Consider the following 72,089-nt stretch of genomic DNA (forward strand, 5'->3'; position numbering starts at 1 on the left):
ATTTGTTGATGGATATAATGCTCTCCCACCAAGAGCTAATTCATTTCTAAGGGGTTGATTGTCCACAACTATTTGATTCCCCTCTTTGTTGAGTTGATCTGCAACCTAGGATTCCTTTGTAAGGAAGTCAAAGGAGCAACATCCTTCCAATCATCATTCATTGTTGTTGAATCATTCGCCAAACCATTGAAAGCTCCTTGAAAGACTCCATTTGCACACTTTTTTTCAATCCTTTCACTTGAAATTCCTTTTTCAAAATCTCTATGTGGCCCAAGAGTATCTTCTGTTCCTGGGGACTCTCCAAAATGAGAGGGATGATCAACAAGAGGGTAGAAGAAGAAAATATCGACACAAACATGGGATTTACTGATTTACTAAATATAAAAATGGGATTTACTGATTTACTATTGCTACCATACATAGAGGTTTACTTTGCTTGCATAAGACGAGACAACCAACACAAAATGCAATGTTTAATTAGTGCCATGATATCTCCTTTTACAGATACCACCATTCACCTATGTTACATCTTGCTCCACAATGCACACTTTGATAGTCCTATGATACTATTTTTGATCCATTGGTAGATTAAAAAATAGAATTTCTTGAATAGTACCACTTTGGATCCATATTTTTTGTGGGGCATATGATGCAATCTTTACCATGAACTTGAGCTATGCTTGAAAGCTACCTATTTCCATAGTGGAGTGCTCAAAACCCATACAACTTGCAATTACTTTTATTAGTGACTACATGGCAAGAGTTTCCTATGCCATTGACTCACATTTGACTAACAATCTTGTGTCTTTCCTAAATAGCTCTAAGGGTGCCACTATTGGTGATGCCATTTTAAAAAAAGGAAATTCCCTACACTAACACTTGAAGAGCCAAAGCTTCTATTTAGTTTATAAGACTATTGGCCAAAGAAATTGTATGAACTTTCCTTGAAGGATGCAGCAAGGGATTTGGGTAAGTCGATGGAATGTTTCTCAACAATCCAGCAGCTTGTATACAACAACCATTCAACCTATGGGATAAGCAAATCTTTTGTGAATTTAGATAGTAGCATAGCTACTATGAGCCTTATGTTAGTGATAATGTTTATGAGGATATGTTTACTCAATGACATTATTCTAATGTATAACATGTAGTGGTTATGTGTATGATGACTCATTTTGTTTTGATCAGCATCCAATTGATAGTTGTGATTCCTTCTATGGCCAATCTTGATTGAATGTAGACTATGTTACTTTCTTGGAGCCACATTCCATTGAGTATGGCCAACATGCTTCTAAGGGATACACCTATGAAGTAGTGGCCACTTTGGTTATTGATGTAGGTAATGAAGAAAAAGATGATGATCATGATCATGGGTATTATGACTGTGAGGATGCCAATGACTTGGAATATGATGCATATGATGTGGATGCATATGAAGATGATGATGGTGTCTTATTTCCTTTTGATCCAGGTGCTCATGGTAAAGATTATTTATAGCCATTTGATCCAAATGGTATAGAGCACATATGGTTGGTGATAGTTTTCCTATTATTGATGTTGATCATTATGTTGGGATTCCCTTTGACCTGAGAAGCTCTCTTTTATGGGTATTCAACATGAAGTAAGGCATTCCACATTTAAGATTTTGTGTTACTTTGTCTTCAGGGTTTATAAAGGGTTTATTCATGTTTTTTATGGGAAGAAGGTTGAAGAAGATTGGGTTTCCTCTACAATATATCTTGCTATATTTAAATATTGTTCATAAATAAATTGCCTTAAAGTCAATTAGACTCACCTTTTCATGGTTGAAAGAACCCCTTTAGTATATACTTCAATATGAAACCTCTTTTTTTCAATTTGGAGTTGTCTATCAAGAGTTATCACTCTTTTTCCACGATAGCATGTCATGATGGTAGCATGTAGGAAACTGTAATATAGCTGTAATTCAGGAGAAGAAGTTTCATCTCAAACAAATCAAGCCACCTGAATTCGATGGTAAGGGAAGGACTATCCAAACTTATGGCGAGATCTGGATCAAATCCATGGAGGATTATTTCGAAGCAGCAAGTATTGCACCCGCTAACCAAGCTATGCTCACCAAACTGAAGCTTACCGGTGAAGCAAGACTTTGGTGGAAGCAATGGTGTAGAGACCAAGGGATCATGGAAGGGTTAGATACTTGGGAGAAGCTTAAAAGAGCTGTGCGAGGGAGATATGTACCACCTACCTACCGCACACAGAAGATGAACGAGTTCTATGAACTAAAGCAGCTTGGTCTATCTCTTGATGCTTACTATTCAAAACTCATCTCTCTCTTAAAGTATGCGCCACAAATGGATATGACACAACATGTGTCAAAGTTTTGTGCCAGATTAAACCCACCCATAAACACCCGTCTGGAATCAATGCGCCCAACAGAACTTTAGGACGCGCTCATTCGAGCTGCACCGATAATACAGGACGTGCAAACCAAGCCAAGAAATAACAGGACTTGGTCTTACAAGGATCAAAACAAGGGAGTGTATAGGTCTCAGACCAAGAGAGTGCATGGCCAAAATCGGGCACAAAGGAAGAAAGCTAGGGCAAATGCTGCCAACAACTTCGTTCTTGCACAAGGTAATGGCCGCAATCTTTGTTGCTTCCATTGCAATGAGCCTGGTCACTTTAAAAGGCAGTGTCCCAAGCTTAGCAGAGGACAACGTCAAGGGCCATTCTAAGGAGCCACCCATGGACAAGGAGCCACCGTCAGGGCCTGAAGGGGAACCTCTAATGTTTCCAGCAAGGAGTTGTGTGATGAAGAAGATCCAACCATGGAAGCTGACATTGAGAGGGCAATGATTCATGCCGCTCTTCACAAGAAAGGCCCAAATCGCCAATTCCCGGTGATTCAAACACCATCAAATTATCAAGGTAAAAGCTTCAAAACCCTGATTGATTGTAGCAGTACACATTCCTTCATTTCACTAGCCTATACAAAAAGATTAAGAATAGCCACAATAGATGCACCTACCTTACTTGTGGAATTAGCAAATGGTCGTGAGGTCTCTTGTACCAGGAAAACTGCTAAGGTGAAATTCCTACTGGGTGGAAAGTCGACTTCGGTATGTCCATCGGAAGCGGTTGAGCTGGGCTACATCCATCCTAGCAGTTCACCATGGGGAGCTCCAGTGCTGTTCCAGAAAAAGAAAGATGGAACGCTTCGGCTATGCATTGACTATAGAGGGTTGAATCAATCAACTATTTTTTTTTAAAAACCCCATTCCAAGAATAGATGAACTTCTTGACCATCTTCAAGGTGCGAAGATCTTCTCTAAGATTGATCTCAAGTCTAAATATTATCAGATAAGGATCAAGGAAGAGGATATCCCAAAGACGGCATTCAGCACAAGATATGGACACTTTGAATTCCTAGTCATGTCATTCAGGCTGACAAATGCTCCTGATACCTTCAACAGGTTAATGCAGGATATCTTTAGGCCCTATCTTGATGACTTTGTACTCGTCTTCTTTGACGATACCCTAGTCTACTCCAAATAGGAAAAATATCATGAACCCCAGCTTTGCATTATTCTTGAAACAATGAGAGCACACAAGCTTTATGCCAAGAAGAAGAAGTGTGCATTTTTCAAATGACAGATTGAATATCTGGGATTCATTGTATCAGCGGAAGGAGTTTTAGTAGATCCGGCCAAGGTCAGAGATGTTCTAGAATGGCCAACACCAACTTCTGTCAAAGAAATACATAGTTTTCTTGGATTGACAGGATGGTACAGGGTCTTTATCAAAAACTATGCTTTGATTGAAGCACCTTTGATGACTGATCTACTGAAGAAGCAAGTATCAATTGTATGGCCACCTATTGAACAGTCCAGCTTTGACAAACTAAAGCAAAGCTTGGTATCAGCACCCATCCTGAAACTTCCAGATCTTAGTAAGAAGTTTGAAGTGATCACTAATGCTAGCACACTTACCTTAGGATGTGTGCTTATGCAAGAAGGTCATCCCGTAGCATACTCTTCAAGGAAACTGAAGAGCCATGAAAGGAACTATGCTACCCATAATCTGGAACTGCTTGCTGTTATCCATGCTCTCAAACTTTGGAGGCACTACTTGTTGGGTAACAAATTTACCTTAGTAACAGATCACAAAAGTCTTAAATGGATTTTCACCCAGAATGAGCTCAATATGAGGCAACGTCGATGAATTGAAGTGTTGGAAGAATATGATTTTGAACTCAAATACCGGCGTGGAAAGGAGAATGTAGTTGCTGATGCACTGAGTCGCAAGGCATTTCTGAATTCTCTGATTTTGCAAGATCCATCAACATTAAGATCTCTAGCCACAAAGGTATCCATGCCAAACAACCCAATTCTTGAGCTAGCTAGAGAAGAGGCACGTCATGACCCAACCTATCAGAAATTGCTAAGGGAGATCCCTATCAAATATCAAGACTCGAAGCTACAAACAAAGTATCAAGAATTCTCTATCAATAATGAACTTGTCTACTATAGGATGAGATTATGTATACTAGTGAGCCAATCACTCAAGCAGAAGATATTTTGGGAAGCCCATGACTCCCCTTTCTCAGGACATCCTGGCTATGCCAAGACCCTTAATGCAGTCAGGAAGAGCTATTATTGGGATAGGCTCAAAGGTGACGTTCTCAAATATGTCACGGAATTATTGTCTTGTCAACATATTAAGGCAGAACATGTTAAAATGCCAGGAAAATTGCAACCTCTTGACATTCCCCAAATGAAATGGAAGTTCATTAGTATGGACTTTGTTGTTGGCTTTCCCCAAGTTCAGGGACGATACAACTCCATTATGGTTGTGGTGGATATGCTCACCAAGGTTGCACATCTTATCCATGTTAAGACAAACTATAAAGCCTTAGACATCGCAAGGTTATTCATCAAGGAAATATTCAAACTGCATGGGTTACCCAGAAGAATCATTAGTGATCACGAATCTCTCTTCACATCACACTTCTGGAGGGCTATCTTCGAGGCCATTGGGATTTAACTCTATTTTAGTACAGCTTATCATCCCCAAACTGATGGTCAAACAAAATGAGTCAACCAAGTCATTGAAGATATGCTTAGGGCACACTGCTATCGCGAACCTAAAAAGTGGATTCAATATTTGCCACTGGTTGAGTTTGCCTACTATGCTTCTTATCAACAAAGCATTCACATAACCCCTTTTCAAGCATTGTATGGGCATGATTGTCGTACTCCTTTAAATTTTTCGGATCCAACCTTGAGGGTTGAAGCTTCAAAGCAGATGATGGAAGACATGGATGACCAAATCAAGTCAATAAAACAAGACATCCAAGCCGCCAAGGATAGACAGAAGGCTAATGCGGACTTGAAACGGCAACACAGATCCTTCATAGAAGGTGATATGGTCTTCATTCGCATACACCCAAAGAAGAGTTCCCTATCCTTGGGTGAATGTAAAAAGCTAAGTCCAAGGTATTGTGAACCCTACAAGATTCTCAAGTGCCTAGGGCCTAATGCTTATAGATTACAACTCCCCGAAAACCTGAAAGTTCATAATGTATTGCATATCAACCTACTAAAAAAGTATGTGCCTAACCCTAGTCACGTGCTTGATGATCAACAAGTTGTAATGCCTAGCCAAGGAGTCCTTGAGCTATAGTCTAACAAGATCTTAGATGTTAGGGAGAGGCATTTGAGATCCAGGACCTTGAGAGAATACCTCATCTAGTGGAAAGATTATCCCGAAGAGGATGCCACCTGGATGGATGAATCAACGATACCCCCAGTTCTTCTCGAGATGAGGACATCTCGATTCCTCTAAGGAGGAGAGAATGTAATATTTTCGCATGAAATATTAATGATCCTAGATCCCACACATCCCGCACAAGAGCAGCTTAAAGCAATCTCTCGCAACAATAAAATTTTGGGCTATATACTCCCTCCGCGTGCACTAGCAAACGCCACCCCGCATCGTGTGTAGAAGCTGTGGCTTGAAAACTGCGAGCCACCATAGGCCTACGTGGGAACACCCCTTCAAGGGGGGGGGGAAAGGATAATGGATAAATTTTTGGCAAATATTTTTATAATAACCCCCTCCCCTTCAGCCGTTGCATGGTGGGGGAGAGGGAGTGTGAGAGGAGTGGGTGTGGAGTAGGAGAGCACTGGGGGGGGAGGAGGCATGTAACTAGCCACATGTGTGGCTATCCGCCCCCTTCCACACTATATGACCTCCCCCCTCCCCAAGCTTGAGGGGGAGAGGAAGGATTAGCCGTGCTGCCATGCTGCCCGCCATCGCCGCCATGCTGCCTTCATGCAGCCAGGGCTGCCACCAGGCTGCTGCGCTGCCGCCATCCTCGCCACCAACATCATCATCATCGTCGTCTTCTTCATTGTCATCATCACCTCCCAATCATCCTTTTCTCTCTCCATGTCATTCTGCTGTAACAAAAGCTTAGAAGCTTCTTAATTGGAAGCTTCCAACTCATAGTATTCGCTCATGCATGGAGTCCTCTTATCAAAGTTTGAATGCATCTTCAATAAAAATATTAAAGCTTTGACTTCGTTGCATCAACGTAGGGTTGATACGAGTTAGCTCTGAATGTCAATCATTATAGTTTAGGGCAAGGGAAAGAATGATCTCTAAGTTGCATAAAAGCAGAAGGTCTATGGTTTGAAGTTGCATACTTGCATGGAATGATGCATCTCACCTATCTTCCAGTTACTTACTTCTTTTAGGGAAAAGTACTTGCAAATTTAGAAGAATGTATTTGCATTTTTAAAAGAAAGACCATCTTAAATCGTGGGTTGGTTAGAGCAACTAAGTAATCCACACACAGCTGAGTAGCTTACATGAAGATAATAAAGGTACGATTAGATTGCAAATGATGATCACCTCAAAGTGCTAGGTAGGGTTAAGATACATTAAAATTCTGCCTAGTATCGCACTTGGGTTACCGACTTAATACTTCCAATCTTAAAGGTCCTACCCACATTCATGGAATGTTAGGGTTAGCTAAAGGCCAATGCAAGAATGATCTAGGGTTCTCACCCTAAGGATCAATTGACCAAATACCAGGCTTCTATATGAATTTAGGAACCCTAGGGCCAAAACGTTATTGGCCTAGTAGGGTTAGGGTTGGATTGGGTCAAGAGGACTCCCAAACCCTACATCTTGACCAAAGGTATTCTTGACCAAGGAATACTGTGTGATGGGAGAAATAATCCCACAAGATAGGTGCGACACCTATCTCGTGCAACAAGTTGCAACGTCGCATGGTTTTGTGTCTAAAGCACAAAATAGTATTGCCACTCCTTAGAACAAGGTTGATGAGTTCTAAGTACAAGTCTACTTTTCTAGAGGATGAGTAGTCAACCCGCTACATCACCCTTCCTTGGGGTGGATTTGCCAAATTAAGGGAGATAAGAATTTGCCAAGAAGCGAGTTAACCAACCAAGTTAGGGCGATGAGGTTGCCCAGGATTTATTGTCTATAATTTAAGGAAATCTAAGGTGGAAACAATTTGGGTCAAAAGGATATAAACCCTAACCCAAGGATGAAGGGTAAACAAGCAACTTAGCTTACGAAACCCTTGGGATCTTGCCAAGTCACAATTGATCCCGGATCGAATGTTGGATGTATTAGGAGAGAAGGATTCACACCTTAGCAGTTGGATGTATAAACGACCACTGGAATGCTTGTGTTTGTACACTTAGAAGCACTGTTTGTTCTTCTTTGCTCAAGGAACTAATGCTGGAAAATAACTAATACTTCAGGTTGAAAGCCTGGAGGGAGAGGCAACATCAGTTACCCCCGATTGTTTGTGTGACCCTATCCAAGGGGGTTGTTAGCTGTGCCAGGTACATGGACCGAACCCACTGCGAGAGGTCTCTCCGTGGGTGCTACTTGGAGCAAGAGGACACTTGGGTGCCAGGGGGGGCTCTGGCTATAAATCTCTTGCCTTCGGATCCTGCACAAGAGGCTGATATGACTTGAGATGGGATCTCGAGGCTTGCATACTAGTCAACAGACGGAACTTGGAATAGTGATCCTTGAGGATTGCTGGAATTGCCTTCAGGCAAATTATGGAATAGCCTTCGGGCTGGATTATATGATGTATTCCAAAGATTGATAAATAAAGATCAAATGTTGAAAAGGAACTTGTTTGACATTGCTTTTCTATGTCAGTGCCTACGTTATGTGAAGGAACCAGTGATTAATTGGTTAATTAAGGAAGCTATTTTTGCTTGTCAAACTAAATGTGGCAAGTAATTAGATAACTAAAGAAACCTGAGGAAAGTGCGATGGATGTGACCCTGGGGCCGTCCTACGGAAGGGTGGCCCCGATTGGCCGGAACTTTTCTCAAAGGAATTGACAGCAAGGCAACAATGACTTAGAATCAATAGAAAGCTAGAGTCCCAATTTATACTGTTTTAGGGGAAGGGAATGGGACTATGCCTTACAGGAAGAGCGGTCGAGCTCCACATCCCTCTCGTTTCCCATTCTCCTTGAAGCAAGTGCAGTATAAATTCGCTTCGACACTGATGTTTTTGCATTAAGTAGTTCGACGCTAGCTACCTTTTAGGAACTTGACCATTAGAAAAACCCTGATTCAGAATGGTCCTAAGTTGGAACGGCTGGAATGCTTCCGCTTCGTGGCAGACTCGGGAAGACCTAGATCGCAAACCCCGTGACATTCCATGGGAGTGCCGGGCGGTGCTTTCTAGACTCTCTTCCCGATGGGCTGCTAAGACATGTCCTACATGTGGACAAGGGGTCACGTTACAAAAACTCACTCCAATGATTTGCTTTGTACTTTCTAACATATGGAATCCTCTTTAGCACGAGTTGTATGATTTTCAAATTCTCCATGTTGTACTTTTTTTATTATTATGATTAATCAAAATTTGTAGATTTAGTTCCAATTTTCTAGTTTCTTGTTCACTTTCTTAGTTTAACATAGTTAAGCTATGGCTTCTTGCCATTTTTCAGCAGTTAGATTACTCCATGTTCAATTTTTAAGTTAGATTTAGGCTAGGATAATTTTTTTTCATTTCAAAAATCCTCCATGGAAGCTTGAATAGAAGCTTGAGAAGGGAAAATGTTACTTTGAAAAGTAGTAATGCTTTTAGTTTTCTTCTTTCCTTGTGGATTTTTTTTTTGTCTAGAAACCTCCAAAATGTCTTGGAAAAGGATAAAAAACTACCAAATTTGTCAAAATACCACCATTGTCACCAAGATCTCCTTCAAGAAACTCCAAAATAGTCATGGTTTGTTGCCAATGATTCTATCTAGTCAGAGCTATGAAGAAACTAAGTCCTATGACCAAACTCTTAATTCTAGCTACCTAGTCTTGATGCTAGCAACCAGATTGTAGCATGAAAATGACATTTCCACAAGATCAAAGCTCATCTCTTGTACCAATGTAAGGATGGTAGTCACTCAAGAACATGAATTATACAAAATATGACAAGAAAGCCATAATCTGGGTGGACATATTGAATTCCCATAATCATGAAGACATATTACGATGGGAAAAATGGAGAAAAGTAGAAAGATATCCACCTCTTGCTATAATTGAGCAAGGTATACACCCTTTTGCTATGGTGGGAGGTCCAAACTTGGAATCCTCAAGAGTAAAAATTGATTAATGAAAAAAATATGTGCAGAAGTTACACCTACCATCTTTTATACTCTTCCTAACTCTATGTTTTATGACAAGCCTAAGTACTTATTTGCCACATTAAACACTATGAGAACATGTAAAGGTAACTTCCTTTATTATCTTAATACGTAAGATTCATTATATGTAATTTAAGCATAAGACAAGCAAGTAAACATTGAAAAAGAAATTCAATTTCATAAAGCCATCTTAGTTCATACAAGGACTTCCGACCCCTCAAGATTGTTCAACCTCGTAATAACTAGTATTTGAGGTAATCTAATCCCTATCAAGGAGACACGGATCAAGAAGTACTACATCCCTATCATAGGTGGTTGAGGTATTACTTGCCTCCCTTGCCTAATGTGATGAAGTAACAATGTGCTTGGTCTTCTTAGCTCTCAACCCTACATACTAAGCCATGTCCTTACAAGTGTATTATATTAATCACTCCAACATTCCTATTGGGGCTTGGGGATAAGTCCAACTACTAATGGCTTTCTTGGTTCGAAAAATCTAGTATCTTTATATTATTTTGAATCTTTGTATTAATCTCATATTAATTCACAAGAAAAATCATAAAATTCTTATCTACAAAAGCAATGAATGAAATCCTTCCAATAACTAACAATTTTAACTACATAAACCCTTTTAACTTGAATAAATTAACTAAATATTAAATAAAAACTCAAACATGATTATCATGACTAGGCAGTTTGCATCCTCAATAGCATCTTCTAAGTGTATCATTGGAGCATCCTCCTTGAATTGTCCAAAAATGCCTTCTCTAACATCCTTATTTCCTTCATGATGTCTTTTAGCAAACATTTTTTAAAAGTAAAATTGAAAAAGCTTCCATGGAGCTATGGAAAAGAGAGAAAAAGCTTAACAGATTTTGATAGAGGTTTTGGATAGATTTAGAAGATTTCACTAGAGTTTCTACATGATTATGGAGAAGAGGGAAACAAGCTCCCTAGATTTCCGTAAAGCTTTTCTATAATTATAAAAAGGAGAGAAAAATTTTTAGGGATCTTAGTAGAGTTTTGATACACATATGAAAAAGAGAGAAAATATTGCCTGATGGATTGTGATAGAGCTTTCACATGAGTGTGAAAAGAGAGAAAAAATTCAATGTATTTTAATAGAGCTTCCACACATATGTAGAGAAGAGGGGAAAAGCTTGATGGATTTTGATAGAGCTCCAATGAGGTTGTGGAGAAGAGGGAAAAAGCTTGATGGATTTTGACAAAGCTCCTAGGTGATTATATAGAAGAGAGAAAAGCTCAATAGATTTTGGCAAATTTCCTATTCAAATGTGAGAAAACCTTGATGGATTTTGGTAGAGCTTCCACATACATATGGAGAAGAGAAGAGAAGCTCAATGGAATTCAATGAACATTCTACATAATTATGGATAGGAGAGAAAAATCTCGATGGATTTTGGCTGAGATCTTATATGATTTTGGAGATAAGCGAAAAAGATTGATGGGTTTTGAGCTTTAAGGATCATGGAGAATAGAAGAAAATCTTGACGAGTCTTGATGGAGCTCTCGTATGATAAGTAAAGAGAAGACACAAACTAAGAGAGAGTTACTCTATCTAGCTGAGGCCATACACATCTTTTACAAAACAAATGCATTTTAAAAAAAAGGAAAAGGTATTGTGGCCCATCCGTGCTTGTGTATGCACACATATAAGCATTCTTACATATGGAACAAAACTTTAAATGACCATAACTTTTGATCCAAGACTTGAAATTTAGATCCATTGAAAACATTATGATTATGTCATCAAGCTCTATAATTATATTATATTGGCAAGTGTTTCCAAATATTTTTCTATCATAGAAATGCCCTTAAACAATGTGCAATGTTCTAGTGTTACATGATGTCTAAGGTCCAAATATAGGTATATTATAATTTCAATAGAGCTTTCATGAGACTATGAAAAAGTGGAAAAAAAGGCAATTGATTTCAATAGAGCTTCCACACAATTATGGAGAAGATGGAAAAATATACATACTTTTTCGTAGCTTCCTGATGATTATGGAGAAGAGAAAAAAATATCAATGAATTTTGGTAGAGCTTTGATGTGAAAAAATAATTCCTTTTAATATCCCCAAAAAATGTCTTCAATATCCCTAAACATTGCTCATGTGCAATGTTCTAGTGTTACATGATGTATGAGGTCCAAATATAGGTACATTATAATATCAATAGAGCTTTCATGAGACTATGAAAAAGAGGAAAAAAAATCAATTGATTTCAATAGAGCTTCCACACAATTATGGAGAAAATGGAAAAGGATACATAATTTTACATAATGAAAAAAACTCAATTGATTTCAATAGAGCTTCCACACAATTATGGAGAAGATGGAAAAGGATACATAATTTTACATAGCTCCCTCATGATTATGAAGAAGAGAATAAAATATCAATGAATTTTGGTAGAGCTTTGATGTGATCATAATGAAGAGGGGAAAAAGCTTGATGGATTTAGACAAACTTTTCCAATTGATGTCATGGGAGTTTTAGTCTAGGCTCTAAAAGTGGATAATTACTCATATCTTGCAAAGTTTTATGCATTGCTTATAGAACAATGAGGAGACAAGCTTATGGGAGACTTTATTCAATGCGCATGGACTTAGTTGAAATGAAGTAATAAATGTTTGAAAGTCATATATGTGGATAAGTCAGTAGGAAGACTTGGTAAGTCAAGGTTGCAATTGACATGATGTAGGACTTGGGGGGCGGGGGGGGAGCTTGTAGAACCTTGGCAAAGGGGAAAAAGTGAAGTAAAGTGGAATATTTTTGGGGACCAAAAACGTGGAGAGAACATGAAAATTTTTGCTATGTGGGGGGACTATTGCAATCAAGGATAGAAAGGGGGGAGGTAGAGCAAGCAAAGGCGGAGAGAAGAGAAGGGAAGAGATCTCACATTAGGAAAGGTAAGGGGTCTATCTTGACAAGAGAGAGGAAATTTATTTGTAGGGGTCTATCTTGACAAGAGAGAGGAAATTTATTTTTCTTCTTCCTATTATAAGAAAAAGGGAGTTATAGGAAATAGATCAGGGCATCTTGCTGCCCACAAGGTTTTCTCCATCCTCTATTGATGTCTATGGGTAGATTTATGCAAAGGATTCTACTCTCTACTATCAAAGGTTGCTTTGTACCATCAAAGAATCCATCTTGGGAGGGTTTGAAGTAATTGTTGAAGTATTTTATTACTCTTATAAATAAATAAGGAAAGATAGGGTTGAACCATTAAAAATAGGTCCATACAGGGTTTTCTCCATCATCAACCATTTTTAAATTTGGTATGGCTTTGTGGTGACTAAGGAACACTTGGACCTTGTCAAGGACACAATTGGAAGGATTTTGGAGAGAATTAAAGCTACTTATTTTCTATTGTACTAAATCCTAAAAATAGGATTGAAGTACCAAAATTACACCCATACAGTGTCTAATGCCTCTTTATCCATCCTTGTCAATTGATAGTGCTTCTAGATTATGGGATTGGTCTTTTCCCATCAAAGTTTATGAATTTGCATTGAGATTTGATGTTTTTTTCTTCTTCATAGGTACAACAAGATACCAATCTATTTGTATTCAAGGTCAAGGTATATGTTGAGTGGTAATTAGTTTTGAGTTGATTAGTTGCTTCGACAAGGATTGCATTGCCCAAGGAGCGATAAAAGAGATCTAAGCCCAAGACACAAAGTGCCATGTTTTCTGGGAGTCAATCCACCATAAGAGCTTTTTGAACCTTTTTTCCAATTCATCGCACCATGATAATGAAGACCGAATATGATTGCATTATCTGTTTTAGAATTATCAGCTTTGTTGCAAAGGCCAAATGCATTTTCATCCAATAATCCATCTTAGCACATATGTCCCCTCCAACTATTCAAACTTTGTTTCATAGTAATCCCCTACCTAATAGGGCACCTGAGACACATGAAAACATTTCCCAAACCTGTCTCTTGGAGATCAAACTTCTTGAATACTCTTTGGTCATCCTTGTGAGAAATTCTCAAGGCTTCAAAATTTTCAACCTTGACTTTGAAACAGGAGAAAGTCTCAAGGCTCAGTATTAGGGGAAATTTTGACTCACTTTTGGATCTTGTAAGAATTGCCATGTCATTGTCCTATTAAAAAAGGAGATCCATAGATAACTTTGTCCATTCTAGTTGGAAACTATATCATAGCATATCATTAGAAAGGTCTTAATGAGAGGATTCTAACACACCAATCTCCTACAAATTTGGAGTTTACATTCTCAAGTTATGGATCTCAACCAAAAAATAACCTAAAAAGTTATGTAATGTAAGCCTCACCCTCATTTTCCCTTATGGAATTGTAACAAGCAAGATACATACAAACTAGGGGTTAGATACCCAGTCACACTGACTAGGGTGTAGTAGCCAGAGGGTTTTGTTACTAAAGACAAAGAGAAGATGGTCTGTAAACTGAAACGGAGTTTGTATGGGCTGAAACAGGTACCGAGGGAATGGCATCATAAGTTTGGTACTTTCATGCAATCTCAGAGCTTTCAGAGAAGTCAAGTTGATCACTACTTGTATACCAAGAATGTAGTAGATGGCAGCCTGATTATCTCGGTTCTGTATGTTGTTTGTTGAGATGGTAAGCTCAACATGTGCAAACATTGATGATGGACCGCCTAGCTAGATGGGTCCGCAAGTCTACATTTAGCATGTTTGTGGTCATTATGATACTCACATGGATGCTAACTTATCACTTATTATATTTAGTTTGTTACACCTACCTATAGCTAGCAAATATATAACACCACTCGATTAATGTAGTCTGTTATGCATTGCTTGACTTAGTAGGCTACTTTTCTTTATGTTGTATATTATCTATACTTTGTGTACATTGTACAATGTGTGGAAGAAGAAGAAATCAGCAAGAAAACGTTTTTAGCCTCCATCTCTCTTCTTGTGTTCTTGAGTGAGCTTTCTCTTGTGTATACAGTGTGTGTTTGGCACAGCAGCTTAAGCAAGTCCCCCCACCATGTGATTCTTGACATGGTATCAGAGCCGCACCGCTGAGAGAGATTGATTTTCAAGGTTGAAGTGAAGGAAAATAAGCAAGATTCGAGCAAGCAAGCAACAGGTAAGAAGCTCTCCCATATTCTTCCACTCTTTCTCTTAGATAGTGCTTGTGGAGGCATCGGAAGCAAGGTAGAGTGAAAATCTCACATTGCTATGAGATTTGGTGTGTGAATAGAGTACTGTATATTCTATAGAAAAATCCTTTAGGGCTTACCCACAGTTTTTTGGGCATCTAAGGCTATTTCAAGCTCCATTTTAGAGTCGCAAGGTTGTGAACAACAGTTTCAAGGTACACTACGATTTCGACTGTATTGACCGAAAGTGGGTGCATAGGTTACAAGTTTCAAATCTGTAATTTTTGAGGTGTTTGCTAGGGAGAAAACATAAGGTTTATCTGCAAATAGGTTGCAGATTACATGTACTATTAAGCAATTAGTAAAAATTGTTGGTTGGTGTATTGATGTGTACTTGTTGTGAAAGGTTGCAAAAGACTGGTTGCTGTGTTGTATACTTTTTTGTGATAATGATAGAGAATAGTGAAAATCCCATTATTGAGAAGCTTCACAAGAACAACTACCCTTCATGGAAGTTTTGCATGATGAACTTCCTCATTGGAAAGGGCCTTTATGAGTTTGTTTCAGGTGAAGAAAAGGAGCCAGAGCTAGGTATCCCTCCAATTGTAGATGAATTAAAGGAATTGAAAGAATGGAATGCAAAATACAAAAAGGTGATGTATTGGCTATCTACAGTCATTGATGATACGATGTTGGGACATATCAAAAGTGCAGAAACTTCACTTGCACCTTGGAAAATTTTTTAGAACATGTTTTTAGTAAATACAAAGGCATGAAAGATTCAACTCAAGCAAGAGTTGAATACCTTGAAGAAAGGAAAAATGTCCATCAATGAGTATGTTTTGAAGGTGAGAAGCATTGTAGATGCTTTAGCATCGATTGATGCAATGCCTGATGATGATGATTTGGTTTCATCCACTTTGAGTGGCCTTAATAATGAGAAGGCATGGAAATCATTTGTTACTTCAATATATGTACAGAAGCCATTTCCAGATTTTGATGAGCTAGTCTCTCTCATGATTACTGAAGAGATCAATATGTAGGGTGACTCGTCTGAAAGAAATGGAGAACAGGTCCAAGCATTTTACTCAAGTTTAGGAAGGGGACATGGTAGATCCTCTTCGAGAAGCCATGGTATGGGACATGTTGGTTATAACCAACAAAACAGATTCAATCAACAATTTGGTGAAATGCATGTTTTAGGAGGTCGAGGAAACTTTAGAGGTAGGGGGAGCTCTAGAGGAAGAGATGGATGACAGAACAGAGGTTCTAGAAATTCTACTATTATTTGCCATTATTATGGCAAAACATGTCATATTGCAGCCCATTGTTATGCTAAGAAGGATGATATTCACAGTGGTAGATTGGAACAAGGAAACTATGCATCATCTTCATGATAGAATGAAGACAAAAATGAGTGTTTGTTTGTTATGTAGCATATGATGAATGCAGTTATAGGAAAGGGGACACATAATGATGTATGGTATGTTGATTCAGGCGCATCTAATCATATGACTAGTCATATTGAATGGATTGGAGAGATGAAGGAATTACAAAATCTAGGTTATGTGTAGATGGGTGATGATTCATGCCACCCAATTTCACACGTTGGAAAGGTTCCCTTGTCTTTGCATGATGGTCAGAGAAAGAGTCTAATGCATTACATGTACCTTCAATCACAAAGAATCTAGTGTCTGTTGGAAAAATGGTAGAGCAAGGGTTGCAGGTCCGATTCAATGCAAAAGGTTGTTTTATAGAAGACTTTAATGATAAGTGTAGGTTGGTCACAAAAGGAAGTAGAGTTGGCCGCATGTTCACTTTATATGTTAGAATTCCTGAAACGGATGCTGCTATGTATGCTAAAGGAAAATGAGTGGTTGTTGCAGACATTGAAATATGGCATAAACTATTGGACATGCAAATGTGCAAAGGTGCAAAGGCTGAAATTAAAGCAGTCGAGAGGATTGGTTACAAGGTTGCCTTCCTTTAGAGTTGCAGAATTTCATAAAGTTTGTGAAGCATGCCAATTCGGCAAGTAGGTGAGACAAACCTTCTCACAGGAGAGAGAAGTGAGCAAAAATATACTTGATGTAGTGCATACAGATGTTTGGAGACCTACACAAAAATATCTCTTGGTGGCAGCAAATACATTGTCACATTTATTGATGACTATTCAAGGAAGCTATGGGTATATTTCATGAAGAAAAAGAGAGATGCATTTGAGCATTTCAAATCTTCAAGGTAGTTGTTGAAACAAAAATAGGCTTGAAAGTGAAGTGCTTGAGATTAGATGGAGGGGGAGAGTACCTCTCTAATGAGTTTACTGGCTTCTTGAGGACTCATGGGATAAAGATGCAATTTACTTGCAGATATACCCCACAACAAAATGGGGTTGCAGAAAGAAAAAATAGACATATTGTAGAAGTTGCACGGGCATTAATGATTGAAATGAATATGCCAAAACATTTTTGGTCTGAAGCTATCCATACTTCTGTCTATATTATGAGCAGATCTCCCATGGGATGACTCCCAAAGAATGCTTTATTGGCAAGAAGCCTGATGTATCACACTTGAAGGTATTTGGCTGTGTTACATATGTTCATGTGCCAGATGAGCTATGGAAGAAGCTTGATCCAAAGACTAAAAAATGTTTTTTTTAAATACTCTTTAGAGCAGAAAGGATATTGTTGTTATAACCCTATCACATGTGAGTTCAAAGTGAGCAAGGATGTTATTTTGGATGTGATGAGCACTTGGTATGCATCTGTTGGTGATGCATTAGATGATGATAATGATCATGATAGCTATGTGTAGAAAGAAAAGTAAGAATCACGGAGTGTTAATGGACTAGAAACATCATCTGGTACTACACCTACAGTGAGCCCTTGGTCTGGGAGACTAAGGAGTAGGCCCACAACTTCACGTGGATCTATAAGTGTTGCAGGCAAAGACAAAGGAAAGAAGAAAGTGTTGGATGGTAATGATGTATCTACAAGTCATTTGGGATTTGATGGATATTCTAGTGGTTCAGAGAGTTTGGATGATGAGCTTGGTATTCCTTCAGTTAGGACACTAGGTGTATAGAGAGCTCATAGTAATGTAAAGGCTCCATTGAGTGATCCAATGGTACGTAGGTCTAGCAAGGTCAAATACCCTGTTAAAAGATTTGGTTTTGAAGGTTATGCATCTCATCATTATGCTTATATGGTGAAGATAGTTGAGGATATTGAGCTCACTTCTTTTGAGGATGATGTTGGTTATGCTCATTGGGATGTAGCAATGGATGAGGAGATGGCTATATTAGAAGCCAATAAGACTTGGGATTTGGTACCCTTGCCCAAGGGTAAGAAAGCTATTGGCTATAAGCGGGTTTGCAAAGTCAAGCATGATGGAAATGGTTATGTTAGAAGGTATAAGGCTAGGTTGATTGCAGAAGGCTATGCTCAAACATATAGCATAGATTATGAAGAGACATTCAGTCCAGTTGCTAGGATGGCAACTATTAGATGCGTGATTTCTATGGCAGCAGCCAAAGGTTAGAGTTTGCAGCAAATGGATATTAAGAATGCCTTATTACATGGTGAATTTCAAGAAGTGTTTATGGAGCAACCAACAGGTTATGAGGATTTAGAGTATCCCACATATGTATGCAAGTTAAAGAAGACGCTCTATGGGCTGAAACAACACCTAGAGCATGGTCTGACAAGATTGAAAAGTATCTTATCAATATTGGATTTTGTATTTTTGATGTTGATCACTCACTTAATGTGAGAAGGGGACATGCCGGTTTTGGTCATCATAGTCATTTATATGGATGACTTGATTATTATAGGTGATAGTGACGATGGGATTGTTGAAGGTAATGACTTCTTGAAGAAGAAGTTTGAGATGCGGGATTTGGGTGAGCTGAGATACTTTCTTGGTATTGAGGTGATAAGATGTGATGATGGTATATGGCTATCTCAAAGGTAGTATGGCTTGGATATGTTATCCAAGTATGATATGTCAGCATGTAAGCCTCTTTCAGTACCATTGGAGCAAAATGTGAAGTTGAGTACTAACATTGGATAGAAGACCCTACTATGTTCAAGAGGATAGTAGGGAGTTTGATTTACATGACTATCACAAGGCCAGACTTGAGCTATGTTGTTGGCCTTGTCAATCAATTTATGCAAATGCCTAGAGAGCCTCATTTTTATGCAGTTAGACATATATTGAGGTATGTGAAGTCCACTTTACATTATGGACTTGTTTATGAGGCAGGAAAGGATGTACAGGTCTTTGGATACACAGATGCAGATTGGGTTGATAGCATGTCAAACAGAAGATCTACAAGTGGATTCATGTTTTTCCTTGGAAGTACAACAATTATATGGAGCAGAAAAAAGCAATCTATAGTTGTTTTATCAAGTGCAGAGGCTGAGTATAGAGAAGCTGCTATGGTAGTATGTGAGGTGATATGGATGCATAAGTTTTTAGGTGATCTGTATGTGTAGGGAGACGGTCCAGTTGTCATTCATTGTGACAACATGAGTAGCATACACCTAGCTAGGAATCCAGTGTTTCATGCTAGGACAAAACACATTGAGATGCACTACCACTTTGTGAGAGAGAAGGTACTTGTAGAAGAGATTGACTTGGTATATGTTAGCACACAGGATTAGATAGCTGACATTTTCACAAAGGCATTGGGTGTAGAGAAGCTTCAAAATTTTCGAAGCTTACTTGGAGTTGCAGAGATAGAGTTGAGCTTGAGGGGGAGTGTTGAGATGGCAAGCTCAACACATATGGACATTGATGATGGACTATCTAGCTAAATGGGTCCTCATGTCCACACTTAGCATGTTGGTGGTCATTATGATACTAACATGGCCACTGACTTATTACTTGTTATATTTAGTTTGTTACACCTACCTATAGCTGGTAGCAAAGATATAGCACCCATCAATTAGTGTAGCCTATTATGCCCTATTTGAATTGATAGGCCACTTTCCTTTATGTTGTATCTTATCTATACTTTGTGTACATTGTATAGTGTGTGGAAGAAGAAGAAGAAATAAGCAAGAAAACGTTTTTGGCCTCCATCTCTCTTCTTGTGTTCTTGAGTGAGCTTTCTCTTGTGTATACAGTGTGTGTTCAGTGTAGCAGCTCAAGCAAGTCCCCCCATCACGCGATTCTTGACATTGATGACATGTTGATTGCTAGCAGGGATACTCATGCCTAGGATTCATTGAAGCAAATTCTTCATGGCAGCTTTGACATGAAGTATCTTGGTGATGCCAATCACATTCTTGGGATATGTATTCTCAGAGATAGATCGAAGGGGTTACTCTATCTATCTTAGCAGGAGTATGTATCCAAGATTTTACAACTTTTCTATGGAGGGGAGGAAAGCAATTGGAGTTCCATTTCCTCCATATGTGAAACTCAGTGCAGAGGACACATTGTAGAAAATGTGATGAATGCCAACATATTGGGAGATTGACTAAGTTCTCTACAATGCCATTAACTCTTTATTGGCATTGGCATCTTTTGAGAAATGGGCTATAGATTTTGTTGGTCTAATTGATCCACCTATACGGTATCGTTCTAATAGATATATTTTAGTGTGCATTGATTATGTAACTAAATGGGTAGAGACTAAAGTGCTTAAAATTGATCGAGGTAAGGATGTTGCTCTATTCCTTTATGAGAATATTATTACTCGCCTTGGCTATCCCTTAGGGTTGGTAGTTGCAGGATGGTAAAAATTTCCTCCATTTTGCATATGGGATAAAGACAACTCTTCCTAGATTCAGCTGCATTTTCCTTGCCTAGCTATTCCATAAAAAAAGGAACATATGGGTGCGATTGCATATTTCTCAACATGAGGATAGGTTTTGTCACTCCAGTTGATCGTGCAAATTGGATATCCCCGATCATCATTGTTCCCAAAAAAAAAAAGAAGTTTTGGATATGTGTGGATTATAGGAAGTTGAATGCAGCCACAATTTCAGATCCTTTTCCCGTCCCTTACATGGATACAATATTGGATGAAGTAGCTAGCCACAAGATGTACTCTTTCCTCAATGGTTTCAATGAATATAATCAAGTGTGCCTTGCTTCAAAAGACCAAGCTAAAACTGCTTTCATCGTTGCATGGGGAGTATATGTATTCATGTTGATGTGGTTTGACCTCTCAAGAATGCTCCAATATCCTTTTAGAGGGATATGTAGAAGATCTTTGGGCCCTACCTCACAAATTTCATGCAAGTCTTCTATGATTATTTTAGTGTTTTTGTAAAAGGCCATGCTCCACCTGATGCATCTTTGGCTCTAGCTCACTAGGTGCCAAGAGGTAAGTCTAAGTTTGAATCCCCTCAAATGTGTCTTTGTTATTCAAGGTGATATTTTGCTAGGCCATATCATTTCAAAAAATGAGATTGCTATCGATCAACCAAGGTGTCCACAATAATGAAAGCTTTGATATCGGATTCGCTATCTGTATTACTCTAATTTTTAGGCCAAATGTGATGGCATGGCTACCACCTACATCTTTTAGCACATCTTGTTGTCCCACTCAACAAATTGGCACATGTGCCCAAAGCAACTTACCAATGGAATGAGGAAGCTGATGTGGCATTTTGACACCTCTGGCTTTTACTTTCAAAGGCACCCATTGTGATTTTACTTGATTGGACCAAGCCCTTTCATGTATTTGTGGACACTTTTGACATAGCAATTGGAAGCCTATTGATGTAACAAGATGATAATGGATGTTTTCAACCCATGTTCTATGCTAGCATGATATTTTCTAATGTGGAGAAAATTTACTCTATCTAACTAAAAGAGAATTCATGGGCATGATCTACTCCATTAAAAAGTTTTGGCACTATTTGGTAGGACACGCATTCACTTTTCATGTGGATCATTCTATTGTGGTCTTTTGGCCAAACACCAAAATGTTTGGCAAGGCAACTGGCTCGTTGGATCCTATTGTTGCCGTAGGAATTTGAGTATACGATAGTGCATCGCACCAAAACTTAATGTGTCATTGTGGACTTTTTGTCCCACTTGGATTCCAAATAACCACCAACCAGCATTGAGGATACATGCTTGAATGCACAACTATTTGTAGCAGTATTAAATGACATAGACCTTGAGCCGCAAAACCCTCAATGGTCTTGGTATGACGAGATGATGAATTTCTTAGAAATAGGTGTATCTCCACCCCATCCTCAAAAGGACCATAAAAAATAACGAACTCTCAAAAGTTGGTGTTTTGAAGTCGTCATGGGACAACTCTACTACTGCACTCTTGCTAGAGTACTATAGAGAGTGATCCTCCTAATGAAGTAGCCTACTATCCTAGAGGAAGCACACCAAGGATTTGTTGGTAATCACTTTGCTATCGACATCATAGTCTGAAAATTTCCAACAAGCTAGTCTATGGTAGCTAAAAATGCATGGTGATGTTTGAAAGTGGATTCAACATTGTGATTCCTACCTATGGATGGGCCAGCCCAGAGCTAGAAATCACTTACCACTCCAATCAATCCTATCCTTGGAACCTTTCTAGAAGTGGGGATTGGACTTTGTGTCCCATCTCTCCAATTGTTGCCTACGCTTGCAACAAATATATGTTGAGAGTGACCAAAGTAATGCACCAAATGGATAGAAGCATGGGCTCTACCCCACAGACAATACCACCAAGTTAGTCACCAAATGTCTATTCCTTGATATCTTCACCAAGTATGGATTGCTAATCCAATTGATCAGTGACTACACACTTTGTAAATAAGGTCATCAAAGATCTCACTTCATTCATTCTTATTGTCCATAAAAGTCCTCTCCTTACTATCTGCAAGCCAATGGTTTAGAAAAATCCACCAACAAAATTCTATGCAAAATTCTATGGAAGCCATTTCTTGTCTTGAAGAATACTAGATATATAGCAACTACATCCTATCCGAGGACCAAGCCCAATGGAAACGCCATGTTGACCGACTATTTATGAAGCCCTTGTTCCATAAAGGTCATCAACCAGTCTTGGTCTTTAAAACCTAGATGGGAAAACTCCCCGATATGCTCAAATTCTAGTGAAGTGGTCCCTTTTGGGTATTTCATGACTTCAATACTAATTTGTTTTATCTAATCAACTTACAAGGTAAATTACTACCCATGCCTATCAATTGGATTCCAACTACAACATTATTATGTGGAAGGCTTCCAGTGCCCATTTTCCCTCAATCCACATCCCCCTACATCTTCCACATCAAATCCCTAATTGCCAACTCCCCTATTTTTCTACCTTCAAATCAAATTTGATCCCAAAGTACCATTCCTTTTGCTAACATGGCACTCATTTATGATTCCCACTCATTCGAGAAGATGCTCGATGATTGCATGTTTTCTTGAGAATCTCAGCTGCATCATACATAGTTATGGGTTTTCTTAATGATGTGGTGTGCATGCATTGGCCACAACCCTTGCAATTAATGGATTCCCAATAGGAACACCAAGAAAATGGGTAATCTACTACAAGAAAATCTATATTGTATCATCAACAAGTATGTTCTTCATATTTGAATCAACCACAAGAAGAAAAACAACACCAATCTTATCAAATCTTCATGTAGCATCATATAGTAATTCCCCCACGGATTTATCACAATAGAACTTCAACACATTCTTCATCAAAATAATAAGAGAACACAAAGGAATGTTCCTTTTTGAATGGAAATCATCACATAGTATTCATATTCAATAGCTTCATAGTCTTCATAATCTCTCTCATATAGATATAATTCCTCATAGAAAATTGTCTATCTCCCACTCTCTATCTCTCTCACATATGCTCTCTCAATAGTACATTGGAATAACAAAGAATAATCATCCATAATTCCTCTTTGGTTGTGGATACCCCTCCCAAGAGGTATGTCTAATATGAAGGGTCACCAAAGCCACTACAATGTCCTTTCATAGCTCAACAATGTCATTATCACTTCAATTTTCAATTGACTCTTCACCAGCTACTTCTTCCACTTCTTTGAGCTATTTTGAACTTGTATTCATCTCTTCTAAATATTACAAAACTCCCCCAAGCTATAAATTCATCCCATAGAACACTTACAGAGGCATAGTGAACAAAAACAAAACATAGACAAAGGCTCTACAAGCAGAGGGTCTACAATACAATATAGAAGGTCATCAAAAAGCATTTAGCTTAACTAAAACCATTCAAAACCATAAAGAATAATTCAATAATATTCCAAACAATATTAAACTTCATCAATCATGCTTCCAACCTCATTCAAAAAAAAATCAGAACAAAACAAAAGCTAAACAAAACCAATCATAACCTATCAAGCACTCAATAAAACCTTTCAACTCATCATATCTCTATTGAAAAACATAATTAGATTCTCAAACTTATTTAAACTTTTCCAAAACTCTCCCAAAAACTTCCAAACTAATCAATCATCATTAAACTTAATATACTAAAATCACCCAAAAATTCAACAAAAATAGTCAAAAACACAATCATATCAACCCTCAACAATCAACTCACTAGCTTTTTAAGGCAATTTTCATCTCTCACTTCTCTTATTTGTCAATGCTCTCTTGTGATCATCACCTTTGTTTTTATTTTTCACCTCTATCTCTACCCTCTGTGTAATGTGTATGGCCATGGTTGTACATTGAGGAAGTGTACTCTCCTATGATAGAAGCTATCAATAGCACCCTCCCTTGGTTAGATACATTGTAACTAACTCTATTTGTCACCCTCCCATGGGCCACCATCCTGGTCCACCATGATACACTATCAATCCTAGAACATCTTGCCAAGAGACACCCCATACATATCTAAGGCTACAAATAAAACCTCTCCCTAATGCATGTAGGAGAAGCTCACTTTGCTAGAATAGGAAAAGATTGACCGATTGACTTTCTCCACCCACCAGAAGATGGAGATCGTCTTTGACTCCATCACAAACAAGGAGTATTGTCTTACCAATATCCTCTTGCTGCACAAATCAAAGCAAGAGGCTCTCAAGTTCTTGGTCGAGGCACTCCACCTATAGCAAGCGAAGGCCTTCAATGTATTAGGAAGGTAACCACTTTGTTCTTATCCCCTTCTTCTCTTATAGTTTCTTGGGCCAATATTCTCAAGGAGTGCCTCTTTGTCAAGGCTAAAGGTGTTGCCCACCGAGCACCCACCATCAAGGCCATGAAGATGATGTGCAGGTAGCACTTCACCCTTCTTTTTCCCCCTCCCACTTTGGTTGTGAACATTTCCACCTCCTTATCTCCCCCTAGCCAACAGTCTAACACCCCCTAGTCTCACATGGAGATAGCAAGTATTGCAAAGCCCACTAGTTGAGGAGCCCATAGAAAATGCAAAAGGAAAAGGACTCAAAGATGAGATCTCAACCACCATCAAAGAATAAGACCTCAAAACATAGGAAAACTTCAAGGGCAACCCTAACAACCAGTCCACTGACCCAACATGTCCTTGCTACCAAGAAGTCCCACCTCCCCTCCTCCACCAAAAAGTCCACCTTAGCAATCAACCTCTCCTTTAAGCTTGCTCTGTCAAAGTCAAAGGGCCACCAATGCCCATGGGAAGACAAACCCCACTAGAATACCAAGCCCCCTAAGGAAGCCACTGAAGACCCTATAGCTCGAATGGACTATGCCCTCACTGCCCAACCCCTCCCTTCCACTACTCCCATGCCTCTTTTCCTCATCTCAAAAGAGCTCTAGCTAGGACATGGCTCTCCAGATAGTGAGCTACCCCAATGGCTTCCTAACATGGTAGTAACTCTAGCAATAAGATCTCACCATCTAGGTCACTAATTTCCTGAAGTGGGTAAACACTACCCTCTCTGAGTAGCTCTCTAGAGAGATGCCATCCTTTATGACCATTAGTAATAGTTGGAAGCATGCCAAAATCCTAAGTCACCTTTTCCAAATATGTTTAGGAGAAAAGCCCAGCACATCAGGAGAGAGAAAATGTGTTTCTCCAAGCTTGAGCGGCTAGAGTGGAGAACTTGGATGGCACAACCCTACTCACCTTGGAGATCATTGAATAGCTCCAATAGGATTATGAGTAGGAGTGACGATTGGGAGAAGCTGAAACATGAGCTCCAAGCCACTATGATGGACTTGTGCTCCAAACTTCCACCCCTGCCCGATAATCCAAATGAGCCAGAATCTGAGGCAGAGCCTTCTCCACCCAGCCAACCATTGATCATTGTGGCCTCATCCCCTTCTCAATACTAAGGTGAGAGTGCCCCCATTGGCTTTGCCCCAACCCATTCCACCTTTGGCTTGGTAGCTAAATTCAAACTCATCACCCTACCCCAATGCCCTATGCCCATTGAAAAAGGGAAGGAGATTAGAAACAAGAAACCCATCACCCCGAGCAACAAGGATGATCCACACAAGTCCCTGGTCCTAGATTTTTTTGATATCTCTACTAGCACTAACTCCATAGATCCAAAGTGGTAACATTACCAAGTGCTACAGTAGCAGAATGCTAAGGTAGAGAAGCAGATTCAAGTCCTGCAACAAGCTATCTTCACTTGAACTAGGACTAGAAGGTGGAATATGACCTCCTTTTGGGCACATATCCCAAAGGAACAATGAGTCAGAGTAGCCTGATAGATGAGGAAGGCAGATATCCCTCGGCATGCGAGCTCCAAACCCAACCGACTCTAGCCATCCACCAAAGTGCCACCAAAGTTCCCTCCATCCCAAGCTCTAAATTAAGCAAGAGCCTATGCTCCAATCAAGGGGAAGGATCCCCAAATCCTGATGATCCAAGTGAGGGTTGGGGAGGAAAAGATTCTAACCTTGATGATCCACCCTCTTTGCCCCCACCAATGACATAATGAAGATTGCTACTAATGCTCAACTCCAGGCTCAACTAATCAAATCTAAAGCCCTCTCGCTCAAATGATGACATCACATTCATGTTCTCCTTGTTGCGAGACCATTCACAAGTAAGAGATAGATGAAGTACATGCCTGACTTGCTTGAGTATGTATTCTACTATGAGATTCTCAACTTACAAGATCGTGCTTGTAACCTTGCTGAATGTTTGTGTACCCTCATTTCTGTTGTGTTGTAATAGCATTTTATCTCTTCCATTTGGGTTTTCTTTGAAATGTTATTATATATCTTAAAGTATTGCAAAAGACATATACAAGCATAAATATTTTGGGATTTTTTTTTTGAAATTCATAATGTTATTTTATTTATGCCATTAAAGTATACTATTAAAAATTCATAATGTTTTTATTTTTTGACACATTACCTTAAAGTATTGCAAAAGACATATACAAAGTAATAATATTTGCCCATAGAGACCATAATGTGGTATTATATATCCATACAGAATAGACATTAGTGAATACATCATATTGTGTGCATAACATTATATGGATACATGGCTCATAGTAGGTAGCAAGGATTAAAAGCACAATAGAAATAATAGAAAAGTCTGTAACATGACCTATGCATAAACCAAACTGGAGAACTAAAACATATAGCAGTTTAGTGTGAATATACTTATAGACACCCTAGGAAAAAAATGAACTCAAAAATGGGCCTTTTAGCTTTCCCTCCTCCTTAAAACAAGGAAAAGTGGGGAGAAGAATAGTAAAATGATCCTCTTCTCTCCACTTTTTTAATCTTTTTTGTTTTTTTAATATTTTCCACAAAGAATTTGCTTAGATTCCTTCTCTCTCTTCATTGAATAATCCATTTTCAATCAAATTTTATAATAAAAAAGGAGTTAGTTATACAAGTGTATGGTGCTTGGTTTTCAATGCAAAATGATTACTAGATATGAAATAATTCATTTTATAATTGAAAATAAGAAAAAAAAGATTTTAGAAGTTTCTTTTAAGTTATTTTGGGAATTTTTTATATTATGAATTTGGGTCAAAAAATAAGCATACTCGTCAATTTTTCATTCTTTGAAAATATTTTTGGAGGTAAAATTTTTCTTAAAAATCAAAAGCTCTTACATATCTCTTCTCTCTAAGCTATTTGATTTTGTTTCACTGCTCTCTCATAGATCTAATGTGACCTCTTCCCCGTTTTTATGAAACCTGCCTTACATAGTGAACTACCTTGATCCATCTTACTCCTCATAATGAGTTATTAGTAACCAGTATATGCAATCTATCTATGTCCGTGCACTCAAGACTTACTATCCATCCTCCCTCATACACTAAGCTTCTTACTTTTCTTTGACATCTCTATGTGCCTATTTGTGTATGTCTATTCTACCTCTTGAGATATCTAACTCCCTATTTCTATTAACATCTTTGTTTAACGCCTCTAGACTATTTCCATAGACACCAAACCAACTATTTTTATTAACCTCTCTATGTGTCTATCTATGTCTCTCTAGTTTACCACCATAGAGTCAACAATTCTACTTTTATTAAGATATATGTGTATTGGAATTTGTTCCTCTCTAGTTTAACTCCATAAATATCAAACCCCCTATTCTCATAAGTACCTATGTGTGTTGATACTATCTAATTAGAAATAGAAGCCACCAAGTGGATTCTCTATGTAATGTCTTCATCTTCTTTTCGAGTTCTTTTCTTTCTCTCCTCTACGTGTGAACCAAGCATTTTCCCTTTCCCTTGCTAAAGGGGGGTGGGGATTAAAGGTTCAAGACTTTAAATATTGTAGGCCTTTAATTTTTTACCTATTAAAATTAAAAGGCTTACCTCATTGCAGCCTCTATCCTACCACTAGCTTCATGAGCCACTACCATCCACACCACAAATTAGTCCATTGTGACTGAGTCTCCCTCATCAGATCAAATGAGACTAGATCAAATGAGACCATCACCCCAAACACGTGGTGGTCAATGGCTTGTTGCCTCACAGTTAACGAGAGAGAGAGAGAGAGAGAGAGAGAGAATATATATATATATATATATATATATAGAGGGGGGAGAGAGAGAGAAAGAGAGGGAGGGAGAGGAAGAGAAGAAGAAGATAGAGAAGAAGAGGAGAGAAGGAGGGAATTAGAGAAAGAGGAAGGGAAGAGGGAATAAAGAAGAAAAAGAGAAGGAGAGGAAGTTAGAAGAAGGGAAAGAAGATAAAAGAAAGAGGAAGAGAGAGAAAAAGAAGTAGGGAAAGAGAAGAAGGGAGGAAGAGAAGAACAATAAAATGAAGAGGATAAGAGAGGGAGAAAAAAGATGAGATAAAAAGTAAGAAAAAGAAATAGAGAAAAGAAGAAGAAAGAAGGACAGACTCCATCATCTCAGGGGCCCCATCATTTTCAAAGGTTGTCATCTCGAGGATTACCATCCTAAGGTTTCATCATCTCAAAGGTCCATATGTATGCAAAGACACTTTGGCTCTTACAAAAATCTCTCTCTCATCTCTTGAAAATGCAATTTATCTCCTTCCTGACTACCCAAGCTAGGCAGGGCATCATCAAGACTTCCCAAGTTAGGAGCATTTTATGTCAGGAGCTCTCCATCCAAGATGGCTCGAAAGAACTAAAGCTCTAGAGCCACAAATGGAGCAATAAGTATTGATAATGCCCTCTCACTTAGTCTATCAATCCCAGGTTCTCTCTTTGTTAAGTTTATTCTATTAAAAGGAAAATGAAATAATACTTCATTTAGCATTACAAGATTGTCTCATAGTTTATGGAATATTTTAATATATAAAAATAACAAAGGAATAATCTAGGATTATCAAACTAAGAAAATTATCAATTAGAAAAGAAAATTTGAAACTTTTTAATGCTAAATTTTTATTTTTCTTTCTTGGACAAGGAAATTAACAAAACTATTAAAAATGTCTTAAATATAGGATCAAATGGTGAGAAGTTCATTCTAGTCATATGCATTGGAACTTAGAACAAATAATACCTTAGAAAAATAAAACTAGAATTTTTAAAGAAAGTTTCACCTTATTTAAAATAAAAATATTAGAAATTTGGGGCATCTTAAATCATCTATAAAAAAGAAAGGAAAGTTTATTTAATTTAGGCACACTAACGTGATGCTACAATAAATAAATTAATATATTACATTGTGGGGACATAAATTCAATGCTAAGATTTTTTATGAGAATTTATACCTCATCATTGAAACAAATTTAGACAAAGCAGTTTACTTGGAATAAATTAGATTCTTTAGCAAGAGCACTCAAATGCATGAATCAAATATTTTCGCTTTCATCAGAAACCCTAAAGTAGATAGGATAGACCTATTAAGGGCATGAATGTATGATCCTTGCCATAGGAGGAGAAAAATAGAAGGATTCATTTACCTTCTCTCGAAACACTAAAGACTTAAAATCCTCTAGGAAATAAGATATACATTCAAGAAACTATTTAGCAATGACTACTAAGTGAGTTTTTCATAGGAAAGATCTTCAAATCCTTCAATAATTTACTTAAAATAAGTTAAAGACTTATTAGTATTTTTTCAAAGCATAAAAATGATTGTAGATCAAACCAACACAAGAAGTCATTGTTGATAGATTCGTTATCCAATCTCTAAAAAAAGGAACCTAAGCCAAAAGGATTGTCCAACAGAACCCTAATCACCAAATGGATTGGTTATTTGCTTTTCAATAAAGATAAGGAAAATGCAATAAAATTTATTAGATTGAAACTCCTAGAAACTCCCAAGGAGAAGACAAAAACAAAGAAATGTTGAAAATATTGTGTATTAGGATAAATCATGCTTGTGATTTCAATCATGTTTGTAGTTTCAATAGTGCATACAATAGACTGCTTGATGCACTAAGAAAGAAATATTTGTATTGTAAAGTATTAGGATTATAATTAATTACAACAGGTTAAAAAAGGAAGGATTGCACTAGACCTCCCCCAAGGCTAGTTGTGGAACCCCACACCAAGGGGGTGGTTTTATGGCCTTGGAGAGCTCTAACCAGCCATGATGGCAAGAGGTCACTTTGTAGAGAAAACACTAGGCAAGAGGTGGTAAGGATACTAGGGGGGCTCTAACTAGTAAATCTCTTATTCATTTTATGACCCCTTTGTTACTTTTGCATGGGTAGAAGAAAATATTGTAATAAGATCCTTCAAGATGAAAAAAATTGTTTGACAATGGATTATTTTCTCTTTTTTGAATGCCATGATTTTTAATTATGTGAAGGAACCCAATTTCTTGTAGGATTAATTAAGGAAGTTTCCTTTGTATGTTGAAACATAAGCATGGTAAGTAATTAGATAACTAAAGATGATCCATTGAGGGAAGCAGGAGGGTAAGCTTTTCGTTGGATCCATCCTAAGGTAGAATGGTCTCAATGAGCCAAGAGCTTCTTCAAAATGATGTGTTAACTAGAATTTATGAGTTCACAAACTAGAAGATTAGATAGAATCCTGACACCGTGTTATTTTAGGGGACCAGAGTGAGACTATGTCGTATGGGCAAAGGGGTTAACATGCTACATGCCCCCGCATTTCTCACTCTCTTTGAACCAAGTAAGATATATTTTTGCTTCATTTGCATGATCTAGGACAATTAGACACTTGAAAACTTGAACCAATAGGTGGTCTTCGTCTAATTTAGAAACTTGGGTTTAGATTGATCCTTATAGGTTACAACCAAGAACTTTATATTGCAAAGTTTACTTGAGAAAGCTTAGGTGACAAACCTCATGTTATTCCAGTATCAAGTAGCCTCACTTAAAGTCTTGATGGATGACTAAAATGATGTCACTAAGGGCTTCTTAGTTGTTGGGCATGCTACATATAGTATCACAGTACAAGAAAATATTAGGTATAAACCTAAGCATGTGTAACAGAACTTATGGAAAAGAGTAACTTAAGAAAAAAATCTTAAGTTTAATTTTCTCTCCTAATGTACATTGGATCTTGGTAGAGCAATAAATCTTGGGAATGCTTCTTGATGTTTCAAATGATATACACATTGGCTATGCATTCTTTTGATTTTGAATGGAGAAGTCAAGTGATGTGTATCTTGGACGATTATATGATCCCTCTCTGTTGTATCATGAAAGACGTTGGGTTTGGGATGTGATGGCACTTAACATTTTGCAAAAGCAAGGAAAAAAGATGGTCTAAAAGCAATGTATTTCCATATCATCCATATTTTTCATCACAAAATAATCACTTTATTATAAAAGTGAGATAGCACATGTGAGAGTTCACACTCACTATCTTTCCCTAAAATACAAAGTGTGCATATATTTAAAAAAAGAAGAGAACTTAAAGGCTCAAAGCCTTTGAAAAATAAAGAAAATGTATTAAAATGAAAATTAAAAGAAAGAAAATATAAAGTGGTGTGATTTTTGGATAAAACGGTGGATTGAGGACATAAGTGGTTGTTTGTCCCTTTCTCTCCCTCTCTTCCCTCATATCACACATTCTCTTCCTTTTGGCTTTCCTACTTACGGGATGCATTAATGGTTGAGACATCGTCAAAATGGGAGCCAGTTATGTTATAAACAAGGTCTGGATAGCAATTTATTTTAGAATAGATTTTGTTCAGCATGGCTTGTTTTTTATAGTAAACTATCTATTCTTTACAAAGTCTATTTCTTGAAGATTTGAAGGCTTCGTTTTCTTTTGAATATATTCTGATTATGTATATAATAGAGGCTTTCCTTTATGTCTTCATTAAAGCAAATATTTTTTAATTACTTGATTTACTTCTTATCTTTTGTACAGTTGAAATTAGAATAAACACCATATTAGAGATTTTGGAAAATTTCTAAGTCTCAATTTTAAATAAGTGATAAATATTTGACCACATGGCTAAATCTTGATCTATATTTGAAATTGGGATTTGGAAAGGTAGCTTATATAGCATTTAAGGTAGACTCCACCTTTAAGTAAGACAACAAGATTTGACCATGTGGTCAAATAATAAATATTGGGTATTCCCAAAGTGCATAGAAATTCCAGAATTTCCTAATATAGTGTTAGTAGTACTCTATTTCATCCATCCTTGTTTGCTTTTGTAAATTTTCTTTCATGGCCAAAAACCTTTAGGTAGGGATGGATTGAAAGAAGCTAGAAAGACATGTTTTACTAAGAGAGTTATTTTTTTCAATAAGTCCCTTTCTTCTTCTTTGCACGTTTCCAAAGATATCCATATTTCAAAAACAATTATTTTGACCACCTATCTTTCTTGGAAGTGCACTAATATATTTTCCTAGTTTCAGCCATTCACTTATATTTAAGTCTTCTAAAAATACCTCCATGGCTAAGATATAATACCTAGAATGCTTTCTTGATATTATCCAAGCTTTGTCACATGTTGAATATACTTTATTATGCACTATTCATTCTTCCTTTTTGAAATCTCCAGTTATCCCTCTTTTTAATTAAAGATCCAAGATTTAGAGAGAGAAGATTCACCCTCCATGGATGTTAATATCTAGCCTTTCTATTGGACAATCCAAAAGGTCCATATCTTAAACTATAATAATTTAAAAGGCCCATTTTCTAAGAATTATGTGAGAAACAAGCCATTAACTCACTCATAAGTGCAAGCCATACACTATCCAACATGATTAGTTATATTTACGGATGTATATTTAGAAAAAATAAATTATAATATTAAATACACACATTTTAAACTAGCACTATTCATGTTTCAATAATAAGGATAACTATTACTATTAATGAGGCGTTATATGCCAATTCATAAGTAGAAGTACTTAAGAAATCCTCCCAAGATAAGCTTATGAAAATTATATTTATAGCATAAAACAACAACAAGAACTAGCCTAATGGATAGTCACTTGGCATGCATATAGCCAATGAAGCCTTCATAGCCCATTGCCAAGTATACCAATGCCAAGATGTGAAGGTCTATACCTTGGTTGCCACCTTAGTTACATTGCCTTGAGGAATGTAGCTATTTTTAATTCCTTAAATTTATCTCAAAGAATTTCTTAAATTATTTAATCAACTTATGTGGTTACTTTATCATATTTTTTTGTAAAAAATATTGGGACATTAGAATAGCATGTGAGATGAGTCTTCTTCTTCATAAATTGTGTATGGCTGGAACTACTTCAATTTACTACTTTTAAAAAAAACTAAAACTAAAATCATGGCATGCTTATAGGAAAGGATAAGGGATTTGATAAAGGGGTAAGCTCTATGCATTCCATATGTTAAGAATTGTATTTTAAATGATGTTTCTATAGTTATGTCTAATTCTGGATTTGAGAATTATGAGATATGTGTCTTATGGATCTGTGCTTATAATAGCTACCACAAACATGTTATGAAATATAGTGGTTCACAATGTTTGGATCATCAATCTAGCACTCCTTAGCACTTTGTGGAGTGTGAAAAAAAATCACCTATAGGTGGGAATCCTATGCTCCCGAGAAAGATAGGTGTTTATTTTATTTTAATTAATCAAGCACTTGAGAGGAAAAGGAGCCAAGTGATAAGTACCCCTTATCTAGAACGGTTTCTAAGGCTAAGGGAAGATTAGAGAGGCCCTAAGCCAATAAACTCCCTTTTGACTATGATAGAGTGTGATCACATACAACCCAATCCTATAGGACTAGAAGATCCCATCCTAGACTAGACTGTGTCTTTCTAGACAGAAAGACGATTTTGTACCACTATGTGAAGTAAAGGTTTTGATTAATATTATGAAATAAAGTATTTTATTTTTGAATGGTTTATTATGTAATAATGATTGCGTTTAATGAATCCTATTTAATGAAATAATAAAAGGAAGCTATTTTTATATGTTTTTACAGTATGGTAGTATACTCTGCTAACTAGAAAACTAAAGTAAACCTAATTAAGAAAAGTGGGAGGCTCTTATCCCGATGATCAAACCCCTATGGCTGGGTGGACTCAATAAGTCAGGTAACTTTCCAACACTAGATAGAGCTAACTAGATAATGACTTTGATATGTTTGTAGGACTAGTTCTACATCTAATACCATTTTAGGGGACTAAAGCTAGATTTTACCTTATGGATATAGGGATCAAGTTACACTCTCCCCAATCTCTCACCCTCTTTGAACTAAGTGTGATATTAACATTACTCTCACCTTTGATTTATTACAAAGATTGTTGCTAGGGATAGCCTATCTACACTTTTCCTATATAGTAGAACCAAGATTTCTATGCTCAACTAAGCCCAATGTTTTCTATGGGAAGATTGGACAGCCTTGTTCATAGACATAAACTTTGGTCCACTCTACTAAAGGACTACTCTAGGCCTAATGAAAGAGACACTAAGAGGATTCAATTCAGATGTACAATAAAAGAGGGATAGCATAAGATATAAAGTCTCAATCCATCTTTTTCTTCTTCATCTTCATTCTTCTTAACTCACAATGAGTATCTTCCAAGTTGATAAATACTTTTGACTTAAGGACTGTCAAGGAGAGGGTTGAGAGCTGAGAGAAAGAAGAGAAAAAGAGGGATTAAAGAGGAGAGAGAAAGACTATAAAGATATAAAAGAAGAGAGAGAGAGTAGCCATGAAAGCTTAGTACAAGTAGGTGAGATGAGAGACAATAACTGTATTATGGTAAAAATGTCAAAAATTACATGTGGTCACACCTTTTATATCTATTTGAGTTTCTTTGACCTCATAGTTCTCCCTTCTTTTTTGAAAATTTTTTAATTTTACTTTTTTCCTCCTATCGACCCAAAAAATGAGTAATAGATCAATTTCTCTCTCTAGAATTTAGACAAAACATATGTATCCATATCTCTTTGCATTTTCTCTCATGTGCTAATTTTTAAGTAGGATTTGATGTCATTTCTAATTGTTGTTGTTATTTTATTGCAAATATTATTTTGGGTAGGAGGCACATGTGCTTAGCTATGTGTGTATGTGTGTGTGTGTGTGTGTGTGTAATGTCCCCATTACTTAGTTTATTTTAATGTGTGTATACATTCCAAAGAAATTTGATTTATGTTGCACATTTAAAAAAAATACTAGCTCTAATTATGAAATTGACTCTCATTATGAAGATTATAATTATTATTAATAAGGTATTATATGCCAGCTCATAGAAGAAAGACTTCGGAGAGCTTCCCAAGACTACCTTATTAAAACTATATTTGTAGTATAGAACAACAAAAAGAAGTAGACTAGTGGATAGTCACTTGGCAGTTAAGTGCACTTGGGTGATGACACTGCCACTATGGGTGACCTCCCAGGAAGATTTTCCTACAAGCTAGTGAAAGATTTTCCTGCATAGCCAATGATGCCAATGAAGCCTTCAATTCCTGTTTCCAAGTATGTCACCGCCTTATTTGTAAGCCTTAGAGTGACGACCGCCCCACGATGCACCATGCGGTGCTCGCCCATATATTCGTAAATTTTTATCTTTGTGCTATAAAAATGGAGTTCCCTCTCTAACATCATCAATGATGTCATCAAAAGCACTAAAAGAAAGCACTTTCTCTTTGTCATCAATGACGTTATCGAAAAATGCTAAAAAAGTAGGCTTGATCATATAATTTTTCCTGCATTATATTTGATATGGTATTCCCGATTCCATTTAATGCATTAAGGATTGCATTGATTTCGTAATTGCAAGAAAATTCGCAAAAGTCTCAATCAATAGACGAAGAATACACAAGAACGAGATGATATTGAGTAAGTTCAGTGTCAAAGAGTATGACATGACTTTATAAACTAGATAAGTCATGAGGTAACTTGACCAAAAACCACCAGATGAAGTCGTTTTGAAGAAAAAAAGATATTTTTTAAAAAATAGACCAAAATTCATAACGTTTTTGACGCCTAGAGGGAGAGAAAGCATTTAAAAATCATCCCCATTCCGCCATCCAACAGGTAGGCAATCAAAATGAATTTTTAATAAAGCTCAATTGGCTCTTGACAAGTAGCCAAAAGAATGAGTCGACTTCATGCTTCCCCTCATGTCTATAAATACACCCCCACTCCTTCACAAAGAAAGCAAGAAGGAAGACCTTCTAATGATGGAAAAATTTCTGTACTTCTCTTATCCATTGATGCTTTGAGCTTGAAAGAGGAAAATACCCCCCTTCTACCTCATTTTCATTTTCTCTATCTCTATTTCATTTTATTAATGATAAATAGATATGTGTGAATTTTATAATAATTTATGGAAAATTATTTAGATAATATCATGAAATAATCAATGCATTAAATCAACAAAAAATTGTATAGAAAAATATATACTAGATGCGTATAAATTAGATGAGTAAAAATATAATTCAATGTCTAAAAGATGAAAGAAAAATTTTACTTATGATTTTTGCTTTTCTTGGAATAAAGTTTTCAGAAAAATAATCAGCATTGCACTTAGGATATAGCTAAATAAAAATTAATCATTCTAGATAACGTTGAAAGTTTGGCAAATGGTAGAATAAAATAAAAATTATTTTCTTACTAAAAACACACGGAATGTTAATATTAATTATTATATTAGTGAGAGTATTAATATCATGAGTTGACCCATGTATGAATCAACAAGAAAACCTAACCTAAAATATTGAGAATATTGAAGTGAAAACAATTATTAAACACTCCACAACCCTAAAACTACTATCAAGAAATTAAATAAATATCAGACGTCTATAGGACTTGTTGAACATTGATAATAATTTATAGATACAAATTCTAAAGTCTAAACAGACTTGGAAAAGCATTTGAAATCCTACTAAGCACGGGTTAGGGTAGGGCAGCGCATGAATTGCTTGCCATAGGTATAAATGCCCATATTATCTTTTAGGACCAAAATACCAAATTTTTCATAAGAATAAAATAGACTTCAGGTTCCGGAAATAACTTGCAGATCCCGAAAAAAAGAGTTGCAAGTAGGAAGTGAAACCCTAAGAATAAGGTGGAATCTTAAAAGAGAAACCCTAGATTTGGGTGGAGCTGCTTCCTATGCTAAATACATTTGCTAATGTTTTTTTAAATTTGTGCATGCATTGATGGTTGCACAAGAAAGATTGATTGTGCTGAGAGTAGTTAGATCTGATTGTAAATATATAATCAGGATAATAAGAGGAAAGATCACACTATGCCTCCCCCATGGCTAGATGCAGAACCCTGCTCCAAGGGGGATTGTTTTGTATCGCCGCGACGAGCTTTGGACTGGCGGACCCGAGATGGTGAGAGGTCACTGGGTGTGAGGAATCTATTAGTTCGGAGAAGGCAAGAGTGTCAGGGGGGACTTTGGCCATAAATCTCTCGATCACTCCTAGGAACTGCTTGACCCTCATACAAATCACTAGTGAAGAAATGGAAATCTTGGAGGGTTTCTTTTCTTCTACGCAAACAGAAGGGATTTTTCGGTGAATGGAGGTTTATCTTCTGCATAGGAAAAAGGAAAAAATCATTATAAATATCTTTATGAAATGATAAATAAATAAAATTTACCAAAAGACTGTTTTCTATGCCTTCACGCTGTGCCGTAAAATTATGCGAAAGGACATGTGATAACGGGTTAATTAATGAAGCTGCTTTTATATACTGTAACTTAATGTGATATGTAATTAAAAAACTAAAGAAAAACATTTGTGGGAAGCGGATGGGCAAGATCCATGATGGATTCGTCCTATGGATGGATGGTCTCGGTAAGTTGGGAGCTTCTCTCAAGACATTGAACGAAACATTCATTAGGAAAAAATTAGGTAGTAGATCCGAGCATTGACTTACCTAGGGTCAGGTCTTCAAACCTTGATCATTGTGAATATCTTTGTGAAATAATAAATAAATAAATTTTTCCAAAAGACCACTTTCTATGTCTTTATGTTGTACCGTAAAATTATGCGAAAGAACCTGTGATAACGTGTTAATTAATGAAGCTACTTTTATATACCATAACTTAATGTAATAGGTAATTAAAAAACTAAAGAAAACCATTTGTGGAAAGCGGGTGGGCGAGATCCTTGACGGATTCGTCCTATGGATGGGTAGTCCCGGTAAGCTTGGAGCTTTTCTCAAGACATTGAATGAAACATTAATTAGGAAGAAATTAGGTAGAGTTGAGCATTGAGTTACCTAGGGTCAGGTCTTAAAACCTTGATCAAAATTTATGTAGGGGAAAGCTGCAGAAGCTGTGCCAAAACTCTGTTAAGGTTCCCTGAATCCTAGCCAATTACTGGAAAAAAGTAGTGCACCGATGACCAAGGGTAAGTACGATCTCTCCAGTCAGACAAGAAGCCCTTGTGGGACACCTCTAATGGAGCTAGCTGATGTATCGATACCTTAGTTGTCAAATTAGGGCCGCGATCTTGCATGTTGATTCTCATGGAGACGATCGATACCTTCCATTTTATGGGGTGGGCTTTGGGAAACCTAGATGATAGACCTTGTGCATTCTCATGAGTGTCTGGCGAAGCCATCTAGAATAGTTCCCCGATGGACCACTAAAATGTGCTACTAGGGAATTGTTAGGTAGACATGTGACACGTGGTATTAGAGCATAATTGATATTAAAACTAACAGTTCTAAGTAATAATCAGCCTATGGTTTTTAAGACCAACTGTTCTAAGTAATAATCAGCCTACTAATTGTTAAGGGATAAAATTTGGCAGAATAATGAAGCTTGGAACTAGTTCCTTGTTTTTCGAGCAATGTAAACCATAGTTAGTACAAACAAGCTTGATTAAATATGCATGGTTTCTCCAAGATTATCACAATCCATCATTGTTGAGATATCAAGCTCTACATTAGCTAGTATCATCCCCTATGCACCTTAGTGATGTGGCAAGATATTATTCACTAGCATGTTAGGTCAATGACATGAAGATATGCTAGTGGTTCTATAGCTAGACTACACCCATGTAGTTTATCCTTGGTAATGGCATATTTATTGTGCCACCACTTCTTTTCTTAGCAAGTTTATACCTAGTGACCACACGTACATATGTTGTGGTACTTTTATATTAGTCTTTTATCATATTGTGGACATATATTCTTTTGTGTGGAAGAAGAATGAAGAAGAAGAAGAAGATTTTAGCCCTATCTCTTTGTGTTCTATAGTCTCCATTGTTTTTGTATGCATGCTCTTGGGTGTCTCTCTCCCTTCTTATGTATATTCATGGTATCGGAGCTCTCCTGGGACTAGGAAAAGCTTGATTGAAGGTTGAGGCAAAGGTGTTAGAGCACGAAAGAGTAAGCAAGCAATGGGTGAAAAGCTCTTCCACCTTACTTGATTTACCTTGGGTTATAGTTGTAGAAGGCTCCTGAGCATGGCAGGGCTGTAGTCTCCAATTATAGTGAAACTTGGTGAGCAAGAAGAATAGTGTATATATTGAAAATAAGCCCTTTGAGACTTAACTACTATAGATTTTGGTATCTAAGGTCATTGCAATCTCTGTTCTTGGACCTACAACAAGTGGTCTCGGCAAAAGTTTTTGGGCATTCTACAATTTCAGATGTGACAGTCATTTATAGGTGTACAGGTTATAGATTTTAAATTTATAAGATTTTAGGTATTTACTTGGTTGCAGATACAAAGGGTATGTACATACAAATTGCAGATGCAGTTATTATTGTGCAATCAATGAAAAAGGTCATACGTTTAGTTACAGTGTACTTAGTATCAACTTGCTTGTAGATTGTAGTTTTTTGCAAGGTTATCTATTTTTTCAAAATGTCTAACAACTTCAATCAAATTTTCAATGAGAACCTTGATAATAATAATTATATTGCATGGAAGTTTAGGATGAAAATTTTGTTGAAGGAAAAAGGTGTTTGGAGTTACATTGAAGGAGACATGGTAGTAGCACCCAAATTTCCTACACGAAATGCTATTTCAGAATTGATAAAGGCTAGGAGGAAAGACTGGGAGTAGAGATAGAGTAAAGTCGTGTATTAGTTGTCTCTCAACATCATAGATAGCATGATGTACTATTTGCAGAAATTTGATACCCCCACTATTGCATGGAAGAATCTGGCAAGGCTGTTCAAAGTAGATACAAAGGGAAAAAAGCTACAACTCAAAAACCAAGTGAAAAGAGGGAACATATGTATTAATGATTATGCCTTCACGATTAAGGGTATTGTGGAAGCTCTTGGATCTATCAAAGTGGTAGTCGATGATATGTTGTTGAGCATACATGCTTAGATGGACTTAGAAATGAATACAATAGCTTCAAGTCATCTATGAATATGAGGGATGATATCCCTGATTTTTCAAGCTTGATTTCTATATTCATACTTAGGAAGAAGAACCTTGGCTTGGATTCCTCTTCTTCTCAAAGCAAAAACAATTCTGAATAGGTGTTTTATGCTACTTGTAGAGGTAGAGGTCATGGGGAGAGGCCAAGGTAGTGATCGTGGTCAAAGTTATGATGCACAACAAAATAGAGGAGAATAATCCTATGGAAGGGGGAGTCAAAGAGGCCAAGTTACATATTTTAATAGGCAACAAGGTTTTGATGATAGCAAAGAGTGTTGGTGCTGTGGTTAGAAAGGCCATATTTCTAAAAACTTATTCAAAAAGAAAACTGAAATTAGAAATGGAAAAAAGCAACAAGGCATTATGCATCTAGTATAGTAGAAAGAATGATGATAAAACTAAACAATTATTTGTTATGTAACATTTTATGAATACTATGACTACTAATGGTTCATCAAAGAATGATGTATGATATATAAACTCACGTGCATGTAACCACGTGACTTCTCATGAAGAGTGGTTAAGGGTCAAGAGTCTTTGAGCTTGTGGAGACAAGGGATCTTACAACTCACCCCATTACTCATGTTGAAAATGTTCCTTTGAGTATGTAGAATGGTAAAACTAACTACTTGGTTGATGTGCTACATATACCAAAAAGTCTAAAAATTTTGATTTCTATTGGTCAAATGGTAGAACAGGTTTGCAAGTTTCATTCACATCTTATGGTTGTTATGTAGAAGATCCTAAAAATTATTACAGGTTGATTACAAAAGGAAAATGTGCTAGTAGATTTTTTACTCTTGATTTAAGTCTACTTGAAATGAATGTTGCCATGTTCACACAAGATTCAGATATTGTGGATGATATTAAAATTTGGCATAAGAGAATTAATCATGTGAATGTGCAATAGTTGAAAGACATGCAATCAAAGCAAATTGTAGATGATTTGTGCAAGCTTAGAGTTAACGAGATGTATAAAGTATGTAAATCATGCCAATTTGGAAAGTAAGCAAGGCATGCATTTCCACATGAAAATCATGTATACAAGAAGCCACTTGAATTGATACATTCTGATGTGTGGGGTCTTATAGGGGCTTTAACTTTGAATGGTTACAAATATTATGTTTCCTTCATTGATAATCATACTCACACAATATGGATTTACTTTACACATTGAAAAAAATGAGGTGTTCACTCACTTTAAAAGCTTTAAGTCTTTGAGAAGGAGACAATCTTGCATATTAAATGCCTAAGGTCAAATGGAGGGAGAGAATATCTCTCCAATGAGTTTTCTAACTTTTTGCAAAAAATTTGTATTCAAAGGCAACATATATGTGAATATACTTTGTAGAAAAATGGAGTTACTAAGTGGAAAAATAGATATATTACAATGGTGACTTATGCATTGATGTTAGAAAGAAACTTGTCTCATTATTATTGGGTTGAGCAGTTGCTATTGTTGTATACATTATGAATGGAATACCCATTGTTGATGTACATGGTATGATACCCAAAGAGAAATTTACAAGTAGAAATACAAATCTATCCTATCTAATTGTAATCGGATGTATTGATTATGTGCATATATCCTAATGACTTGCACAATAATTTGGATCCCAAAACAAAAAAATGTGTATTTGTTGGATATTCTCTTGAGTAGAAGGAATATAGATATTATAACTTAGTTACACATGATTTGAGAGTTAGTAGGGATGTTGTTCTTGATGAAGTGAGTATTTGGTATAGTAATGTGCAAAATGTAGTTGGGGTTGATGAGCACATAGAGTATGGATGAGCATATAGAGTGTGGTTGTGTAGAAAATAAGTCTGTAGTCACAGACATGAGTGGACCACAAGAGTCTCCTAGTCAATATCTTATTGATATATCTTGGAGTGGTAGATTGAGATCACGGGTTACTCCACCAAATACATCAAAGTTATCACAAAAAAGTAAAGAGAAAGTTGGAAACTTACCTATTATGATATATGTACTGTCAAATTTTCTCTCATGTTGATGTTGATTCATATGGCTTTGAGTAGAGCTTGGATAAGGAGTTTGAAATTCCATCTATTAAAATACCTAGTGTGTAGAAGACACAAGAGGATATTAAAGCACCTAGTAGTGATCTTGGTCCATGCAAGTCAAGTAGAGTAAGAAAGCCAATGCAATGATTGACATATGATAGCTATGTAGCTCATTACTATGTAGACATGGCTAGGGTTGTATAGGATATGAAACCTACTTGTTTTGAGGATGTAGTGGATAATGAGTATTGGGATCTTGCTATGGATGAAGAAATGGCTGTAGTTAAGGATAATGACACATGGGAGTTGGTGCCTTTACCTAAAGGTAAGAAAGCAATTGGGTGCAAATGGGTTTACAAGGTGAACATAAGTCAGATGGATCTATTGAGCATTATAAGGCATGACAAGTTGCCAAAGGATATGTGTAGACTCATGGTATTGATTATGAGGAGACATTTGCTCTAATAGCTAAAATGGCCACTATAAGGGCTAGCACGCTACCATAGTAGTGACTACATCATCAAAGGGTTGGATCATGTATCAAATGGATGTAAAGAATATCTTCTTGTAGGGGGAGTTATAAGAGGAATTTTATGTGGAGCAACCATTTATGTAGATGAGAGTCATCTAGATTATGTATGTATGCTCTAAAAGGCCCTATATGGGCTGAAGCAAGCACCTAGGGCATGGCATGCACTTGGTTGAGTTTTCCTACAATAACTCCAGTCATGCTAGTATTGGAGTTTCATCCTTTGAGGCTATGCATGATTATAAGGTGCCCTTACCCACGGTCATTTTTAATGAGAAAATCAATCCTCATGGGAAAGAAGAATTAAAAAGAATGTAAACCCTTCTTCAGTAGTGTAAGATGAATCTTAAGAAAGCCCAAGATCAAATGAAGATATATGCATATGAGAAGAGATAATCCTTAGGGTTCCAAGAAGGAGAATTAGGTTTGCTAAAAGTACCCAAGTCTTATTATTCTGTCTTAAAGAATGGATCGAGTAATAAGCTTGCTTATAGGTTTTATGGACCCTACAGGATCCTGAAGTACATTGGAGACTTGGCATATAGATTGGAACTATTCTTTTCTACTAAGATTCATAATGTATTTCATGTTAGTTAGCTCAAGCCTTTTTATGGTGCTCCTATTGATACAATTGATAAGTTTCCACCTATTGATGAAGAAGGTAGTATTGGACTTTATAGAGAACAAATTTATCACTCACTCTATGTATATGAGAATGATGTAGGTATCGTGGTCATTACTATATATATGGATGATTTGATCATTATGGGTGATAGTGAGACATAGATTGACAATGTGAAGGATCTCCTTAAGATTGAATTTGAGATGAAGGATTTGGGAGAGCTTATTTTCTTAGCATAGAGATAATCGAGACCCCAAAGAACAGAGACAGTATGTATTTATGGTATGGTTGATTGCAAGCCTCTTTATATACCTTACTATATATTAGTAGCACTCAATTTTTTAGGAACCTAGTGTATCATGCACAGAGACCAACATGTAGAGGTACATTACCATTTTATTCATGAGCAAGTTGTTGATCACATAGGATCAAGCAGCTGACATTTTTATCAAGGCCTTGGGAGATGGGAAGCTTCAACACTTTAGGACTATGCATAGAGCTCATGAGATCATGTTGAGCTCAAGGGGGAGTATTGAGATGTGAGCTTTACATGAGTTGGCATCCACTATGCACCTTGGTGACATGGTAGGATATTATTCACTAGCATGTTAGGTGACCAAGATGAGAATATGCTAGTGATTCTACAATTGGACTATACCCATGTAGCCCATCCTTAGTTATGGCACATTTATTGTGCCACCTCTTCTTTCCTTAGCAGATTCACACTTAGTGATCATGTGTATATATGTTGTGGTACTCTCATATTGGTCTTTTATCATTTTGTAGACTTATTTATTTTTTATGGAAAAAGAAGAAAGAAGAAGAAGATTTTAGCCCTATCTCTCTGTGTCCTAAAGTTTCAATTGCTTTTGTGTGTGTGCTCTTGGTTCCTCACCTCTCTCCCCTCTTGTCTATTTTCAATTCTACGTACATTCCACCCTCAAGAAGCCCCTCATCCCTACATCATGGAGTGTCTTGATCCCAATGTGGAGGAGGACAATAATTCCCTTGTTGCTCTGCCTCTATTCAAGTCTTTAAGAAATTCACCGATGGGGGATGGATGGAGAAGCAATCTCATCCTCTATAGATGGACCCTCAAGAAGCATAAGCTCCATAGGTTCTTGCTCAAGTTCCCAACTATCATCAAGATCTCCAAGTCCTCATCCCTGCTATAGCTGGAAACTCCACAAATTGCACATCTCAACTTGCATAAACATCTTGTGAGATGGGATCGTAAATCCTGTACCTTGTGACTAAGAACTATAACTAATAAACACCTATCTCTTGGAAGCTAGCTCAAACTTATCCTCTTGATTCTTTGGAATGTAAACATAGGCATCACACTTGAACACCCTCAAATAGGAAACATTGGCTTTAAGTCCAAATATGCATCAAAATGAGTCATATTAGTAATGAGAGATGTGGTTGACCAATTTAGGATTGAACTATGATAGCCATTGCTTCAGCTCAAAAACATTGAGGTGTCTACTGATGCTCCATCATAATTTAAGACACCTCGATCACACCCCTATTATTTTTCTCCAAAATTCCATTCTCTTGAGGAGTGTGAGTTTTAGCAAACTCTTGATTATTCCCTCTATCCACACAAAATTGAGCTAATCCATTTGAGACAAACTCTCCACCCTTGCCAACTCTCATTGTCTTAAGCATCTTGTAACATGAATAGTTCTCATCGAAGATGAACCAATCCTTAAAGTGTAAGAAAGATTCTAATTTTAGTGCTAGAAAATACACCCATGTCATTGGGCTAAAATCATCCACAATCATCTCATAAAGTAAAGACCCACCTTTAGGAAGTCCATCCACATCGCTCCATGCAAATCTACAAAAACAAGCTCCAAGGTCTCCTTTCTCCATCATTGCTCAGAATCACATCTTTATGATGTTTACCATGGATGCAAGATGCACATGGCAAATTTCTCACCCAATGTCTAGCAATCCAGGTCACAAGCTACCTTCTTAAGGTACTTGTAGTTGAGGTGGCTATAGAGAGCATGCCATAGCTGGGATTGAGGCTGAGACGTAAGAAGAAGAGAAGTAAGGGTTGAAGAAGTGTGCATCTTATAGACACCATTCTCCTCTTGCCCTTCACAAAGAACTTGTCCCGTGTCTCCATCAAAAACCCAAAAACATTCCCTGTCTAACTCAACCATGAGGCCAAGTCCACAAATCTTACTCACCAAAAGGAGAAGATAGCCTAATTTAGGCAAGAACCTTTGAAGTGTGAGTACCACCATGCCCATTCGTAATCAATTGTATATCATCCCTACCCTGTATAAGAATGGAGGAATAAGTTTGCATGAGAGTGAGAATTTTTCTCATAGTTACCCTACAAAATAAAATAATGTCCATGAAGAGAATAAACACAATAATCAAGGTCTAGAGATATCAAATAAGGCTACATAAGCTTTGCTGGCAACAAGAAACTCTAACGATCCATTGATGACCATCAATGACAAGGTTACAAAGAAAGCTCAGTAGCCCAACCCTAGTGAGAAACATCGTAAGTCCAAGAAAGGTGGGGAGAACAAAGAGAATGTGGTTTCAAATTAGACAAGTGAGAAACATCGTAAGTCCAAGAAAAGTGGGGAGAACAAAGAGAATGTGGTTTCAAATTAGACAAGTGGTGCTTATGATTAGAAAGTAGATAAGAGCAAATCAAATGGTCATGCCCCTAACCACTTATAGGAGAGGGTTGTGTTGTGGAACAAACTAGCTTCATTAGAGGCTGCTATGACAATGATTTTGAATATGGCTTTTTCCTCAAAAGATCAATCACACAAGTCTTAGATTAGGATTTTAGAGGGGATTGAGGATTGGGAAAGATTCTATCTCATGCATGTGTTGATGGATGATGTGGATTTAGACCATGTTAAAGCCCTTATAAGCTTAACCTGGAGAAATAAACATGTAGATAGCTCTTGGAATCCTACCTACTTAGATAGGTTCTATCCATTTTGTGGTGGATGGTGGTTTATCTAAGTTTGACACATGCAAAGAGAGTAATCTATCTGACTAGTTTGTTGTGTGGGCTTTCTTTAGCTTCTTAGAAGATGAGGCTTGAAAGTTTGTTTCTCACTATCAAAGCTTAATGCTCATTTTATAGAGAATCATACCTTTTTTAGTATGATACAAGAAATTTTGAAGGGAGACCTAAATTAGCTTGACTTGATTTCCAAATGGGAGAAGTATATCCTAAATCCCATTGAAGCTACCAAAAGGTTAGGAAGAAAGAATGCTGCACATAGGAGATTATTCATTGCTCTTGTGTTGGTGGTTGCTTGTGATGCTCTTATGCACACTTTTGGGAAGCTTCTTAGTGATCAAACTATTCAGTCTCTTCTAGCTAAAATGGAAAATTATTTACAAGACAAGAGGAAGAGAAACTTGAAGTTCTTAGAATTCAAAGTTGTCTTTAATGGATTTGGCTAGAGGACTACTCATCTTCATTCTTCTTAGAGACTCTAAGGAAAATATGAATGTAGGACCTCATTGGGAGGTCCTTCATTCTGAAAGTATAAAAAAAACTAGGAATAAAGTGATTCCAAAGTGTTTTATAGCTATATTTCTAGCATAGAGAGAGAGAGAGAGAAGCCACCCAACAATAGTAACTATCATGCTAAGGCAGCAAGATTTTTGGAGCCTATCCCTAAATGAGCCCTAAATTCATTCCAAGGTTGACCCTTTAGTGTTGAAGAAATAAGGAAGGTTGTTTGCATGATGAAGAAAGAGAAATCTCTTAGTGCAAATGGATTACCCATCAAAATTTTCTAAACCTTTTGAGAGGTTTGCAAAGATGATCTGTGTGCACTTTGAAGTGTTATTCAAGATGGTGGTCACATCACCTCTAGTGGAGTATAGGAATTATTAAATAGGTTTGCATGGACCCCTAGAGGTAGACATGTAAATACTAGCGCCTAATCAAATTACTAAATACTTCTTATCAAATCAAAGAAAAATGCTAGTTGTGAGGGTTAATTGTATATTGGCTCAAGGGCTTCATTAGATGTAGTTCACATTTGTATATAAAAGAAACATTCATGAGGCATCTTAAATCTAGTTTTTTATTATATTATATGCCCTCACCCTTGATAGGGAGTTTGAAATGATAAAACTTGATTTGGATAAGGCATATGATTGTGTGCCCACTAAGTTCATCTCCTTAGCAATGAAAAAAATGGGATTTCAATATGTCTACTATAATATGGTAAATTCAATATTCACTAATGCATCTTCCAAACCATGCAAAAATGGCTACATGAGCAATGCTGCCAGTTTACATTGATAAGTTTTTCAATGGTGCCTATTGGAACCCGTGTTATTTACAATTATCACCAACACTAATCTTGATATGCATGTCATTAATGGAGGTATCAGGGATCTTCATCTCCATATGCACCACTATTGTATGTTGCTATCACTAATCCATTGCCAAGGAATCTTGATATGCATGTCACTAATGCAGGTTTTAGGGATATTCCTCTAAGTGGCGATACACATTTGAGTGGGTAGATGTTTGTGAATGAAAATGCTAACATAATTGAAAAAGATGAAGGAACCATAGCTACCTCTTTCAAGTCTACTCACACTTTACTGATGTCTATAGTTCTAAAGTTAGTGTTGATAAAACTAAAGCCTTGAGACTTTCTCACAAGAACCCTCAAGGAAATTTTGGACTCACTATTGGTCCTTTTAAGCTCTTTGGTATTCTAGAGAATATTCCTGTAATGAATGAAGCTAAGAAGAGAGAGGAGAGGAGCTGAAGAGAGAGAAAGAGAGCAAGATAAAGAGGAAAGAAGACTAGAAGAGGAAAGAGAAAGACAGAAAATAGGGGAGAAGGGAGGAGGGAGGAGGGAGGAGGAAGCCATTGAAGCTGAATATGAAGCTAAAGATTATGTTCTTGATAATAGTCGGTTTCCCTAATCTGGGACAATTACACCTTATATACCCAAGTTAGTGTGACTCAATGTCTAACCCCTAGTTTATATGTATCCTACTTGTTACAATCCATCCCTACCCTGAATGTTTTCCCCGAAAAAACAAAGATAAGTGGAGGGGAGTGATGGGTGGGATAAGGAGGGTTTTAGAGTACTATTCTAAGCCATTTTACAATGAAAAATGGGTGAGGACTAGGGACAGCATGTTGTCCATGACCACAGCCTGCTGAGGTAAACGGGTCATAACATTTGATAGGCTGGTCCAAATGGGGCGTGCCACATGTAAATGGAGCTTATGATGAGAACTTTCAACCTATGTAGGATGCCTAATATTTGGATAAGTAAAAAATTGTTCTACATCAGTGTGCAGTCTACAGGCAGAGGGTGGTCAAATGGGGCATAACCGGCTAGTCTTCAATCCCTTGGGATCTTGGAGATGGGAAAATTCATTGACAATGGTTGCCGGGTGCCAAGAGGCTTCTTCCAGGGGTAGGTCTTGCCATTTGATGAGGTATTGTTTAATGGGTCAAGACCTTAAGTGCTTATCTCGCTGCCCAATGATTGCCTCAGGGATATATTGAGTGATGTCTTCTTCATCTATGGGGGGAAGCTCTTCCACATAGTACATTGAGGAGCCTATGAAGGGTTTCAGCTATCTGACATGAAACACATTATGGATTTTGGTGGTAGGGGGAAGTTCTAATCGGTAGGCCAAGTCATAACTCTCTTTAGGATCCAATTCCCCTTCCTAAAATTCCAAATGCCTTCTTTTCTCATCAGCATAGATTTTCATGTGTGTTTGGGCATTTTGAAGGTTCACTTTACATTGCTGAAGTAAGGCTTGCGTGCGATCCAACTCAGCCTGACTCCGAGGGTTTATCTTATCATTAATAAGACTGTGGGGAGGGGAACCTTATACCCATATAAGGCCTCAAAAGGGGAAACTCCAATGCTAGAGTGGGTGGAGTTATTATATGCAAACTCAGCCAAGTGGAGCCGCGTATCCCAACTGTGTTGTACATCATGGAAAAAGTTCCTCAAATATGTCTCAAGTCATTTGTTCACTCTCTTAGTCTACTGGCTATCAGTCTGAGGGTGGTATGCAGTGGATGCAACAAGCTTGGTCCCCATGGATGTGAAAATTGTCTGCTAGAAATCCTCATAAACTTTGCATCCCAATCATGTACTATGCCTTGTGGTAAGCCATGCAACTTGAAGACATATTCCATAAACTTAGTGGCCACCTAAGAGGCAGTGTATTGGGTCTTAACGGGGATAAAGTGGGCAGCTTTGGTAAGGCAATCAACTACCACATAGACGTTGTTCCACCCTTTCTTGGTCAAGGGAAGGCCAGTGATGAAGTCCATTGTGATATGAGTCCATTTCCCTTCAAGGATAGGGAGGGGCTGCAAGAGACCAGTGGCCTGAGAACACATTTGGTCACAAAGTCCTTGACATCCCTCCATAAGCCTTTCCAATGAAAGCTCTTGGAAAAATTGTCATATGTTTTGGAAACACCCAAGTGACCAACAGTGGGGCAAGAATGCATCTCTTCCATGATCTTCTATGTGAAGGGGGAAGTGTGTGGGATGACAATCTTGCTATGGGACCAAATAAGGCCATGCTTGAGCTGATATTGGGAGTTTTCAGCCATTACCCCATGTTGTAATTTCTAGAAGATGTGGCTGAAGTGATCATCTAACAAGTAAGCCTCTTGAAGCTCTTCAACCCAATCATTATGCAACTATGAAATAGAGAATACTCTGCATGCCCACATTCAAGAGAGTGAATTAGCCACAATATTATCCTTGCTCAGAGTGTGAGAAATGTCAAAGTCATAGTTTTGTAATGTTGCCACCCATTGCCTTTGCTTAGGAGTCAATGTGGACTAAGTTAAGAAGTAATGGAGGACTCGGTGGTCACTTTTACTTGGAAGTGGCTGCCATACAAATAGTGGTGTCATATCATGATGGCATGGAGGATGGCCAACATCTCCTGGTCATATACATTCATTTGCATCTCCTTCTCATCAAGCTTACAACTCTCAAATGCAATCACACCATGCTCTTGCAATAATACTGCACCAATGCCTCTGCCATTGGCGCCATTGGCATCATAATGAATGGTAAACAACTTAGAGAAGTTAGGGCAGACAAGGATGGGGGCGGAAGTAAGCACGTCATTTAATTGCTTGAAGCTATGATCAGTAGTGGCATCCCGAAAGAATGACTCCTTTTTTAATCGATCAATTAAAGGTGCTACAATGGTGGCATAGTGCTTAGTGAAGCATCTATAGAATGAAGAGAGACCAAGGAAGTCATGCAATGAAGTGGTGGTGGAAGGAGTGGGTCAATCCCTAACACATTGCACCTTCTTTGAGTCAGCCTATATGCCATTTTTGCTCACAATGTATCCCAGGTACTTCACAAATGTCTGCATGAAGGTGCATTTTCTCTCTTTAGTAAAAGTTTTTATGCTCTCTCAATATGTCAAACACCCTTCTGACATGTGCAAAGTGCTCCTTTGATGACTTGCTGTAAATGAGGAGGTCATTGAAGAAAACAATCACAAACTTGAACAGAAAGGGTTGAAGAATTTTGTTCATGAGGCTTTGAAATGTGGCGGGGGCATTAGTAAACCCAAAGGACATCACTAGAAAATGATAAAGTCCATGATTAGAAGGCCGTTTTGACCTCATCTCCCTCCCTCATATGAATCTGATGGTAGTTAGAGTGCAAGTCAATCCTAGTGAAAAAGCATGCCCCTTTTAACTCATCCAATAAGTTATCAATCTCTGGGATGGGGTAGAGGTTCTTTATCGTGATTTTGTTCAAGTCTTTGTAGTCGTCGTCGATACACATGCAAAAAGATCCATCTTTCTTCTTGACTAACAGGACAGGAGATGCATAGGCCCGAAAGAACTTGGCTCGATGAAACCCATTTCCAACTGTTTAGATGAATCTTATAACTCTCAATTGACTATTTTGCTATGGTGAGTATTTTCTTTGTGTTGGATGGTATGAATATACTAAAAGTTGAGGTTTAGAAATCCTCTTATGTGTCGACCCTACATGTCATGTTGAACCTCTAATCCAAAGCGCCTATTTGGATTTGCATGCCATATGGCTGCCATCCTTGTAAAACAACTACTATGTAATATTCACGTATATATACAATGTATTGAGTGAGATTAGACTATGTTCATTATGATGAAACTTGTTTTTCAAAAATTCTTAGAGTACTCTTGTATTGTTCTTTCCAACCTATTTCATGGAGATGGTATGATCAAAGTGACACCTTGAAATTTAATCTACACCTTGTGTTAATATACATATCTATATGTATTTTGACATCAATGTTTATGTTAGGTTAAAAAAGTGATTTGTAAGACATATTGGTGATTACTGGTCTAACTTAAAATGCTTATTGTTTAGGGTTCACACACAGTTCTTTACATCTATTGCCTAGGTTAAAATGCCCAAGCAAAGAATGAGCATTCTCTCAATAGAAATATGTAACATGGCTCATGAAGGAGGGAATTGGATCATTGATACATAACAAGAAAGATAAAAAAGGGAATTGGATCACTTATAAATATCATTGCTCATCTTGGGTACATGTGCATCCAAGTATGAAAGGAGCTTTTAGGATAAAAGCATCAACAATTGTAGATGTATAAGAGAGGTGTTAGTATAATACATATTCATGAAAGAATAAATACATATTGCATCCATTATAACCATTCAAGGAAACATTATAAATAGTAAGTCTCTGCAGTAGAATGAGCAATTTCATGATATCTATGTAACTAATTATCTTGTATTTATTGAAGTATACCTTTTGAATTGCTATGAGTAGCAAAATTTTGAGAGTTGCATAGATTTTTTAAAGTGTCACCACATCAAAGTTAGTCTTTTTGAGGGGCATATAACCAATCATCTCATGGGATGATCTTGTTTCTTTCTATGACTCCAAGTACATATTACCCAAGGAGGATTGAAAATATGAAAAACTTGATTCTATGCCCAACTTTGATTTAAAATCTTCCTGACTTCTCAGAAAATGGACTTAAAGAACTCTAAAATCATTAAATAGAGAACATCTCGAGTAAAAACACCTAAGGATCATAACCTAACATTTTTTCTGGATTGACAAGGACTATAGCCACTCGTCATGGAAGTTACCACATGAACAAGAGTTATTAGCTATATTAGACATTAGTGTTAATATCTATAGTATGGATGGTCCAAAAATACTAGATTTTTGGACAAAACTAGCATAGTCTTGATATTTTGGATATGATTTTTCGTAAATATCCTAAAAAGCTATGCAAACTTCTAGAATAGGGCATCATGTAAAAAAAGCAAGTGCCTTTTCAGTCAATTTTGGAGATTTAATGCAAAAAGGATTAGCGAAATCACGCGCGTCGCCATCGCAGTTTACACGCAGTACACATCACTCCAAACAAGGAGAAGAAGGAGTCTTCAACTCGGCAAGTTGCTCTCATGCTCTCCCATCCTGATTTCATTCCACCTTCTCTATCTCTAGAACTTGCTACAATGGCTCCAAAGCAATGAGGCAGAAAGACCATGAAATCCACCACAAAAATCGGTCAAAGAACACATATTGCTAGAGATATGGGAATGCCCAAGGTTTCCGGAATTACCACTACCAATAGAACATCAGGTGTGGCGAACATAAGCCCAAGCAAATACAAAATTTCCAATGACATTGTACCAAACTAGGTTGTTCACATCTTAGAAATAGCCTATTATTTTTATGTAAAATAATAAGGTTTTTCTCAAAATTTTGTTGACATATCGAGCTCCACTCGTGATACGCCAGGGTGACCGTTGTGTATTTATGTCACCGACTTGTCAGTTGCAGATGCGGTTGATACACCGCCCCTGAATAATAGCTACATGATAGCTATCCTTATCTACTCTAGTTCGTGGCTCAGTTAGTATGCCACCTTAGTTAGTTGAGTTTGGTTTGAGACCCATATCTAGGGTTCTTCTATTTTCTTTGTACTTGAGTTCTTTTGGCTTCCACAACTAAGAAGAGGAAAATTGTTTTCAGCCTCCACCCTTGTGTGTATTCCCCCATTGTGCAAGCAAGAAAGCTACAAGTGAGACTCCTTCCTTCTCTCCCACAATCTTGACATGATATCAGAGCCTTGTTCGTGGTAAGGAGCTCAAGAAAGCAAGCCAAGCTCGCGGTGTTCTGGTAAGAGGAGCAGTGTTGCTTTCATTTTCTGTTTTGGGAGCAGATTTTTGCAGGTAGCACAGCCGAAAATTGCAGGAGTGCATTGTCTCAGGTTGAGACGCCCTTCGCGGTGAAGCAAGAGGGCAGTATATGCTGCGGTCACGAGCTTTAGCTCTCGGCGACCCTGTTTTTTTGATTTGAGGCCATTTCGGGGCCTGTTTTGGAGGCGGAAGTTTTCTGCACGCACTCAGAAAAAGGCTCAGTTTTATGCTGTTCATCCACTGTTCTACAGGTCGGTGAAAAGTTACTGTAGAAATTGCATCGTATGCTTGTGCGTAGAGACATTGGGAGTTTCAAAATCATCCTTGGTTCCTGTTTATGCAAAATCGTCACTAGGAAGTGACTGTGTGGTCAAATACCACTTTCGCCAGTTTTGTAGATTTGCCCTTGTGAGGGTGAAGTTGTGTTTTTTGCAGTGACAGAATTTTTTGTAGTATTCTGTAATGGCGTCTGATTCTCTTTCACAGATTGTCACTGAAAAGCTTGACAAGAACAACTTCCAGGCATGGAAGTTTAGAATGACGAATTTCCTTATGGGAAAAGGATATTGGGAATTTGTTGCAGGAAATGAAGAAGAACCAGTTCTTCCTGATGTTCCCAATCAACAGCAAATGCAGGCATTCAAAGCATGGCATGAGAGAGCCAGGAAAGTTATGTACTGGCTGTCTATCAGCATTTCAGACTCTATGATTGTGCATATTCAGGATGCAAGTACGCCAAAGGAGGCATGGGATACTCTGTCAAAGATGTATAGCACAAATACGCAAGCCAGGAAAATGCAGCTCAAGCAAGAGTTGCACAATATGCAAAGAGAAAATATGAGCATCAATGACTACCACATGAAGGTGAAGAAGATTGCAGATGCACTTGCTTCCATTGGGTCGCCAGTGGAAGATGATGATTTAGTTTCTGTGACCTTGAATGGTCTAGGAAAGGACTTTGCACAGTTTCGGACATCCATTTCAGTTCGTGAAAGATTTCCTGATTTTGAGGAGCTGATTGCTCTTCTAATTTCTGAGGAGCAAAGAAATGGTGGTGCATCTTCTTCAGGAGGAACTTCAAAAGAAACTGTCTTCTACTCAAATGCTGGAAGAGGTAGAGGCAGAGGTAGAGGAGGCCGATATGGAGGCCGTGGTAGAAATCAGAATATGCAGCAAACTCAAGAAAACCAGTCCTATGGAGGAGGACGTGGTAACTCTAGAGGCAGGGGGAGCCAAAGAGGTCGTGGTGGATGGCAAAGAGGCCAAAATGTAAACAGTAATGTTGAATGCTACTATTGTGGTAAAATGGGTCATATGGCTAAAGACTGCTATAAAAAGCAGAATGACATCATGAATGGAAAACTGCAACAAGGGAATTATGCATCTTCTAGTAGACAGGGTGATGACAGAAATGAGCACTTGTTTATGGTGCAGCACATGAACAATTCTGTGACAAGTGCAGAAGAAAGCAATGATGTATGGTATGTTGACTCAGGTGCATCAAACCACATGACAGGTCATGTAGAATGGATGGAGGATGCAAGAAAAATGGAAAAACCAGGATTTGTGGAGACTGGTGATGATACTGCACATCCTATTGTGCAGATTGGAAAAATTCCTTTGTCTATGCACGATGGGAACAAGAAATACTTGTCCGATGTATTTCATGTCCCGAATATCACCAAGAATCTGGTTTCAGTTGGTCAAATGGTTGAGCAGGGCTTGCAGGTCAGATTTAATTCTCATGGATGCTTTGTTGAGGATATGAAAAATAAAGGTCACTTGATAGCAAAAGGAAAGAAGAAGGGCAGAATGTTTACATTGGATGCAGACATGTCTGAATTGAGTGCAGCAATGTTTGCACATGGGACCGGTGTAGTTGCAGATATTGATATCTGGCATAAACGCATTGGTCATGTTAATGTATAGCGACTTAAATCAATGCAGGCCCAAAATATTGTTGCAGGATTGCCAAAATTCAAGGTTGCAGAAATGCATAAGGTATGTGAAGCCTGTCAGTTTGGAAAACAGGCAAGGAAACCATTTCCTAGACATGTTCAAGAGAGTGAAAAGCCATTGGAATTAATCCACTCTGATGTGTGGACTACTAAAGCTGCATCTCTTGGAGGCTGTCATTATTTTGTCACTTTTATTGATGACTATAGCAGAAAAGTTTGGGTGTATTTTATGAAAAAGAAAAGTGAAGTTTTTGGGCATTTCAAAACCCTTAAAGCTATGGCTGAAAAAGAAAAAGGTCTGCAAATAAAATGCCTAAGGTCAGATGGAGGGGGAGAGTACCTCTCAAATGAGTTTGCAAAGTTCTTGCAGGAGCATGGCATAAAGCAGCAATATTCATGCAGTTATACCCCACAACAAAATGGAATTGCAGAAAGGAAAAACAGGCATATTGGAGAGGTATCTCGTGCCATGCTCAATGAAAAAGACTTGCCAGATTTTTATTGGGCTGAAGCAGTTGCTACAGCAGTCTACATAATGAACAGGACTCCCACTGCAGCAATACATGGAATGACTCCAGAGGAGAGGTATACTGGAAGGAAACCAGATATTTCTCATTTGAAAATTTTTGGTTGCATTGCCTATGTACATGTGCCAGATGAGTTGAGATCCAAGTTGGATCCAAAAGCTGAGAAGTGCATCTTTATTGGTTACTCTCTGTAGCAAAAAGGGTATAGATGTTATAACCCTTCTACTCGTAAGTTTACAGTGAGCAGAGATGTTGTTTTTGATGAGATGAGTAGCTGGTATAAACCAGTAAATGTGATTGATGATGTAGATGCACAAAATGGTAATGCTGCACAAAATTCACAGCAGCAGTCACAAAATATTAGTGGACCTGGAGCGTCCTCTAGTAGTGGTTCACATTCTTCACCATGGACAGGCAGATTGAGATCAGGAGAATCTTCTCAAAGTAATGCAGATAGTGGTATGCAGGTATCACGAAAAGGAAAAGAGAAGGTTGATCAGCCCATGTTTGATGTGAATGCAGGTCACTCTTATGTGGATGGTGAATCCAGTGGCTCAGAACAGAGCATTGATGATGAGTTGGGTATTCCCTCTATTGTTACACCTGGAGTAAGGAAGACCAGGGATGTTTTGAGAGCACCTGGGAGTGAACCCACTTTGCGCAGGTCTACCAGAGTTAGGTATCCTGTGGATAGGCTGAAATATGATGGATTTACAGCCATTCACTATGCATATATGGTCAAGATGATACAAGAACCAGAACCCACTTCTTTTGAGCAAGCCATGGGAAAAGAAAAATGGGAGAAAGCCATGGATGAAGAAATGGATGCCTTGGAAGCAAATGCTACATGGGAATTGGTACCTTTGCCTAAAGGTAAGAATGCAATTGGCTGTAAGTGGGTTTATAAGGTGAAGCACAATGCTGATGGTTCTGTGAACAGATACAAGGCAAGATTAGTAGTCAAGGGGTATGCACAAACATATGGCATTGACTATGAAGAAACATTCAGTCTGGTTGCAAGGATGGCAACTGTAAGAGCAGTCATTGCTATGGCTGCATCAAAGGGATGGTCTTTACACCAGATGGATGTAAAGAATGCCTTCTTGCATGGTGATTTGCAAGAAGAGGTCTATATGGAGCAGCCACCAGGTTATGTGCATGCTGTTCATCCTGAGTTTGTTTGCAGGTTGAAGAAAGCTTTGTATGGCTTGAAGCAAGCACCTAGAGCATGGTCTGACAAGATAGGACAGTATCTTGTCACTATTGGCTTTCAGATTTCCAAGGCAGATTTCTCACTTTATGTGAGAAAAACAAAGAAAGGTATTATGCTACTTGTCATTTATGTTGATGATTTGATTATGACAGGTGACAGTGATGAAGATATCCTTCATGTGAAAATGCTATTAAAGCAGAAGTTTGAGATGAAGGATTTGGGAGAGTTGCGTTATTTCTTGGGCATTGAGGTGATTAGATCACCAAGTGGGATACAGCTCTTGCAGAGGCAGTATGGATTGGACATGCTGTCCAAATATGGGATGACAGGCTGTAAGCCTATTTCAGTTCCTTTGGAGCAGAATGTGAAGCTGAGCGCAGATGCAAGTGAGCTTCTGGAAGACCCTACTATGTACAGACGCATAGTAGGAAGCTTGATTTATATGACTATTACCAGGCCAGATTTGAGCTATGTTGTTGGATTGGTAAGTCAGTTTATGCAGGCTCCAAGGAAACCACATTTGGATGCGACTAGACGCATACTCAGGTATGTGAAGTCCACATTGCAGTATGGACTATTTTATGAGACTGGGGTTCAGATACAGTTGCATGGATACACTGACGCTGATTGGGCTGGTAGTATTTCTGATAGACGATTTACCAGTGGATATGTGTTCTCTTTTGGGAGTGCTGCAGTCACTTGGAGCAGCAAGAAACAGCCTACAGTTGCCTTGTCGAGCACAGAGGCTGAGTACAGGGGTGCAGCAATGGCTGCATGTGAGGTAGCTTGGTTGCATAAGCTACTTTATGATATGCATCAGTCTACAGATGGGCCAGTTGTCATTTATTGTGACAACATGAGTAGTATACACTTGGCAAATAACCCAGTCTATCATGCTAGAACAAAGCACATTGAGGTGCATTATCACTATGTGCGAGAGAGGGTTTTACTAGGTCTTATTGATCTAGTTTATGTCAGCACAGAGGATCAGGTAGCTGACATATTCACGAAGGCATTGGGCGCAGAGAAGCTGCGCAAGTTCAGAGACCTGCTTGGTGTGCAGGAATTGGGATTGAGCTCGAGGGGGAGTGTTGACATATCGAGCTCCACTCGTGATACGCCAGGGTGACCGTTGTGTATTTATGTCACCGACTTGTCAGTTGCAGATGCGGTTGGTACACCGCCCCTGAATAATAGCTACATGATAGCTATCCTTATCTACTCTAGTTCGTGGCTCAGTTAGTATGCCACCTTAGTTAGTTGAGTTTGGTTTGAGACCCATATCTAGGGTTCTTCTATTTTCTTTGTACTTGAGTTCTTTTGGCTTCCACAACTAAGAAGAGGAAAACTGTTTTCAGCCTCCACCCTTGTGTGTATTCCCCCATTGTGCAAGCAAGAAAGCTACAAGTGAGACTCCTTCCTTCTCTCCCACAATCTTGACAAATTTTGCATAAAATGTTAGCTTTTGCATTAAAAGGTACAAGAACTACTTGTTAGATTACATGGATAGCATCCATATAAAAACTAAGTACATAAAATATTAGCTTTCATATTTACACTTACACGAGATGTTAGTTTTATCTAGAGAGAGTATTAATACATGCACAGACGGTTAACTGCTATCTATGATTTGTAGATAGATTAATCAAGATTATAATTCATAGAATCATGATGGAAATAGTTGTAGGAGGTTATTGCACTAAATGAGTAAAGGACGTTATGCGCACTTGAGATTAGTAAAATAACTTGATATATTTATTGCCAAATGCGACAATGATTAGGAGTTTATTAACACTTAAAAAGTAAAAGTCTATTTAAAGAATATTGTAAATCATATGGTTAAATTATTATCGCAATATTTTTCTAAGTACCAACTAAAGGAATTTTGCATATGTTGGGTAAGTTAGCCCTAAACGGAAAATTTGTGTCTTGCTTAACAACGTTGAAAGATTTGTACTCAACACTTCTTTATGGGAAGAAGAATCCTTGTTAGAATGTAAGGTTACCTTAGGTTAAGGATCTACCTTGGCTATGTGTAGCTGTGAACTGCATGATGGTGTGATTGTCATTGTTTGAAAGGATTGTTTGTGTCTGCTAGAATCTAGATCTCTGATTAAAAACATTGACAAACAAGATAAAAGGAAAGACTGTTCTAGGCTACCCCCCAGCTAGCTGTGAGACCCTATTCTAAGGGGGTCATGATTATCGCTTCAAGAGGCTTAGATTGGCTCCATAGCGGAAATGTCTGTCCATAAGAATAGTCTTGAGTAGTAAGAAATGTGGATGCCAAGGAGTAAATTCTACATTACTCCTAGAATCTAACGAGCCCCTTCGTGACCTAGGATGGGATCCTGGAACCCTAATACTAGCTACAAGGGAGGAATCTTGGTGGAAAGAATACCCTCATGGAATTTTGCATATCTTTCGTAGGATCAAAAAGATGGAAATTGTAATAAAAATTCAAATATAATTAAAAATTATTTTTATTCAAGGGTGTTTGAATTATATGCATGTTCATGAAATAAATTACGTGAAGAAACTTATGATTTAATGGACTAATTAAGGACGCTGGTTGTATATGTTTCAATAATGTGTAGGTAATTAAAAAACTAAAGATGATATTGTCATCAAAGGAAAGTGGGTGGGCGTGACCCCTGATGGGTCCATCCAGTGGTAGGGTGGTCCCGGTCAGCTAGGAGCTTTTCTAAATTGGAGATAGAAATAGGAAGACGATAAATTAATCAACTAGTCATTAGGTAGAACCGAGTTGAATTTTTTAGGGGGCCAAAATGGAATTTTGCCTTATGGACAAGACGATTGACATATTCCACTCCCCTCCATCTCCTATTCTCTTTGAACCAAGGGAAATGGCAAGTCTGCTTCAATTTGAATAATCTTGTAGGAAGTGGAAACTCAAAATTACTAATGCTAGTTGGTTGATAGGACGTCTAATTTTAGAAACTTGAAAATTCAGGTCGATCCTAGTGGGTTTGGTCAAAACTCTTCTGTTGCGATGTAGACTCGGTAGGGCCTAAGTGACAAACCCTATGATACTCCAAGGTAGCGCTCGGTGGTGTCATTTTGAAAAACCTACTTATGGACTACTAAAAGGTGCGCCTTGGATTGAGACTGGCGAACATCTCACAAATGACCATAATTTAGTAGTGATATTTTGCACATGTATAGCATAAAAATTTAGTAGATATATGGAACTTTATGAAGCCAAGCATTAGCTCAAAGAATATATATATAAGCTAGTTCATAGAAATTGTATTTTTTACATATATGTTCAAGGAATCTAAGGGTTTGAGATCTACTAAAAGCACATATGTCATAAAAAGAAAAATTGAAAAGATTATGTAACAAGGATTCTAGGAAAAACTTGGACATTGAAAATCACTCATATCTTGATACAGTAGAGTGCAAAGTCATGACAAGGGATATAGATTTAAGATAACATTTTTCTCTCTTAATTAACTATTTTCTTACTTTGGATGGATTAGCTAGCATTCCTTTCCAACTACAAGTACTTTGTTGATATACTTTATGTATGCTATTTAAGTATCGTAGATGGAGGATGCTCAAGGGTGAATGGTTATGCCTTGATCAAGACACATGTGATAGTATAGCTATGGATGTTACTATCATCCGAAAGTTACAAGCCCCAAACTTTGTAGATGGAGGGATGATTGACCCTTAAGTCTAATGTGCTAGAAAATCACAATGTTAATGGAGTATAACGTGCGCTTAATGACATAATTTTAGTAGTCCATCAAGAGGTTCTCCTAAGCAACATTGCCAAGTACTCCTTGAAATAATATAAGGTTTGCCACCTAGGCTCTCTCGAGTCCACTTCACAATAGAAGGTTATTGGATGCAATCCATAAAGATTGATGTGAATTCCAATTTCGAAAGCAAACTAAGGTCGCCTATTCAATTTATCTAGGGTTTGCTTATGCTAAATCACTTGAACCAAAGTTGACACATATTATACTTGATTTAAAGAGGGTGAGAAACAAGGGGGATTATAGTACATTAACCCCTTTGTCCATAGGACATAGTCTCACTTTGTTCCCCTAAAAGGACATGGAATTAGGGTTCTATTTAATCTTCTAGTTAGTCAACTCATGACTTAGACTAGTTAACACGTCATTTTAAAGAAGCTCTTGGCTCATAGAGACCATAAACTTACCAAAAGCTTGAGCCTTATCACGAAGGAAGTACACCTAAATCTTCCTACTGTAGTCGTCGATAATCAACATAAAATAAGAAGACCCCCCAAGGCTTGTGTATGCATCTTACTACACAAGTCAACATGCACCAACTCTAGAGGAGCTTGTGCTCTATTCTTGCTTTCCTGTGGAAATGCCTTTCTCTGTTGCTTGCCCATCATGCAAGCTTCACATGGTTCCTTCAATTCAGTCACTGTAGGTAGGTGAGAAACCATACCTTGCTTTTGCATCTCTTTCAACACTATACAACATGAATGAGAGTTATGAGCCTATTAATCACTAGTGTTAATGTGTATAGTATGGATGGTCCAAAAATATTAGATTTTTGGACAAAAAACTAGCATATTTTAGATATTATCCTAAAAATATATAGAGATTTCTAGATTTGGATATCATATTTAAAAAAAGGCAAGTGATGTTTTAGCTAGTTTTTGAGATTTTATAAAAAGAGAAAAAAAAGATTGGTGAAATCGCGTCTACCGTGATCGCAGTTTGTAGGCAATAGAAAGCACTTCGAATAGGGAGAAAAAGAAGGAGTGATTTGAAAAATTTCTGAGCAAGTGTCTTGGATTTTTACCCCGCTTTCGAAGCCAATGGAACCATCAAATTTATGATTTGAGCATCATATCACTGATTTTTTCAAGATCCCCTTCACAAAGAGCTCTTCCTCTCAGTCTCACAACCATTCTTCTCTTATTTAGCTGTAAATATGAGGCATAGGAGACACAGGGAAGCACAAGGAGACCCCGAGAGGCTATGACACACAAAGAGAGAGAGAGAGATAGAGAGAGAGAGAGAGGAGTTACCCCAAGAGGCTACAAGGGAGAGTGTTAGTTCAATTTCCCCTATCTCGGTCTTTGACTAAGCCATCTTCTCTTACACTCTTCCATCTCAAAATCCATTTCTTCTTTATCTCTTGAATCTACTTGCGGACAATGGCCCCCAAGCGATTAATGTCACGTATAGATGGCAATCTTACAACCAACAACAAAGCTTCAGGCGAAGGCATCACTGTCAATCCAACTGTGGTACCTGTCGTAAGTAATATATTTCCAAATTGATAGGTGCTTGCTTTGATTTTCGCATGAGATACATTAGGTCCCATAATATGCTACACAAGAATGGGTTATTAAAAAGGATAAATTCATCACAAATATTCAAAAGATAGAATTTGCAAAGTGCATATATCAAGGAAAGTTAATTGCACCTAGTTGCATATGGCTTATTCGTTGATAGAGCAATTAAAGGAATGGCATAATCGTTAAAATAATGACATTAAAATTTGTGCATTAAAGTCTTGCTAATATCACAAACTATTAGTTTATTGGGATCTCAAAGTTGTGCATAGCTCGTACAAACAACAATCATTGGGATTAAAACTATGATGCCTTGAGATCCATCGATAGTGACTATGTTTATCAATCCTATTTGGGGTTGGGCTAGATGCAACAAAAACTATAGGGCAAGCAAAGAGCTCAAGGATTAGGAAACCCTAAGTCAAAGCAAAGATCAATGCTTTTGTACTTGTTGGGAAGAAGGCTGGGTTATCGATCAATGTAAATGATTAACAGAACTTATGTCTTGTACAATGTTTGAAACCTTAACATATACCTTAGTCGAAAGAAGGGTGTGTTAAGTAAATTTTACATAGAATCATTTTTGGTCCCAAGAGGGAGAGAAAATATCGATGATAAGGTTATCGCATCTATTCCTGCAATGTTTGAAAAAGGATATCATTGTTTTTGTGATTGATCAAATAACGTCCTAAAATGCTTTTCCATTAAACTGATTGTGGGATGTGATTTAATGATTATTCCAAGTACTTGTGATTGTTGAAAAATTCATGGCAAGGGTCTGTAATGACAAGTTGCCATGGGAAAATAAATGAATTTTTCCTTGGAAGATGATATTAGGCTGATTGCCTTGTTTGCACATGATTCTTAATTGGATTTGAGGAAGGATATTTTGTGTGGTGGATCATCTCCAAGGTCACGCTGCATTGCAACCCAAGAGGGCACACTACTCTATTCATGGGTTGAAGGTTGAGTGGTGAAAAGGCCAACCACGGAAGTTGTGTCTCGCTCCTAGTCGCTCGGGGTCAATGAAGCTCTAGACACCCCTTGCCTAGTCCAGAACAGGATTGTAGACTGATGTGAGCCCAACGTCTAGGGCATTGGAAGATCCTATTCTAGATATAGGATGAAAATTATGGTGCCATGTAATTTGGACTGGGTACTTCTGTTGGACAAAAGGGAATATATAATTTCTCATGTATAGGCAGAAGACAAAGATTAACTTGAAGATAAGTTAAGAAACTTGGTTGAACTTGTTTGTCAAAGTATTGCTTGCTCGGTATTCGTGTCTGTGCTGTAAACTATGTGAACTAACCCTGTTTCTTAAAAGGCTTAATTAAGGAAGCTGATTTTAAATGTCGCACATAAATGTGATAGGATCTAATTAGAAAACTAAATCTATCAAGGAAAGCGGGTGGGCAAAACCCTCGACGGGTCTGTCCTACGGCAGGGTGGTCCCAGAGAACTGGGAGGCTTCTCACAAGGTTTTACCGTCATTCGACCTCTAGCTAGCACTACAAGATATAGACCTTATACCGACGTTTAAAGCGACGAAAATACAAACAACAAAATTTGCCCCCGTCGTCGTAAAAAGCATCGTTATTAACGACGCCATAGAAACGTCGCTATTTGCGACGCTGATAGCGACGCCAATAGCGACGCAACTAGTAAATTTGCGACGTGCATAGCGACGGCAATAGCGACGCGAGCAGTAAATTTGCGACACTAATAGCGACGGTAACAGGGATAAAAAAAAATTTTGGCATGGCAGCTTGCACTACTGTATACAAAGCGCTTGCAAACAAAAAGAATATATACTGACATCATAAAACTGATACATGAAATAAATACATGATCGCATAAAAAGCGATTGGTACAATCATGACAGGATATCACTAATACATAGAAAATGTCTACATAGATCAGGCGACTAAAAAATAAAGGTGTGTGAGCTCCAAGAATCCAAGGGGGAACTATAAATCCTCGTCCCCCGAAAGCTCGTCCCGCCGCAAAGGAGCATTGAACAGACTCTGCAGAAAAAGAAACAACACATTAATCCACCATGCAATAATGCATTCAAATATCTCATGGTAACTACGAACAAGAAAGATGAGTGACTTACAGGGCTGCCGCGTCTATACAATCAGTCGATCAATGCATTGAGACTGTGCTTCTCTGTATATCGAGTCTCAAGGCCTATCGGATCACAATTTGTAATGGAGTGCTGCAAAGAAAACAAAATGCTAACTGTTAGAAACACGATTGTCAGTACAAAGAATATTTCAAAAAAACAAACAAGCAAAACAAAAGAAAAACTTACAAAGTCCTCCAAATATGTCCTGTGGCCACCACTCCCAAGATGATGGACCACTCCGGCCTCGAGTCGTGCCCTCGCCACCTTGCGCTGCTCACTCCAACGTCCTGGAGAATCTGTAGCCTCCTCCCTCAGTTGGCGCCAGTCGTCTGCATCTAACCACTCGGGCTTTGCAGCCCCACTCTTGATTGCCTTGCGTGCGTCAGATCGTCTATGTTACATGTATGCACGCATGCAATCCATCATCCAGCCCGTAGAGAATCTATCTACTGCCGCTGGCACCGGAAACTCCTCGTGCAAGGATGCTACTATGTAGTCCTTGCTCCCCTTCGACATGTTCTTCCAATGATCCAAGACGTTGTGCCGAAAAACTTGTTGGCACAACTCTCTCATGCGAGCCATCACCCTCCTCCCCTCATCAGTCATGATGATGGCTCTTGACCTACTATCGACCAGATATCCATAACCCCTAGGAGTCTGCCTAAGATGGATCCTCTTCCATCTGTGTCCACGCTCCTGGGCATATCCAGGAGACCCCTCTACATTCGGTGTATCGACGGGGGTAATCTCTCTCAAAGTGGCACCCAAAGGGGTGCCACCTGTTGACGGCTGCGCAAAAGCCGGAGTAACTGGAGTAGACGTCCCCACATGTGTGACAAATCTTGGAGGTGACGCAGCTCGAGCTGAACGACGAGACAGAGACACCACATTCGTGTCTCCACAGCAGCATCCCCCTGATCCTGATGCACTCCCTCCATCTAGCCCAAGTCGTGAGCATCGAGATTGTCTGCTCGAAGCCGAAGCATCCCATCGCGCTGAAGCAGATCTAGTAGAGCGCCCTAACGAAGAACAAGACAGCTCCTGGTTTGCCATCTCTCTGAATCTCACGAGCTGGTCTGGAGACATGCGTGCGAAGATGTCATGCAACTCCTCATCGCTCATCCCTTGACTCATCCTGAAAATGTCACCTACACAGATAAAAAATGATGTTAGAATAATCAATTTAAATCATACAAAGCACAATAATATAAATCATTTTTAAAAAATCTCTCTTAAAATGCATATCTTATGTACCTTTATAAGAGATTGGTCAACGAATTGAGTAAGTGGATGCTCCAAATATGAAGTATCCTATGGTCCCATGTTAATGTCCTGACACAACTCTACATACACTGGAAGGTCGATAGATATGTCACCACAAAAGAATGAGTCCGCCTCCTTCTCAAAAAATTCTTGGACTCCTATATTTCTATCATTGTTAGCCGATACTGGCTCCAAGCTTTCGACGGCCTCCACCCCTTGTAATATCGACCCCTCTATTTGCATATTATCTTCATCTATGCTTGGAACATCGCTTTGATCATATACTCTTGCACTTCGGGGAGTTGAAGGTATAACATACCACCATCGAGGTTGTCGGAGTTTGGATAGAAGATTACATGTTCAAAAACACGTATAAGAGAGTGATTAACCATTGTGGCATAAACCATGTCGTAATAAAATTAGCAAGCAAATGACTCCATGCACCTGTTCACAATGGGCTGGCAACACAAAGGTATCGCGCAAATCCGTCCATTTTTTTTCAGAATCTATTTTGAGAAATCCCGGTGGACCTCGTCGAACTGTTGCTCCAGCTCCTCCAAGTACCACTTTGAACCACTGCACATCGAATAGTATCATGGAGAAGCTACGGTAATCCACCATAATAATACTTTGCAAGTTCCCAAAATACTCCATCTCATCCACAACCGTGTTTGGATCCGTTGCTTGTCGCCGACTCTCTTGCTCGAACCTTGCCATGACACCACAGTCCATTGTGGACCGCATTTTATTAATACGCTCCACGCGAAAATGCCGTCCGCGCGACCACGCTGCATTATATATTTTGTACTGTACATTGAAACACTCAAATTAGATGTCACATATAAATTTTAGATACGAGAGATTCTAAACCACTCATCACCTTTGGACTACATCCCCTCGAGAATGCCCACTCCTCCATTGAGACCTCTGTCCCTTCGCTGGATGCTGCAGTCAAGGCTCCATGCAACCATCGTGTTGACATAAACCGTGGCATCTCCTCCATGCCTTTGGGATATCGAATCGGTCGATGACGCGTACTATGTCGAAATTTAGCTTGCACTTCCTCTCGATCTTGCCTTGCAATTTGGTACTTGGCGAGCCACGTCTCCATGGAGGCATGGTGCAATATACAAAAACGATTCACCTTCTCTTCCATTGAGGCATCCATTCTTTTTTCTACCCCATTTCCAACCACCACATCTCCAATCAATCTATCATCGTTCTTCAGCATCCATAGCATTTCATTGTCTGGTTCCACCGTTGGTAGCCATTGTGAAATATGCACAACGCCTTTGACACCAACCAACCTTCGGCCATGCTACCTTCTGGACGAACTCATTGTCGCACAAAGCCTTTTAGGATTTTCATGAAGTACTCCAGGAAGAACATCCATCGCATATGGACAGGTCAAGAAATCTCCACTTCATCCACAAGATGCACAAGAAGGTGGATTTATATCGTGAGCATGCTAGTGGGCAGGTATTTCTCAAAGAGACAGACCGTCTCCACTGCTCCCCGCCTTGCAGATTCAATAGAGGACGTCTTAATCTCTTTTTGTGAGATCCATTGCACGAAAGTTGACAACTTGTAAATGGCCCCGCCAATTTTTGGAGTAAGGCATCCTGCGATTGCGATCGGTAGGACAAACTGCCACAAATGGGAAAGCATTATGAATAATGGCCACTTTCCAAATTGCAAAATGCCCACGCTAATTACAATCCATTCATAGCACAAACTTGATATATATTATGACAATCATGGGATTTTAGCCTCAACAATTGGTCGTCTTTAGAAAATGCGGACCTAAGAGAATGCATCATACCCGTCGGCGTGCAGATAGACTTGATTACTTGCTTCACAATGCGCTCTTCTTTAGTGGACAAAACCCAAGGAGCGCGAGGAAGCTACACGTGACCATCAGCACTCGACTGCGGCCAAAGTGCCTCCATCTTACCTACCTCCTTTAAATCCGTTTGTGCCCCTATAGTGTCTCTCTTTCTTGTGATGTGGTCCCATAGCAAGCTGCCCACATTCTTGAAAATATGCATGGGATCCAACAAGATTGACCTGTAAGTGGGTCCAATATGGCAACTCGTAGAAAACTGAGAATCGTCCCATTCCATTTGGATGTGATTCTGCGTGGACCATTTTCAGCTCATACCAGCTTGCGGCATTCATACATGTTCGAGGTTGTCCAAGGAAACCTTCCCTGAGTTCATGATCCTCCGGCAAGAAAGCGGCGTGTCCTTGATATACCATCTTCTTCATGGTTCGTAACCTTCGAGAGTCTAACTATGGCCCACACAATGGACATGCGTGATAACCTGAGGTAACCAGACTTGTTTCGACACCACAACCTAGTGAATACTTGATTGAATGAGATAAAATATAGATATTACCAGCGAGAATGCAGGTCTGCTCACCTGAGCACTCTCCCAATCCCGAAAAGTCATGCATTGTCCACATGAGAATGGCTCGAATATTGGCTGATCGTCGACCATCGCGCCTACTTATATCTTGCACAGTGACCCCCTCCTCCCACAAAATCTTAAGCTCATCGGCTAATGGACGAAGATACACGTCCATATTTTTTACTTTGTAGCGGCTTGGGACGAGCAAGCTAAGGATGAGATGTCCTTTCTTCGTAGAAAGCCATGGAGGGATGTTGTAGTTGACAAGGACTATAGGCCACACATTATAAGAAGTTGAGCGTAGACCGAATGGGTTCACGCCATCCATTGCGAGACCAAGCCAAAGATTCCTTGGCTCTCGCGCAAAGCCTGGGAAGGTAGAGTCAATGTGGCTCCATGCGCGCAAATCCGTTGATATTTGTTGAAATCCATATGTGGACCTATTCTGCACATGCCACGTTGTCAAGCTCGCCATGCCGGACATACGAAACATGTGGTTTATGCGGGGGATGAGCGGAAAGTGTCTGAGAAATTTTTGAGGGATGGTTTGTCCTTGCAAGTCCTGTCGATACTTGTGAGCACCACACTTTGAACGTGACTCCATAGTCTCGTATTCTTCTCAAAACAGTATGCAATCGTTGATACATGCATGGATGTTATGGTAGTCCATGCCAAGCTTCCGTAAAACATGTCGTGCATCATCACGAGACTCAGGCATGATATTTGCAGGTGGTAATATACGATATTTCAATAACCTGAAAAAAATCATAAAACACCTTGAAAAAGTACAAATGTTTGTAATAATAGTGTCAAAAAAAAATCAATAAAGCCTATGTGCAAGGTACCTGAATAACTTGGTCACACTCGTATCGCTCCACCCGTATTTTGCTTGCACACTTAAGAGTACAAGCAGTGTCTTCAACCGAGATACTCGGCACCCATCATATAATGGTATGCATGCTTCCTCTCTAAGCGGATTAGATGTCTCGACATCCATGGGAATCAATGCATCGATCATTGCCTCCATCTCAGGCTCCAAGATTGTAGGTAGGTCTGGAAGGTTGTCTATCTCCTCTAGCATTGACGGTATAGATTGGCCTTGCGAGTGGTGGATTGGCTCCTGCACTCCATCCATCGCACGCCCACGAACTCTTCTAATTGGCCGCAAAGGGTGCACTCCCCCTTGGGACGAGACATCACCTCCTTGGATAGAAAATTTGCCAACAAGACCCAATCTTATTGTATATGGTTTTCAATTAGCTTGCGAGTACAATGCATGATTGATATTAACTTCAAATTACCGTTTGCTGAAAATCTGCAATCGCCTACTTAATGATCTCAGATTGAAACTTGCCAAATCATCGTACGTGTTCTATAGACAATCGACGTTTTCGTCTAATTGCCAACTTGCATTGAGAGCAAGGACATGGGACACGCTGATTAAGATACGCCTCGTGATCTTGAACAATAAGACCTTCTTCATTTTCCATCTTATCTAGATTACAACAAATGAGGCTCAAATGGATAGCTTTATGGAGATGTATGTCAAGTTGCAAGTTGACCATAAGAGTCATAGTTGTAATTATCGTTTTTGAGTTTGGTGTGGCACTTCCTACTGCATACCCTACATTTTAAGTTGGTAACACACTTCCAATTGTTAGAGGAATTCAAATAGTTGTTTCAAGAATTTAGGTTTTTGTAGTCCATCTTGTACATTTGACACCACTGTCAAAACTAAATACTCTTGAACTGTTGAAATCTATTGCAAACCCAAAAATTCTAGCAAATCTAAAAAATAATCTTGTGAGTAAAGGATTTGAGCAATTCTAGATAGAAAAAGCTGTAATACACTTCCAATATTATCATCCAACTCATTAAGAATCACCATTATCATACTCAATAGGTGATAAATATGAATAATATCAACCATTTGTGCTATAGTATGAACTACATAGATATCTACTTCAGGTAGTTGCATAATTCTATTTTCTTCAACTTCATTTCCAAGCTAATTCGAGTTCTCAAAAACTTCAAAAGTATTAGGTCAAACTAAAACATTAACCACCTAATCATTCAATGCATATAGATCCTCAAGAATAACATCTTGACTTGGAATGAGATCAACAAGCCAATTGACTATGCAAATCGGCAATTTCATTATCCTTCTACAAAATAACTTTCTACCTGCAAATCCATTGCATTCTTGATGTGAAAACCCCTTGTTAAAGAAATACTTTATCTTCTTAAAGTTGATTGATAACATTAATAACCTTAAAGAAATGAGAAAATTGCAAATCCATTGCATTCTTGATATGAAAAACCTCTTGTTGAAGCAATGTTTTATCTTCTTGAAGTCCATTGATAGAAAAAGCTTTAATTGCAATAAATTTTAATGCATTCCTTTCCGTTTCTAACTCAAAAGAAATTAATTGAATAATCTCAGTTGAAGATTGATTCATAGACTATGTATCATACAAATATTCAAGAAAACCACATGAATTGGATGATTTTAAAAGGTATATAATACATTTTATAATGTATAATAAGTTAGGCATTATATATACATTTAATATAGTATTCGTTATTACATTAATGACACATACTATATAATATGCATTAGTATATTATTAACACATTCTATCATATAAAATTTTTATACATATAATCTTAAAATATTATTCAATTATTATTTTAAATTTGTTATATATTAATTTAATATCTTATTAGTGTTATAATATTTACACATAAGATATAATAATATATAGCATATCTTTACATACATATTATAAATTGATGATTATTATATTATTAGAATATTATAGTATATACTACTATATATGTATCATATCAATCTTATATTATTAGATATTTATGATGAAGTATAAATTAAATTATTAATAATATGTATTATACATATATATATATATATATATATATATATATCATATTA

Source organism: Lygodium microphyllum, chromosome 3 (assembly GCF_053477565.2).
Source record: "Lygodium microphyllum isolate KBCC chromosome 3, Lygodium_microphyllum_v1.1.10, whole genome shotgun sequence".
NCBI lineage: Eukaryota > Viridiplantae > Streptophyta > Polypodiopsida > Schizaeales > Lygodiaceae > Lygodium > Lygodium microphyllum.